The sequence below is a fragment of the Pseudopipra pipra genome, chromosome Z, assembly GCF_036250125.1.
Source record: "Pseudopipra pipra isolate bDixPip1 chromosome Z, bDixPip1.hap1, whole genome shotgun sequence".
Lineage (NCBI taxonomy): Eukaryota > Metazoa > Chordata > Aves > Passeriformes > Pipridae > Pseudopipra > Pseudopipra pipra.
This window is the reverse complement of record NC_087581.1, coordinates 30506139-30567086: the sequence shown is the minus strand read 5'-3', so window position 1 is coordinate 30567086 and position 60948 is coordinate 30506139. Positions and strand designations below refer to the sequence as shown.

The 60948-nt window shown below is 40.0% G+C and overlaps 2 protein-coding genes across 5 annotated transcripts; both read right to left on the bottom strand.

Moving 5' to 3' along the window:
• Nucleotides 1-1011: 1011 nt before the first annotated feature.
• C9 (complement C9) lies at nt 1012-24241 on the bottom strand. Of its 2 annotated transcripts, XM_064642465.1 has the most exons (11): nt 24108-24241; nt 17583-17700; nt 16835-16982; nt 15307-15454; nt 13515-13653; nt 11433-11648; nt 7830-8070; nt 6316-6444; nt 2385-2563; nt 1949-2177; nt 1012-1197 (listed from the first exon to the last, which is right to left on the bottom strand). In XM_064642465.1, the coding sequence occupies exons 1-11, from the start codon at nt 24191-24193 to the stop codon at nt 1031-1033; spliced, it is 1800 nt and encodes a 599-aa protein (XP_064498535.1). In that variant the 5' UTR covers nt 24194-24241; the 3' UTR covers nt 1012-1030. The 2 variants fall into 2 exon arrangements, with proteins under 2 accessions (XP_064498535.1, XP_064498536.1); XM_064642466.1 differs by lacking the exon at nt 17583-17700 and having other exon boundaries at nt 24108-24236.
• Nucleotides 24242-25432: 1191 nt separating this feature from the next.
• On the bottom strand, nt 25433-50819 carry DAB2 (DAB adaptor protein 2). 3 transcript variants are annotated; one of them, XM_064642462.1, is made up of 15 exons: nt 50575-50819; nt 38716-38844; nt 37425-37564; nt 36605-36703; nt 36159-36290; nt 34108-34191; nt 33840-33863; nt 33534-33572; nt 33299-33361; nt 31882-32508; nt 30916-31054; nt 29767-30335; nt 29200-29291; nt 28328-28392; nt 25433-27570 (listed from the first exon to the last, which is right to left on the bottom strand). In XM_064642462.1, exons 2-15 carry the CDS (start codon nt 38816-38818, stop codon nt 27542-27544), a joined length of 2205 nt encoding a protein of 734 aa, XP_064498532.1. In that variant the 5' UTR covers nt 38819-38844; nt 50575-50819; the 3' UTR covers nt 25433-27541. The 3 variants fall into 3 exon arrangements, with proteins under 3 accessions (XP_064498532.1, XP_064498533.1, XP_064498534.1); XM_064642463.1 differs by having other exon boundaries at nt 29805-30335; nt 50575-50808; XM_064642464.1 differs by lacking the exon at nt 31882-32508 and having other exon boundaries at nt 29805-30335; nt 50575-50797.
• Between the last annotated feature and the right edge of the window lie 10129 nt (nt 50820-60948).

The window sequence follows — 60948 nt, the reverse complement described above, 5'->3', positions numbered from 1 at the left end:
CATATTTACTTTTGGTATGCCCATTGTGCGAAGGAGTAGTCTTCTTTGTCACTTGCTATTTTATTTAATTTACTCCACTTTTTATACCTGTCTTCATTATATTGCTCTTGATTTTCCAACTCTTTTCTCAATCTTCTCTTTTCCACTTTATGGAATAAGTAGCTCTGATAGCCTGGAAATGTGATTAATTCCTTTTTTTTTAATTCCCTTATGTATGGCTAGATGGCCCATGAGTGTTGTTAAGCCTTGCTGGCCATGCTTCAGGCTGCAGTAAAATATTAGATGTAGCCGAACTGTACTGAAGCTGAGAAAGGGGAGGCATACAAGAAATCTTCTATTATATATTTTTTGTGCAAGTTGAGGCCATATGGTAAGAATTCTCATCAAGGACTTTCGGCGGGAAAACATTCAACATCTTTTCCCTATCTTGCCACCTGTTTTCTTCTTGTGACTTGGGCAACACGTTAAGCAAAAAACCCAAACTCTTCTTCCCAGGCATGTCACATCCAACAGCACACAAGCTTCTTGTTTTCAGCAGGTGAAGAAATTTATCTAAGCTAAAAGTTCTGAAACTGCTAGAACACTAGCTTTGTTAGATTTAAGTATTCTATTTATCAAGGAAGAGAATTCAGTTTCCCAAACTGTCTTAATATTTTTTTTCTGTAAAATACACCTTTTCCCCTCTCTCTGAAATATAAACTTTTTGACGGGAAGTCTGACTGGACATGAAATCTCTTTTTTTAGGAATTGCATTTTTAGTCTGTTCTTATCCAGAAATCCATTCTAATCTTGAGTTCTATAGTATAAAATTACTTATCAAGATATTTAAATACAAATCTAACTGTTCTTGAATTTGATACAAGGTGGCTGATCAGCTGTATCAAAGAACAGATTTAAATGAAAGATGTAAGTGGACTTACCCAGCACTTCATCAACTGTCTCTGAAATGCTCCAAGTATTTTCTGATCATTTACTATAAACTTCAATAACACATTTAAAGAAGCTGCTTACCTGTTTTTGAGGAGCATAGCTATTTTTTTCCTTCACAGGGCCGTTTTTCAATGCTTTCTCCCTGGCATGGTCTGCCACCAGGTCCTGGTGCAGGATTATTACACTGGCGAGTTCGAGTGCTTTCTCCATTGATGCAGGTGGACCAGGCACTCCAGCAGCTCCAGCCTCCATCAATGACAACTGGTACTAAGACACCGTAATACTAAGATCAGTCCACCTACCTCTCTCAAGGAGACCGCGATTCAAGTCTTACATTCTGAGTTATGGTGACTCTGCAGACCATTGCAGCCTCCAGCACACAACCCAAAGCACAGATTTAGCTTTTGAGAATGTTCTCGTCAGTGGCACTGTTTAAGAGCCCCAGGCTTTCAACAATTTTTCATCCTAGGAATCAAGTTCTAAGGCCCATTTTGGGCACCTGTGCTTTAAAAACCTGGCCACAGAGAATTAATTTACTGCACAATCAATTTTTTATATTGTCAGTTGTGGAACTGCATTCTTCTCCCTCTTCCATTTTGTAGATCAACCTAATATTAAGCTAGCACAGTAATTGTGAAACGTGATCATGTGTTTGCAAACACAGCACTTTTGCAGAAGGCTGAAGACAAAATAATTTAAGACATGGTGAGATTGCTTTTTCCTGAAATCAGTTTACCACTACTGCACCATGCTTCACTAATGCTCCTGTGTACTCAAATGAACTTCATGTCATTCCAGACACAATAATGTATGTGGGACAATGAACTCTAAATTAGAGTACCCTCTTTATGGAAAGAACACAGTAACTTACACTTATTTCCACACCAGTATACCCATGAGATTCGACAGCAGTAGGTATAATGGAGTGCTATGAAATTCTTCTGTCCTTATGAAAGCTCATTTTGTCAGGATATTGTCAAGAACAAATATACTCAGTTTATTTAGAGTACTTACTAACCTTCAATTAATGTTGATTTGGGAATCTGACAAGCAATTCCCTTAAAATAGCTTAAGCACAGGCATGTACAGGCTCCATCTACCAGCACAAGAGTGCCTCCATTTCTGCAGGGTTCACATTTGCACACACTGTATTCAGTAATGTAGTCTTCAATTGCTCTTTCCAAATTTTGTTTCTTTAAATGTGCATCTCTCATCTTAACTGGAACAAGTGTATGTATTGGGGAAGGCTGTAGAAAAAAAAAAAGCCCAGGCAAAACATACTTTCCCACAATTCCGAATCCTTTTTATACGGCCATCACTAGCATAAGCATCTGAAGAAACTCTCAAGATGAAGAAAATACCTGAAAGTTCATGATAAACTTGGCGTCTTACCTCCATCTTAGAACAAAACTTTCAAATTGTAAAAGCCACAGCTTTGAAGAAGCTGTACTTACCCGTTGCTGTATAACTACTGGAGCATCAACCAAAGACTTTGCCCACTGTATGTAATCCTCCACATCAACCATTTTAGATCCTCGTAGTAACATTTCTTTTATTTTAACTGAAAAGTCAATCTTTCCCCCCTCAACTAAGGAGAGGACATCATCAATGACAGCATCATCATTTAATTGTGCTACAGAAAGAAAAAAGAGAGGATGAAGAAGAAGAGTGTTTAATGCCCATGCATCTGGAAGCATAGTTGTCCTTCTAGTTCAGCCAGTTCCTCTTTTTAAAATGATTGTAAGAGAGACCCCTTCACTCACTGTTGTAATACAATTCAATCTTTCTTTGCTCCTACCTTTTATGTGGGAGGAAATCTATTTTGCAATTTAAGTAGAAAACCCTATATCTAAAATGAAAAGAAGGGATAGGACAAACTGAAAGGTATTACGGAGATCATAGTCATTTGATAACAAGCCAAAGATAATATGAGTAATGCTACTGTATCACCTGAGCAGAACCAGTAAAGGGCATTAGCATCTTTTACTTCGTAACTCAAACACAGCAGAGGACGGAAATTAATTGCCTCTTCTGCACCCAGTAGTAAATCTCCTTCCCTTCTGCAACTTTTATGTCATGTGAAACAAAGCCCATCTCCAGACACACAAGGGAGCAGAGATGAACAGTGACAGGCAAGGGAACACAACTAGGCTAATCAGGGAAAGGAAGCCCCTGCCTTGAGTCCTCTCAGGCCTTGTCCCAGCAGAGCCATTAGCCCTGCAGGATGAGGCTGAGGATGAGTCAAGACCAAGATGAGTCAATGGAAGGGTTCTTTGGATGCAAAGAATGGCATTTTGGGATTGCACAAATTTAAAAAATTGGCATATATTTAGAGAAGTGCCAATGAAGAGGCAAGGGGTGATCATAGTGGCTTTGGGAGGAATAAACATAGGGAGACAGAGGAACAAAAGCAAAAAAAGGGGGCTGATTGCATATAGAAAGGTGACTGATCAGTGAGCTTGTCTACCATGTACTGTCTTTCATGTCTGCAGTCTGTCCTGGCTTACCATTAAAGTCCATTTCTGACTATTTTCTAGGGCAAGGGGACCTTATTCTGTGTACTCACATGTGTATGGAGATCTGTATGCCAGCATCTAGAATTGGACAATGATTGACGGGGACCTGGTGTTTGTGGTGCCAGTAAGTGGAGCAAGTTAGGATATATACACCAGGTGTGATCACTAACGGGTATTAAGCAAGTAAGTAGCTTGGGAGCCAGGTATCAAAGCAGATGTTACTCTGGCCTAGGTCTGGTGGCTTTCTGTGGTGATGTGACTGCAATGGAAACAAGGGAAGACCAATCGATGTCATCTACCTAGACTTCTGTAAAGCCTTTGATACAGTCACACGCAACATCCTTATCTCCTAATTGGAGAGACATGGATTTGGAGGATGGACCATTTGGTGGATAAGGAATTGGCTGGATGGACACAGCCAGAAGGTTGTGGTCAATGGCTATATGTAAAAGCGGAGGCCAGTGACGGGTGGTGTCCCTCAGGGTTGTCTTGGGGACCAGTGGTCTATGAGATTTTATCAGTCTCATAGACAGTGGGATTAAGTGCACCCTCAGTAACTTTGCAAATGATACAAAGCTGAGTGCAGTTGACACAACAGAAGGATGGGATTTCATCCTGAGGGACCCAGACAAACTTGAGAAGTGGGCCCACCAAACCCTCATGAAATTCAACAAGCCCAAATGCAAGGTGCTGCACCTGGGTTGAGAAATGCTAGACATGAGTACAGACCACAAGAAAAACTCATTGAGAGCAGCCTGGTGAGAAGGACTTGGGGGTGCTGTTGGATGAGAGGCTGGACATGACCCAGCCATGTGCACTCACAGCCCAGAAAGCCAAGCGTGTCCTGGGCTGCATCAAGAGCAGTAAGAAGAGCAGGTTGTGGAAGGGGATTCTGCCCCTCTACTCTGCTTACATGAGACATCACCTGTGTTTGGCTCAGGAGTCCTCAGCACAAGGAAGATATGGACCTGTTGGAGCAAGCCCAGAACAGGGCCACAAAAATGGACAGAGTGCTGCAGCACCTCTCCTCTGAGGACAAGCTGAGAGAGTTAGGGTTGTTCAGCCTGGAGAAGAGAAGGCTCTGGGGAGACCTCATTGCCATCTTCCAGTACTTAAAAGAGGCTTATAAAAAGAGTGATTTTTTTACATGTTTAGATAGTGATAGAACAAGGGGAATGGTTTTAAACTAAAAGAGGAGAGATTTAGATTAGTTCTGTGGTAGTTTGGTCTAGGCCTTCCTTGGTGACCAGTTTGTAACCAAGGAAGTGCCCAGATTTATTCAGTATTCCCTACGATTTTTACGTAAGCCAGACTATAAGAAGAAAGGAGGAGAGGCCTTCGCTCTCTTTCCTTCCGGAGGCTTGGAGGTGCAGGTTCCCTGCTGTTGAGTCTGTCGTGTTGGGGAGCGAGGCCTGGTAAGGCCTTGCTGACCTTGGGAGACGGAGGCTGCCGGCGATCGTTCCAGAGCGACTCTCCGTTGTCCCAAGGAGAGCAGTAAGATAGTTTTTTGCCTATTCTTTTAGTTGCTAGATATTGGGCTACTAATCAGGATATATATATATATATATATTTATTTTATTTTGGTTTTGTTCCTTTTCCCTTCCCCCTTCCCTCTCCCTTGTGAAATTATATATATATTTCAATTGTATATAACTGTAACATAAGTGTAAATATATTTATATATATTGCTTTAGCTGTCTCTCTCTCATTTCGGTTTTCTTGGTTGTTTTTTCTCCCTCTTCTCCCTGAGGTTTTGGGGGGGGACGGGACTTCTTGTGGTAAGGTTTGGATACTTGGCAGGGAGCCAGCTTCAAACCATATCAAGTTCTTTACTCAAAGAGCAGTGAGGCACTGGAAAAGGTTGCCCAGAGAAACTGTGGATGCCTCATCTGTTGAAGTGTTCAAGGCCAGGTTGGATGGGACCCTGAGCAATATGATCTTGTGTGTGGAATCCCTTCCAATAGTGGGGTGTTAGAACTAGATGATCTCATTCAAAAATCATTCTGTTATTCTATGATTCTATATCTCCAGAGTGAGATAAGTGGAGGAGATGGCTGCTGGAGTGGAGTTTCTAGGCCAAATACTGGAGAGATGTCAAGGTCCCTGGTTTGACTGAGGCCTGTTGGCATGTGAGGGTATATCTGCCTAAGGCAAATGGAGGTAAGAGGATTCAAGGGCCAATTGCTGGGTAGACTGGGCACCTAAGGCCACTTACTGAAGGCATCCACAGTGTGTGCATGGGTGTGTGTTGGCGTGCATCAGGTGGTCTGTACCAGCAGTGAGAGTAGAGCTGTGAGCCTGGTGTTGTATATCTAAGAGTCACTAACAGGAGACTATAACAATCCAGTTGCTCATTCAATTGAATGTCTAACATCAGCTGCTAGAGGGATCTGTCTTGGCTATACATGTATGTTGTGGAGGGCGTGAAGTATCCTGAGGCCTGTGCTAACTGGGAAGAACATCTGCTCTGGTTGAACCTGTGTGAGCTGGAGAGTTGGATGGCCTCCAAAGGACCCTTCCAACCTCCACCATCCTGTGTTTCTGTGATATTACCCACTAAAAGACTTTTACCCTGGTCAGATGGAGGGGACAACAGGATGAAACCATTGGTGCTTGAGTGCTGTGCTTTTGTCTGTATTTATTTGTGGGGCCAGTGATGTGTGCATATATGTATGTCTCATGTAAGTGTGTTTGTGTGTGTGTGTGTACTGGAAACATATTCACAGGCTGTCTCGAGAGCATAGAATTATGTCAGCCTCACCTGTATTGGTCTACTAAAAGCAATAACTATATTGATTATAAAAGGTGGAGCAACTGTTATTATCTTTTCTTAAGCAAAAGACATAATATAAATGAAGGACATACTTACATTTGTCCTTCACATGAATCTTTTTACATTTGCCACCATCAATATTAAAATCGGCGTGCAAGTTTCTAAATGCAATACCGGCATCTAAGTGATAACCAAGGCATTTTTGCACTTCTTCTACAGTGATACCTGGGAGTAGAAAAAAGTGATTAGAGAAGTTGCATGACCATAAATAATGTGATATTATTCATAGAGAATAAATTTTTTGGGGCTACTGAAAACGCTTGTGGCTTTCTTCCTCCCATTTATCTTCTGCTTTGTCCTCTTCTATGAAATGAATGTGAGGATGATTGTAATTGAAGTGCCTGCACAGATGCAGGTAAGATCTATAGTGATTAGGAAAATATTAAAAATGGATTTCTCTTTTCTTTGATCTAGTTGAAAGCAAATGGCCCTCTAGGAACCATTCTTTCCAATTATTATATTGAGATTTTTTTCTTTCACATCTGCTCAACATTTACACTTTCTATGGGCCAAATTATTCAATTCTCCCAGTCTCTCTCTCTCTCTCCTAACCTCAAGCAAGTTTCTCCACTCCTTTTCCCCATAAAGTTAATCAAGGCTACTAATCTCTTACAAGTACACTACTCTCATTAATTCTAATCCTCATCTATCCACTACTGCCTCCAACACCTCCTTTCTGTTTATTAAACTCAAACATATCATCTCCAACTTCACTTTTGTATTCAGAAAGAATTGTGCTTAAAATTTGTACTTTAAAAAAAATCTAGCACCACAGTCTCCAGGTTCTGAACAGACTAACAGTAGGATATGTGACATCTTTCTCCTATGCCCCTTTGCATAGCCTGAATATCTGACAGTAATATTGTTGCTGACACTGCATGCAGCAGGTAATTATTTTCTGATTTCCAAAATCAGCATGAGAATTGCCTTTTTTAAATTTTTTCCAGAGTGATCACTTTAATCCAGTACAAACCCACATATTTCTGAACTGCACATGAGGGAGGATTAAATTTCTGCTTTGCTATCTTAACTAGGACATGGAAAATTCCAGTGTGAATGCTAAAGGTTATGAAATCAGTTTCAACACACTCAAGTGCACCATGTGATTTCTAGGAAGTACTTCAATTTTATCCTTGTTTTTTGTCACCACTGTACTCTTAGAGTGATTGCAACACAATTGATAGCAAACTGGATTTAAGGTTTAGGCAGATTTTCTAGGCTTCGCAGATCTCTTGTAAATCGTGTCCCAGCAATTACAATTCCTAATATTTTCAAGAGATCTTTTTAATTTTTTTAAATCCCTCTCAGTTATAGACTTAAAATAAAGACTTCAAATATTTCTGTCAGTTAGAAAGGCTGACTCTAATATCTGTTGAATTCATGTAATTCTGTAATGCCACTGGTGTACCACAAGCAGCACACACTGAACTGTGCTGTTCTCAGTATTGCTCCACATATCATATAGACAGATCGATCATCATACATCTCTTTGAATGTCTGGAGACTTGGCTAGAACATTTTTACCACAGGAAGACCAAGAAAGTGCATACCTATTCGAGACATAGCGTAATCATCCAGCACGTACACAAGTTCATATTTTCCTCCTACAGTTCCAGAGACTGCATAGTGAGTTCCATAATCTTCTAGGAATTTGAAATACTCCCCCTTATCATATTCAGCAGGCAAAACGTTTAAATCATCTAGGAAACTATCTGTGAGACGGACATCACGACTCCGAATTTGGAATCTTCCCAGCTGAATCTTTCCTTTTACATGCAGAAAGGTTTGGTTCTGAATGCAGGAAGAAGAAAAGAGGTGAGAGTGCCATTCTGGTACACAGCATAGCAGGAAAATCTGTTCTACGTTATTTGTAAAGAAGCTGCAGCACTTTTAAACATGGCATTCAGTCTAGTGTTTTGGAAGAGGGTCAAACTTGTTTGATTAAAATTAAACGTTCTCTGATTTAAACTGAGGAAACATCAAGAGACTGACATAATTTCAGTTCTTCCAGTTTTGCAGAGCTCTTCCCTTACTAATTTCAGCAAGCCCTTTGTGATCTATTTGACAACAGGGTCTTCTCTGTAAGTACGATGTCTACCGAAAGTGGATTTTTGACTTTCATAACATTGAAAAGTAATTCTATATAGACAACAGAAGCTGCCCACTCTGGGTAAGGTGGAGTTTTGTCTTCGCTTATAGTCAGAGCAGAACTAAGTTCTCCCTTTTTTTTTTGTTATTCTCAGACCGTCAGAAGGAAGGGCACAGCTCCAATTAAGAACAAAAGCCCCCCAAATAATATCATAAAATGAGAATTAATGACAGAAAAAATCCATGAGTCATTTGACCCATACATACATTGTAAGTCTAGCTACCACGACTGATATGTCTGTAAATTACACTCCAGGTGGTTTTGTATCATATTCTAAACTAGGACCTAGCTACTGCCCTTAACTTGTGAAATAAAATTTTGTGAAAGAGTTACTTAAGAATCTAAGCAAACACATGCCTCCCAAACCCCATTATTATCTGCACTACTTATATGACTCCCTCAACAGTAGTGCCCAGTAGGAGGTTTGTAAAAGGGATCTAGCACCTGACCATCATACTAGCTGGCACCATTTAAAGGATCTTAAACTGGTGACTCAGATGCTGCTTGAGACCAGCAGAAGTCTGCAGGCATCTAAATGACTGTGAGGAAATTTTTGCAGGTGCAATATTCCTGCAAACCAGGATGTACAAAATCCTTAGATCTCCAGATGCCTCCAGGCTCCTCCTGGCTTTAACTTTCAGGTGAGCCCTGGAGGGTTCCCAGCCAGAGGCTACCACTCCACTACCCTTCAGCCACATGATTTTATCACACCAGTGATAGAACTCAGCTGGTGACAGATTGTGACTCATTCTCTGAATTGCTCTCTGAGAAAGAATTTGAGGCCAAAATTCCTATCACAGGTCACTTGACTGTAAGCAGTCCATAAAACACATTAAGCTACAGAACTTGATCTTTTGCATCTGTGGAGATTTATGGTTTGAGTTCTTTTCCATCCCAAGAAAACTCATACCAACACAAAGTCAGTGTTGTGTGTCAAATTATCTATATAGTACAGACCTTTCTCTTCGGCATTATTTTAATTAACAGGTTGTGGAAGTTATATTAGTTTTCCCTTATATCCACTTGACCTCCAGAGCTCTGAACAGGTCCTAGGTAACGAGGCTGATAAACCTGAGAATTTGAATTAGTTGAGGCAGATCAATTCTTGCTTTCACATGGTGCACTTCAGCGCTATGGAATTGATGTGCCTTGTACATGATGGCATGTCGTGATCACAGACCTTAGCATACAGGGTGAGGAATGGCATATGACCCAGCACATAGCTGCTGGAGTAGGCCATAATGCCACGTTGTGCTGCTTTTTGGCAGGGATAGAGTTATTTTTCTTCACAGTGGCTAGTGTGGAACTGTGTTTTGGATTTGTGCTGAACACAGGGTCGACAATATAGAGATGTTTTTGCTATTGATGAGTATAGAGGATTGGTTAGAAATGCGAGGACATATGAACATGGCTAAGGCTATGGATGAGCTGCTAAAGGATAAGACGCAGTCTGACTAGGTCCATGAGAAAGTCTGAGATAGCAGGGCCGTGAGAAAGCAGCAGCGTCCTTGGGTATTCTAAATTGAGCTGAAAAACAGGAGCTAGGCATTACCAAAACAAAGACACTTAACGAGCCACCTGTGTAAACACTGAAAGACAGTTAAGATGATATCACCACCTAACTGAGCACCAATAATGAGCCTAATTTCTGTAATATTCATGAACCTATTATAGAGTGTGTATTAAGCTATTGTCAATCTACAATAAACGAAGTTCCTGGATTCTCACATTGAGGTGTCTAGAGCTTTCCGTCGCGACAACTGAGCACTGTTTATACAGAGCCAAGGCCTTTTTCCGCTTTTTGTGCTGCCACACTGGGGAGGGTGCTTGGGCTGCATGGGAGGCTGGGAGGAGATACAGCCAGGACAGATGATCCAAACTGATCAAAGCAATTTTCCATATTATATGACATTATATTCAGTATGTAAAGCAGGAAGCAAGAAGGAGGAAGCAGTAGATGTTTGATATGATGGTGTTTGTCTTCCCAAGTAAGCATTACATGTGATGGGGTCCTGCTCTCCTGGAGATGGCTGAACACCTGCCTGTACACTGGAAGCAGGGAATTAATTCCTTGTTCTGCTTTGCCTGTGTGCACAGCTTTTGCTTTCCCTATTAAGCTGTATTTATCTCAACCCATGAGATTTTTAGCTTTTACCCTTCTGATTCTCTCCCTGATCCTGATGGGGGGAGAATGAGTGAGTGGCTGCATGGGCTTGGTTTCTGACTGAAGTTAAACCACAACACATCTAGTGTCACTTTTTATGGTCTTTCTCATTTGGGCTTCACTAAATGCTAAGGCTAATTCTTTACTGGTAAATAAAATGGGTCTTTCCCCTGTCTCAAAGTGATGGTAGTGATACGGCTTTTTTGCAACTCCAAAATAGGCTTGCTTTCTCCAGACTGCCTATGAGAACATCCGCTTCAAACATGCTGTAGGGAACTGCAGGATGGGCATTTTTTATGAGACCATGAGAGCTAGCACTGCCAAAACCATGCTAGTAAAAACAATGGACTGCCATGTACCAGTGTTAATGCCCATGCCTCTTAGCCCTGGCCAGTTCTTTAGTACAGAAGCACCCAAATGACTGGGATCTGGCCTTTCAGTCATTATTCTAGTGCTTATTTTGTTTACATAGTGTAGGTCTGTTCAGTGGCAGGTTTTTGTCACAAAACTTGACCTAATTTGCCCACATTGCACTAGATCAGAGCTGCTCTTTAATCAAGATGAGACCAAAGGTCTTGACCCTTTCTAACTTCAACCCCTGAGGGAGATGAGGGTGTTTGCTAGCCAAGGGGAAACAGTGGGAAAAAGAAGCTACATTTGGTTACCCTTTGTCCACATCTGAAATCTTAACCCTATTATTACCATCGTTTTTTTAAATGACAGAAAAGCAGCAGCTGATTAGAATAATTAGAAAGAATATTATTTTGTTATTCCAACACTGTACAAATTGTGCTATTTGTAGAATATTTTCATTAAAACCTTTAGTTGAATTAAACTCACCCTTTCAGTGGAGCTTTGCAGAATGGAATTTAAGGTTGCAGTCTTTCTATAATTATACGTGAAATTTCCTTCTGCATTAATATTGCTTCCATCAGTAGGTGTATATTTCAGAGACAGGCCAGCACTAAAGTGTTTCTGGTTTTCCATGTAGACCTCTCGTAACATTTTTGAACGATCATGGTAGAATACTGATGTGAAGGTTTTGTCTGCTTTTGTCTGAGAAAAGATAATGAAAAGGTTATGTAAGAAAAAACCCAAGGTTTTGTCTGCCTTTGTCTGAGAAAAGATAATGAAAGATTGTATGAGAAAACAAAACAGGCAGTAATATAAAAATCTATGTAGCACTTTAAAGCTATATAATTTACATCGCTTAGCAATACATTTTCTTACACCTTTTTTTTTCTTTTAAAACAAATCAAATGGAAACAGAAATACCAATCAGTTCAGTGGTTCAATGGTGAAGAGAAAGCTGTAATGACAATATTTCAGTGAGTATTAAATCTCAGCATGTAAAACTGTCCAAGTACCTTATGTGAATTAAGAGTTCCTTTACATGGTTTACAGCTTCCTCATAGGGGAAGCAGAAGGGCAGGCACTGATCTCTTCTCTCTGGTGACCAGTGACAAGACCTGAGGGAACGGCCTGAAGTTTTGTCAGGGCAAGTTTAGGTCAGATAGTAGGAACAGGTGCTTCACCCAGCATCTTGGGTGGTTGGGTACTGGAATAGGCTCCCCAGGGAAGTGGGCAGAGCACCAAGCCTGACAGAGTTCAAGAAATGTTTGGACAATGCTCTCAGGTGCACGGTGTGACTCTTGGGGATGGTCCTCTGCAGGGCCATGAGTTGACTTTGCTGATCCTTGTGGGTCCCTTCCAAACTCAGGAGATTCTGTGATTCTGTGTAAGGAATAATAGTCTCCATCTCTTTCCTAGAATGGAGATAAGGTTTGCTAATAGGTCCTGACAACTGAAATGAGTCAGAATTATGATTTTGTCTTCTTTTCTTACGGCAGACAATAGCTAATTCAGAAATACCTATTTCAGTGTTGTTTAGTGTCGCTGGGTATCTGTCGAAAGGCCTTGGTCCTGTGGGGGAAGAAAGACGCGACACACACACTAGGATGAAGAGCCAGAGAGATGTGTGCCTGCTCAGCACAGCAGGCAGCTTTTTTTATTCAGTTCTCCCACTTCTATTTTCCCACACATACAACACAAACATATTTCTACAAAAACACTGAGGAATGCGCACCTGCACTTCAGCCACACAGCTCAAGGCTGTGTCCATGGGAACTATCTGCTACCATGGAAAACGGCCCAACACTTTGTAACATTCCAAACCCCTCAAACTTCAGTTGTGGGGCTGTGACTTCACCCCACAGTTTAGTATACTTTACCAGAACATAGAATTTTAATAACTGAAAATGGTTTTACCTCAAAATCAAATCATCTTGGGTCAGATTTACATTTTGGGCAGGAGGTGGTTTAAGTTGTATTTGTTTTATGAAGTTCCTTCTTGAAGAAATAGGCAAAATCTTTGGTAAGCAAAATACTGCTTTGATTTCTGAAATGCATCTGATGTTTATGTTTCAACAATCATCAACATTGTTGGTTTTCAAGCCTCACTGGAAGTCATAGTCTGAAACTCAAAAGCCTATTAGATTTTTTTTTTCGGCGGGACAGAGGGAAACCAAGTAGGACCAGAGTATCCTAATACCATTCCTGCCTTTTTTTTTTCAGTGTCTGAAAAAGTAGCTTAATTGCTTCTCTACTGAGTAAAAGTTAGATATCATAATCCTTTCTGTACAACTTCTGCTCATCTCATCCACTCATACTTTAACCATTCCAGACAGTTTCATTTGTTGTGCAAAGGTGTAGCAATGAACCTGTGGGAGTTCATCTGGCACAACTGAGCTTAACTCCCAAAGTAAATGATAACAAAATTTGTTTTTCTCTAGACTTCAGCGCAAACTTGATGCTAAAAAGCTTCAGCTGCCTGACTCGAGAGATATGCTGAGTCTCCCAAGAGGATGTCAGGATTCAGCATTCGGTTAAACACATCCTAGTTTGCACAGGACTTAAACTTACATCGTAAATGAGAACAGCCACGTTCCATGGCTTGCGGTAGTATATCCGTGTGTTTCCATCACGCACCCTTTCACAAAGACCATTGAAAAATTCATTGTCAAATGGGCTGGCCATTGGCTGCATCCCTAAAATATTGATTCTGTAAGAAAAATACAAGACAGGAGGTGTCAGCACCTGCAGACAATGGTATTAAGGCTGGAAATGTCATTTTCTGCAGGAGATGGGGACTGTAGCTGTGAAACTGAATCTTGCTTCATCTAGGCAGCTTGACTCATCTCTTGTGGTTTTCTCATCTGTGTAATGGAGATTAGGTAACATCTTTTGTAAAGTTCTTCACATGTGTGAGAAATAAACAAATAAAAGATATTAAACATCAAACACAGTGAGAACCTTAGGAATAAAAGGAGATTAAAATAATTTCTGCTTGACCAATATGTTTGTGAGAAAGCATTCCTTATAGATTTAAAAGTACATCTCAACACCTATATTTAACCTGGATTTGGTTTGGTTTTTTTCATAACTTATGTTAGTTTGTTTGCTGGTAGGAGCTCCATTATCAAGCGTGTATAACACCCATCAAATCTGTAGAAGGAATATATAGCTACTCCTAGTATTGTCTCACACCCCTCACCAGGGTGTGACCTGGTGAAATAGCAGTATTTCCTGCAGCATAAGAGAGGAAATCTGAATCATTACAAAACAAGGGAGGCAAGAACATAGGCTGTAAAGCTCTATGCATCTATATACCTATGCACAAGAAATATTTCCAAAAATAATTGCCCCTTGGAGGATTCTGCATGACTTTTTTGCTCTTCTGTGCCTGGTTCATACATTTGAATATTTTCAGTATTTACAACACATGCATCTGAGAAATGCCTGTACCTATCTGAGTGCAGAAAGTGGTAACTGAATCATCGAAGTCTCCAACATCACTACTGCATCTCTATACAAGGTTTTCTCATGGAAGATTCTAGTAATAGATTGCCGTAGAAATAAGAAAGAAGCTACTTCTAAAATTGCCTAAGTACTTGGTTTACTTCCCCATGCTTAAACAGAAGCATTTTTTCCCTTACACAGTAAGAAATGAAATGAGAAGGATCATCCTTTTCATTAAACACAGGGTGGTGCTGTTGTACACTTTTATTTTCATCTATTAAGTTTAGATAGCTGTCTTCTAACTGTTTGTAGATAAACAATATGTCATTCTTTTTTTTTGTTTGAAACTAAAGAAATGCAGCAGAGTCTGAGAATAGAAAGATTCATTTATATCTTAGATTAACAATGAAAACTCCTATAAACAACAAAGATCTGAGGAGTGGAGAATTCAATGGTGCAAAAAAGCTGCAGGCAGAGTGTTATTGCAATAAGGCACCTCATTGTATAAATAATCAAGAGATATTTTCTCCTTTTACACATGCTTTTTAGTAAAGTAATTGGAAATTACTGATTTGTTATGAAATATCACTTGAAACATATCTATATCTCTATAAACTTTACATTTGAATAATATGCATTTTAAGTTAATTCATGTAATACCTATGTATGATTCTGTTTACTAACTTTGTGATTGATTTACACTGTCTGCATAAATATTTTATCCTCCACAGGTATACAAAATAAAATGGTAGTTGAGTGTTCTTCCAAAAGCTACTTAGCATTTCTGAATACAAATGCAAACATGACTGAGATTCCACTTTTGGGAATGTCAGTGTGCCCCAGTATTTTCAGCTGGCTTTCGAGACAATCCTAAACTCTTCACCAGGCTCAATACTACCTTTTAGTTCATACATACCCGTGCCCTGCAGTCCTACCAACTTCAGACACATCAATGTCGTGGTTACGGCATGGTGATCGTGGGTCAGATTTACAGGCATCTTCGTCAGAAAGGTCTCCACAGTCGTTGTCTACATTGCACACAAGTCGTTGCTTTATACACCGACCTAATCAAAGGACAAAACATTGCATGAATGCATTTTTGTCAAGATGGATTATAAATGACACCCTCAGCTACTCTTTATTGAGATCTCCCTCTACATACATTTCTATTATTGTCAGGAGGGATTAAAATTCTACACTCTGCCTCTTTCAAATGAAAACCCCCCTGCATATTACTGTATTTACATAGGAGTTATTAGGGTGGCTGAGAAAAGTAAGTCACAGGAGAACTGCTGTCATATGAAGAAAGTTGTTACAGCCTGAGATTTTTTCTGTATTAAACTTTGATTGTTAGCTTGGTTGTTTTGTTTTGGGTTTGTTTTTTTTTTTCTATTAAGAGACTACAGGAAAATGCCAATTCAACATCAACAAAGAATTATTTCTAAATTATTTAAACTATGGTAATTTGGACAATATTATTTAAATACTATGGCCACTGTAGTGTCCAAAACTGTAGTGATTTGTGTTCTAAAGCAACAGGGTAATAGTAATTTTCCTGAGGCTGCATATCACAAGTTTTACAAAGACTCATTTTTTTTCCCCATAGGATCTAAAGATTTAGATGAATTAGCCCTAGCAAAATAAAACATCACTACTTGATATCATCTGCCTCTCCAGTAAAGCCACACAATGCCTGTGAACTAGTAGCTAAAGGCCTACTTTCCAATTTTTAATTTCTCTTTTTGCACTACTCTGATTTTAAAACAATACTAAAAATGTCCTCAAAATTCAGTTACCATATTTCCATTTCTTTTTTGAGTAGATTTATTACTATTAACTTTTCCTATTTTGTTTTGATTTTTGATGAGTCTTGAGCACTACATTAATTTGTATGCCCTGCTTGCATCTCTTTACAAATTTATATCTTACTTTCAATTTAGATGCATTCTGGTCTCCAGCTAGCATCCATCATAACCCTCAGATCAGTAAACTTCCATATCCATTCTGTTAAAATTCTTTTAGCCTTAGGTCCCCCCCCAGTGATTTTTCATAAAACATAGCGATTCATTACCAGGTGGAGCAGTTAAGGTAGAAGAAAGGATACTCACAGCATGGTCAGCCTCTAACCATGAAGAAGAAATTACAGAAGAATTTAAACTACATGCAAATTGTAATGGAAGATAAGAGGAATGTACTCTGTCTTAAGCATTGTTCATGCTGTGGTTTTGTCACCGTGGTTGTGAACCCAGCTGCCTACAGACCGTCTTTAAGTGCTGGCATAAGGCCTTTATTCAGGGAATCACCTCCAGCTGGAAGAGCAGTGAAGCATATATCTCTTTTTTGTGTATGTATTTTGTCTTCAGTGGAAAATGATTTAACTTACAGCACTAAGTAAAGTGTAGTTTCTGAGTAAAGGCATTATACGGCACAAAAACAAGACCTACCAGAAGTGCACTGAAAGTCAGCACCACAGTCTGCTTCTGGTTTTTCAGGACAGACTTCACTGGTTTCACAGGTCTGTGTGTCTCCCAAGGCCTCCAGGCACGGTTTTCCACCAAATTGTCCAAATCTTTCAATATGTCTAGAGCGAAACTTGAAAGACAAATAACACTATTAACATGGCCCAGAGAGAAAAGAGAACTCTACCAGAACTGAAGGGTTTCTACGTGAACATGAGAACTTTTCAAAATGAAGCATCTTTGGTGAAATATTTGGTTGAAATTCCACAGGCACATTGGTTAAAACAATATTGAATTAATAATTATCAATATTCAGCTAATATGTACAGATGCTATTTTTTCACTAATTACTTTATTTCACTAATTTTTTTTATTTCATTCCATGGAGGCAGTGCATCACTTATATTTTGTATGCTTTCAAGTCTTTTATTTTCTAAAGTCTTGTAAGAACCACTCCCCTAAGAAAATAAAAATCTTCTTTTTAATAGAAACATCCATACGGCCAAAATAGATAATTTCTATGAAGAAAACATCTTGAATGAGAGCACTTGACACTATTCTACATTATTGTCTTATTCTTATAGCTTCACATCTGAAATGACTGTGGGTGTCATTGAGTCATGAACATACAGTATTAAGAGTTGCAGTCTGATGTTTTCTCATAACCAACAACCAGACAGACAGAATCCCTTCAGTTGTGGCTTTGGAACAAAGACTTCCAACAACAGCTTACCCTTTGATAGGTGCATGGGTCGCAGGGCCCCCACGCGCTCCAGCTGCTCAGTTTACAATCTATTGGAGATGGAGCATTCAGTTCTCTTGTTCCCCTGTGGAAAGCTTTTTCTGAAGAGCTGTCAAACAAAACATTCCAGTACAGTCCTGGGCAGTACACTAAAATCACATGTGAGTTTGTATTTAAAGCATGGGCCAATATTTTGGAAGAATCTTCAAGCTGATTTCTGTTTCACTTTCATAGCAGTACTTATTTGTATAAACAGCTGCCTAATATTAAATTCTTTGGTGGCTTAAAATTACATTAAAAACAGTTCGAAGACTTAATAAGCCAGGTCTTTCCCCCTTTTTTAGATCTTCGTGCATACAAATGCTCATTCTGATGGGTCATGTTATTGAAGAGAATGAAACAATAATACACAGAGAACATCTGCAGTCCCCCACTCAGACGGTGGCTGTGCTTCCCAATATGTAAGTCTAAAGACAAAGGCACAGCAGCACATCTTGAATAGATGCAGTACTTCAATACATGTTTTTGTGATTTTTTTTAGCTTATTAACTTTAATGGCATTGTTCTTAAGTCTGGATAAAAGCGTAAATATTTTCCTGAGTTGAAAGAAAACTCATAAATACAGGTATTACTTAGTAACAGACTAACTTACATTGTTGGAAAAAAACCAGACAAGTGTTTATCTTACTGTTGTTCAGTTTGTCAAGTTGAATACTTCTGCAGTGAGGCCTATTTCTTTTAGAGTGACTCTTCATTTTGGTTCTCAGTTTTAAACACCATCAAACTTCCAGTTGTCATTAAGTGAAAGGCCATAATAGAAATAAAGTTTCTTTAAGGCGCTCACTGGTAGATATTAAAAACTAATGCACTGTAGAATGACTTTTTAATTTTAAAAACCAAGGCCAGTAGTTTACTGCTGAGCTTATCTTCACAGGTAACAATGTTAGATAGCAGAGGAATGAAGGATCATTAAAGTCTGACTTGCTTGGTTTTCTCTGAGTAATTTATTCCAATTTGGCCTTACATGCTTCCATATTCATTCACCCTCTCTGCGTCTCTCCAGGTTAATGTTGCTGCCTCTGCTCTACACTGGGACCTTCTCTGCTGAGCCCAGCAGGTCGCAGTGTGATGTACATATGGGTTTTCATTGCAGGCAGGGCCTTACCCTCTGCTCTTTGAGCCCCTCACATTGTACAAATACATCAGGATTCTAAACAAATATAACCTGATTCCACAAGATTAAGAAATCTGCAGTTTGGACAAGAAAGATATAGCAGTTGTTCTAACTTCCTTGTGCCATTTATTCTATGTTCAGTTTACGTAAGTAGTAAGTTGTCATTGAGATGATAAATCAAACTCTTTCTAGCTATTGAATTTTAAATGAGGAATCACAGGGTTGCTGTGCAACCTTTTATATAATCTGCTGACCTGACTGGCTCTGATGCCTCAGTCTTTCTGCTGTCACACACACAAGCAGTAAAAATGCAACGCAGCTGCTGTTGCAAGTATCTGTATCATAGACTCCCAACTGCCTTGCCTGCTGCTCCTAAACAGCTCCTTCCCAGAAGTCCCCTGACCTCAACCCAGGACCTGCAGTAAATATATCCTTGGCTGAGGATGTTGCTTCTAACAGGTGGGATTATGAAAAAAAAAAAAAAAAAAGGAAGAGCACAAGTGTGCCCAATCTCTATACACAGGATAAATGAGATAAAGAATGAAGAATTCTCTTCATACAACAGGGACCTTACAAACTCTTACCTGGTAGGGAAGCATGAAACTTTGCTTGTCCCTGACACCAGGAATTGGGGTGCTTGATAGAGGATGTAGAAACAACCTTGTGAGAAGTCCATTTTACACAGAACTCCCTTTCACTAATACTCTGGTGGACTCTGTGCACCTAAATCTATAACCCACTATTTGGCAGCTGAAAGTGCTGGGAATGAGGGAGATGGCTTTCAACATCTGTCTTGTTCTTGCGTTTCTACCTGTGCATCCATTAATGATCACTATCAGGTATGGGGTAATCTGCTGGAAGGCAGGAGAGCTCTTCTGGGGGACCTGGACAGACTGGAGAGTTGGGCTGATTTGAATGGGATGAGGTTCAACAAGGCCAAGTGTTGGGTCCTGCACTTTGGCCACAACAACCCCCTGCAGTGCTACAGGCTGGGGACAGAGTGGCTGGAGAGCAGCCAGGCAGAGAGGGGACCTGGGAGTTTCGATTGACAGGAAGCTGAACATGAGCCAGCAGTGTGCCCAGGTGGCCAAGAAGGCCAATGGCATCCTGGCCTGGATCAGGAACAGCATGGCCCACAGAACCAGGGAAGTGATTCTTCCCCTGTACTCAGTGCTGGTGAGGCCACACCTGGAGTACTGTGTCCAGTTCTGGGCCCCTCAGTTCAGGAAGGACATTGAGGTGCTGGAGCAGGCCCAGAGAAGAGCAACAAGGCTGGGGAAGGGACTCGAGCAAAAGTCCTATGAGGAGAGACTGAGGGAGCTGGGGTTGTTCAGCCTGGAGAAGAGGAGGTTCAGGGGAGACCTCATCACTCTCTACAACTCCCTGAAAGGAGGTTGTAGCCAGGTGGGGGTTGATCTCTTCTCCCAGGCAACCAACAGTAGGACAAGAGGGCATGGTCTTAAGCTGTGCCAGGGAAGGTTTAGGTTGGATATTAGAAAGAAATTCTTTACAGAGAGGGTAATCAGGCATTGGAGTGGGCTGCCCAGGGAGGTGGTAGATTCACCATCCCTGGAGGATTTTAAGATATGACTGAATGTGGTACTTAATGCCACGGTCTAGTAACCACAGTGGTGTTGCTTGGAGGTCTTTTCTAATCCAGTTGATTCCATGATTCTGTGATTCTGTCTCTTTACCCTGACACAGAAAGACCGTGATTAGATTCAACATGGTACTTTTAACATGAGTCCTTCACATGCCCAGTTAGGGGCCAGCTTTTTTTCTCCAGTGCTGTTGAGGTTTACTACAAGGTGTGTGTATGTCAAACATTGACTAAGCATGTGTGCTTGCATAGATCAGAATGATAATTCAGCCTGGGGAAGGATAAAGATTTTTGACATTATAATTCCACTTCAGTCGCACTTACCCTATGTTATATTAAGGTTTATAACTCAAAAGTAATAAAGAAAAAGAGAAGTGTGTACAGCAACTCTTAGAAACTTCTATAGGAAAGGCTAAGTTCTAGAAGATAGTTATATAGATGATAAAGGTCCCATACAGAATTTGCTTCAGGAGAAATGTCATCTGAATATTAAAATAAACCCAACAGTTATGATTATAACCATTAAACATTGAAATAGGTTACCCAGGGAAATGCAGGGAAACAGGTTACCGTGAAAGTATTCAAGACTCTTTGACGGGACCCCTGGATAACCTAATCTAAAGCCTTGTTTTGAACAGAACATTGTAGAAGACCTCCAGAAGTCCCTTTCAACGTATTTTGCAGCTCTGTGAAATTTTGGAAAGTTGTAGTGTATTCAAAATTTGACATAGCTCTCCAGCGTCTTCAAAAACAACTTTCATCTGTAATTAGCTCATCTTACAGATACTTAATAATAAACAAATAATGCTTGAAAAGATGCTGTGCAGCATTCTACAAAATATTTTCCCCCCACTTAGCAGACAGCACCATCAACAGTGGGAAGAAACTAAAATCTACTGCTCTAGCAAATGATTGAGAATTAGCCCTTCCTATATCTGCGAGATGCCTTCATATATGACCTTTTCATCTCCTTACTGATGTAGGACTGTAAACCTCTGAGTAACAACATGTATTCCGTCACCTCAGGTTGAAGACTGACAGGTTCTTTAAAGATATGTTGAGATGTCTAAGAGGATTTCTAAAGGTAGATGTACGTCTTGTTCCTAGTGATCGTCACGTATTCAGGCGCTAGAGAAGTTTATAGTGAAACATATTTCTGAACTTCACTGAAGGTGACAGCTGAAAGCAAGAACTTTGCAGACAAGCAAGGAAATCAAAATACATTCCCTGCAATCCTTTATTGAGAGGTTTGAGGGACAGGAGGGTACCCTCTGGAAAGCAAAAGCCATTTCACAATCAGAACACAGAATTGCTTGCACCTTGTCTTGGATTGCACAATACACTGTACAGCATCAGGCCACAGAGCTCTGGTGATTTATTATTGAGCCATACTTCAAAATAGAGGACTGTTGAGTTCATTAGTGACAAAAGTGAAGACTGAAGAAAAAGCCTTGGTTGCTTAATTATCACTGACCAAGAGAGAAAGTATGGCTCTCTTGAATTTGGAGACATGATAGCATCACATGAGGGCATAACCTTTGCCAACTGTAGTTGCTAGCACCATCATCAAGCTGCACAGTCTTTGGTACACTGGGAAGCCAAGCTGCTGGCCAAAGTTGCCTGCTATGGATTCCCTGTAATAATATGTATATTCTGGCAGGACTGTTTCTAAATGAACATGTCTACCCTGTGCTTTAATTGGATCTGAATGCCAAAATAATAATAAACATCAAAACATAAGAAGCAAATGCCTGACCAACCTAGTGGCCTTCTATGATGGTGTGATCACATCAGTGGACAAGGCTACATATATCATATATCTGGATTTCTGTAAAGCCTTTGACACAGTCCCCCACAACTTCCTTCTCTCTAAATTGGAGAGAGATGGTTTCAGTGGGTGGGCTGTTAGATGGGTAAGGAAGTAGTTGGGATGGTTGCATCCAGAGGGATGTGGTCAATGGCTCAGGGTCCCAATGGACATCGGTGACAAGTGGTGTACCTCAGGGGTCTGTACAGTGCTGTTTAACATGGTCATTAGATATATTTATTATATATATTTTTATATATTTAATATTTTAATGAATAGACAGTGAAGTAAAGTGCACCCTCAGCAAGTTTGCAGATGACACCAAGTGGAGTGATGCTGTTGACACACCTGAAGGATGGGACACCATCCAGAGGGACCTGCACAAGCTCGAAAAGTGGCTCCATGGAAATGTCATAAAGTTCAACATGACCAAGTACAAGGTACTGCACCTGGATTAAGGTAATCCCCAGCATCAACACAGGCTGGGGGATGAACAAACTGAGAGCAGCCCTGGAGAGCAAGACTTGGGAGTACTGTGGATGAGAGGTTGGACATGAACTGGCCACATGCACTCACAATCCAGAAAGTCAAACATCCTGGGCTGCATCCAAAGCAGTGTGGGCAGCAGGTGAAGGAGGGGATTCTTCCCCTCAGCTCTGCTCTGGTGAGACCCCACCTGGAGCACTGCATCCAGCTCTGGGGTCCCCAGCACAGGAAGGGTATGGACCTGTTGGAGCAAGTGCAGAGGTCACCAAGATGATTAGAGAGATGGAGCACTTCTCCTATGAGGAAAGGTTGAGAAAATTGGGATAGTTCAGCCTAGAAAGAGACAGCTTAGGGATGACCTAATTGTTGGCCTTCCGGTACCTGAAAGGAGCCTACAAGAAAGATGGAGAGGAACTTTTTACCAGAGCATGTAGGGACAGGACAAGGGAAAGCGGATTAAGAGAGTAGGTTCATATTAGATATTCAGAAAAAATTCTTACTGTAGGGATGGTGAGACACTGCAACAGGTTGCCCAGGGAGGTTTAGGATGCCCCATCCCTTGAGGTGTTCAAGGCCAGGGTGTATGGAACTCTGAACAACCTGGTCTAGAGGGAGGTGTCTCTGCACATGACAGGGGTGGTTAGGACTAGATGATCTTTAAGGTCCCCAGCCTAAATTTCCCCTCTTTCAGTGTGTACCCATTACTCCTTGTCTTACCACTACAGTTTCTGCTGAAAAGTCCCTCTCCAGCTTCCCTGCAGGCTCCCTTCAGACACTGGAATGTTGCTATGAGGTCTCTCCACAACCTTCTCTTCTCCAGGCTGACCAACCCCAACTTTCTTAGCCTGTCTTTGTAGGGAAGGTGCTCCACTCCTCTTATCAACTTTGTGGCCCTCTGGACTTGTTCCAACATAAGACTTACATTTTTTTCATCATTCATATTGGCCATTCTAGTAAATGACATATAGACATTTCTGACAGAGTAGTGCTTTAGTTGTTTTCATGTGATCATTTTGTAGGGACTAAGCCTTCGTTCACTTCCTAGTGATACTTGCAGTGAAAACACAAAGGCTATATTTCCAAAGATTAGAAATAGGTAGACTTTAAATAGTAAGAGAAGTACTGTCAGCATAAAATTGTGCATCTTCAGAAAGAAATATATTAAGTATTTTAACACTCAGTGTGCAACAGAAAACAAGCGCCTGAGCTTCACCACTCTGGAAGAATACGGCTTCAATTGCTATCAGTTACCTTTATTGTGTCACACACATCCAGAATAAATGGATACAGCATTGCTATTTAACTCCTTGAAATACAGCAAGAAGTAGTTTGCTTTTTCATAGGGTATCTAAGCAAGCTGCCACAAGAAATGTCTGCATTGGATGTTTATACTCTGTGTTAAGAGAAATAAAACAGTAGAGACAGCTGCAGAAGATAAAGAACACTTACCTTCTGCTTTCCCCCAAAAGTGAGACAACCATCTCTAAGTTGCATAGTATGGTTATAAACTGCAGGATAACAAGCATGATTCTCATTTTGTAGCTGAATAGACTAGAATAGCCATTGTAATTTATTTATCTGTTCCTTTTGTTATTTATTACCAAGAGAACAAACAAAAAGCAGTGTTTACTGAAGAATGCCAGTAATGGGCCAAAACTGCCTTACGGTAAATGCTCTAAAGTCCACTTTTCAGAAAAATCCACTTTTTCCTCTAAATGAGGACTGGGAAATAGTGTGGAGTAGTTTAAAGATTAAAAACAAACAAGTTTTGTTTAATAGTATCTTTCTAATATAGGGAAGACATTATGTATTGAATTAGAGAACCATTAACTGCTTAGTAAAAATGCTGTCATAGCTGTGACTCACGTAAGGAACAAAGAGTTCCTAAAGCAGAGCTGTTTACAAGAGCAAGTTTACTGTCTAACATCTTTGGAATCTTCATTTGGAGTAATGGAGGACTAAAGTCCCAAGATTTTTTTTTATTCCTCCCCCAGCCAATATAAAAAAACAACACACCATTTTTTGTGGTTTTGAAGGAGACTAAAACTCTTCTAGCTTTTACTCGGTCACTAACATCCAAACCACAAGCTAGCTCTTTAGAAGGGCACTCCTTTTGAGTACTTTGTTGTAATCCAGATTTAAGGCATCATGTGTTGGACACAGTCACAAGACACAAGTCAGTCATAAATAACTTGCTGTTTAGCTGTTAAGAATTGAGTATCTGGATGCAAGCTTAAAACAATCATCCAGTATAAGGATATTCCAAATTATCATGGGTAATTAAAAAAAAAAGTGTACTTTTAATATTTTCTGTTCTCTGCTTTTTGTGGCAGGGAGGAGGGAGTGTGTGAGATAGGGCAGGGCAATTTTTTCCCTATTCAAGCCTTGATTTGGGACAATTTCATTTAAAGGAACTTTAATCTGCTGCAGCTCCAGTCCAGCCCGATGAGTCCAGTTGCACTTAACTCATTTGTTAGGCAAGAATGCAAGACACAGAAACTTGTAATACTGTATTGTTTCATCATACCTGCTATCACAGTTAGCGGTTCTTTAAGACAGAGATTCAGAGTAAAAAGCTATTCAAAGTAAGCTAGCAGACCAGCAAGCATCTTTGGTCAGCTTGTAAGAGGTCCTGCTAACAAGCTCTAACTGATCATCCTGGCAGCCATTTCAAAATTCCAGCATAGTAGGACTGTAAACTTTTCCTTGACCAGCAAACATTGATTTAGAATTTTAACTCCACTGCTTGTAAACATACTCCTTCACACTGACACTAAGACAGCCAATTGTCTTTTTATTTCTAATATAACTAAATTACATGTTGCCATGCGGTCAAGGAAAAAAATGATAATGATTAAAAATCTGATTCTGTGTAAAACCCCTTAAGACCTGTATTTCAAGCTGGACACCAACTCCCTCGCAATGAGTTATTTTCAACCCTTAACCATCAAATAGTATTAAAAATAAGAAAGCTAGTCTAAAACAATGGCTTCCTAGTGGATTTATCTTTTTATCACCATCTCTATTAAAGGAGTTATACAATTTGAACAAAAGTTACATGTTCTAATTAAATTTTCCCAGCATCAGTTTAGATCTTCTGCAAAGTTGGATAACACAGGCTGAATTAATAAAACTTCTGAACGCAATTTAATTACCCAGATTCCATGGTCCTAAGAAAGGAGCAAGAAAGCATCTTTAGTAGCAGGCTGCTCAGGCTGAGCAGCTAATGGGACAAGGTTCTAGTGACAGTTTACTAAATCAGTTGGAGATTTCATTTTTTAATGTGGCATGACATTTGTTGAACAGGTCCAATGCAGGAAGTTGGAGAAAGACACTGCCATCAGACAGCTATTGAACCTGTGAGGAACGGTTCTTAGCAGGCTCTGAACTCCCAGCATCAAATACACCACAAGCTATAGAGCTATAGAGGACAGAATAAATAGCTACACGTTCATTTGGTATGAAGAGTTGCTTCTGTTTAATGTCATTAGGTAACATCACTTGCGATACTACAGTTTTATATAATGATGTAACATCCATAAGTTTCTACATTTCCAGTTTGAGACAAACACTTAAATTTGTGCCTTTTTTTTTTTTCTTTTTTTTCCATTTGCTGAAAGTGCAAGAGAGGTTTATATAAAAGACCAGTTGAGTGAATGGCTGAATTGGGTACTAAGGCTGTATTCAAGTTGACTTAGCTCTGCAGTTCAGCAACTGCTTAGGCATTTGATTTAACAATAACATTTCAAGTTTATACTTTGTATTAACAGAAATACCTCTGACACATCACCACTGGCCAAGAATATAACTGTTACAGTCAGTTGTAACTAACCAATTTAAAAATCTGTAAGTAAAGAGGTTCTTGAGGAAAGACATGTTTTTCAAGAGTATTATCTCACATTAATGGCAAGAGGTGGTGCACCTGTTCTCAAGGAGTCTAGGCCTGGAGTGAAGCCATTATTGTCTTTTTGCTTTCTAACATAATGGAAACATGCTACACTACACCATGCGACAACTCAAACTGAGCAACATCAACAACATTCACTGAGACATAAGCAAGAAGCCTACCTGCTTGTTCCATTTGTCTGCCAAGCCACCTTAATAGTAAAGTAATCTTAGTAGATTTCCCTCCCTGAAAAATGCCATATTAGCACCAAGACAACTGTTAGTGTCCACAACTACCTCAAAGTTCTGCAAGAAGTTTTTCTGCTTATCTGACTCTACAGTGTAGGCCTCTAGTACTCAGGGCTTCAGCAGTGCTGTCACAGACCCCGCAGTCCCTTTATTAAACATTTATGGCAGAATGATAATTTTACTTTTAGTGAAATAGACTAGTATTAGACTCTTTTCCTCTACATAGAGTTAAATTTTTGTGGCTCAGAGACCAAGCAATGTGCCCAGTCACCAATTAGAACTGAGTAGCATCCACTCAACTTTACAGCTGGATGCTGTTGTGATAACAGGCAACAGACCTAGCTGTTTAAGGTGTGGAGTTTTAGCTACTAATTCAACTCACTTAGCTGAAGGTAACACCTCTTCCCCAGGTACATTAAGTTCCTATATTTTGGGACAGTAAGTGCTACATAAAAGAAAAATGATGATCATATTTACAAGACACGACTTAGTGCTGTTAAACTCTTCTATAGAAGATTGTAAAGAATTAAAGTAAAGTTAACATCCACCAATATGAATTTGGGTTTCCAGCGTGAGTCAATATCCCCATTTGCTTTGCCCTGAATTATCATCTTCACAGCATGCTCTTTGAGTGTTCATGCTTTAATCCCCCTGGATACGCTTTAGATTGCAGACATCATGGAACAGCAGCAAGAGTGACAAACAGCAAAGTGAAACATGTAGAAAAATCATGTTGAGAAGAGGTCCAGTTATTCCATTTGTCCTTTTCTGGTTACACCTAGCATGATGGAAAGGAATTAGTGTTAGGATGGCTGTAAGCTATAGCCTTATTCTTTAAACTGGCTTAGAGCCACTGAGAACAAAACTAAAGCAATAAATACCAACATTTGTCTTTTGTCAAAAGCTAGACAGTATTTCAGGGGAAGACAGCATATGGAAGAGTAATAGATTTGCTGGATCAACAGTTCATGTTCTCTAGCCAATGGTGTAAAAGCTAGAATTATGTTAGTTTCTAGTAACAAAAGCTCTTCTAACAGCTTTTGATTAAAATCAGAGTAAGCCTATAACAGCCTTATTCTAATTTTACTCTGATTCACCCAGAGTCCAAACCTGCAATTATTTAGGTGACTGAACTTCAGAAAGATGTATAGGGCAACGCTAACATGTATGCTAACATGCTCCTACAGATATCTGAAAATAGTAAGTCAGCCCCTTTGAGATCTACAGCACATATTTACTCATTAACTTTCCTCAAGGAAAGGAAATCTAGATCTACTGTGGCATTGAGATTTAAGTCTGTGGAAGAAAAAAGTCCTTATTTCTAAGAAAGCAAAGCTGTCTAGCCTTAGACAAAATGCAGCTATGTACAAGTCTGAGTAGAGGCACTCTAGCAGACTTATTCTTTTAGGGACCGTTTGTCATACTTTGGAGACCATTAGTGTTAAAGTACTGTAGTTTTAGCCAGCTCTTTACCAAAAATTTCCTCAATCAATTTCAGAGAATGATGTAAGTTGTTTTATTAGTGGAAGACTTACCTAATCTATGCAAACGGGTTGCCAAAATTATCACCAAAAGGATCAGAATGTAGTTTCTGAGATTCCTTTTAAGGAAAGAGAAATAAGCTGTTAGTGGATTTCCAGGTTTCACCACATTACTATGCATGGTTTATCAGATAGTTCATGTTACAAACACCTGGAAAGAATACCTTAGAGTCTCTGTTAAATGCACATTAACTGTACTGCTTTAACAAGAGAAGAGGGCTCTAAGCTGTCTTAGCAGTTAACCAGTAAAAGGCAAAATATCTTTCAGAAAAGCCACGTGTGGTTACTGAACAGTCCTTTAGAGCTGAGACAGGGGAGTCACACTGAGATCTCTTTCTAATGCTAGAAGTCTAGAGTCAGTATTCTGGAGTTGGTTCAGAATTTCCACCAGGGGCTTCAAGTGCTGTGTCCCAAATGGAATAATGTGGTGAAGTCACTTCCTCACCCAAGGAGTACTGAACATGGAATCTCCCATACATTCAGCTAGAGAGTTGCACAATCCACACTGCTCAGTCTACTCTAAAGAGAGGTAAGTACAATTGAAGTGGAATATGTCTGCGGCTACGTTATTTTATATATTTTTGTAGAAGCTCCCAATACTGAAGAACTTTCTGCTAGTGCTTGCAGCTTGGGGAACTGGTTATTGAGCCAAGCCAAATGGAATAATACTTTGTTAGCCCTCTTGCAACTAATGCTTCCTATTAGATTACATATTAGCCTCAAACATGCAAAATGTTTTTGTTGTAAGGCTGCTAAAGCCAGAACTAAGCCAGTGTTCAAATATAGGTACCCCTGTAATTAAGGAGGAAGAAAGGTTCTGGATGAGTTTTTGTGGTGGTGGTGCTGGGTTTTTTTTTACTACTTACAGATGATGGACTGAAAAGATCTCTTTTAGCTTGACTTTCAAACAGACCATCAGCCGGCAGCGCACTTCGCCGAGGAACAGGCTTTGGTGGTTCTAAGAAAGAGAGAGATACTCCTAAAATCACTTAACAGCTTTAGCCAGTACTCAGCTCTGTTTGTATAGCAACAACAAAATTCATATAATTAGAAACACAAAAAAACTTATATTGAATTTGCTTTGAGTGACCTCACAGTTTTAACTCCTGCTTCTCACTCACTAAACTTAGGCTAGATGGAAATTCTAACACTGTACACACTTAAGTGCACCTCATTCTAGTCAAGTAGTTTAGGCACTAGGAGACAGTGTTTAGCCAGTGCAGTTGATCAATTCTTCAGTTTGTTAGTAGAGACAGTCCTTCAACCCTCTGCTTCACTAACCATTAACTCGAATGTTTGGTTCTATGAGCAGCCACCCAATGAGAAGAGAGGAGAAAAGGAAAAAAAATAGTAAAAATGTTACCAGGCATTTTAGCAGACAACTCACTAGCTTCCATATCATTATGATCTGTACTATCTTGAGGAATACCTACTTTACAACTAAAGTAATTGCTGAAAGCTCCAGAAGCACCTGAAAGGCTTTGCTGCTCTCCTCTCCTTGCTGGTACTGCAGGTGGCTTTGTCAGCTGGAAGTCTTTGAACATTTCCTTGATATCCTTCACCTCTTTATCTCCAAGTGGATCCAGAGCAATGAAAGCATCACTCTCTTTCTTGGATGGCTCCTTCACTGGTGGAGTTCTGGGTGGTGGCTGAGGTGGGCTGGTTGTTGTTGACAGGGGGGGCAGTACAGATGGTGATGGAGTAGGTAGCGTTGAAGATGCGAACATACCGCTCTGGAAGGGATTTGCAGCACTGGATGGCTGTGACCAAGAACTAGATGGGACCTGTGCTGGCTGTGGCCAGAGACCAGAAGATTGAGTGGCTGCTGGACCAAAAGATGCAGATTGGTTCCAGCCTGAGACTGCTTGAGTACCGAAGGCAAGTGGTTGAGTAAATCCTGTAGACTGAGCACTTATCATAGACCCAGGAAAAACTGATGATGTAGTCTGAGTGAAGGAAGGTGTCTGTGTAGTCCATGCTGATGAATTTACTGGCAAGCCACCTGGGGGGAGATTGTTGTTACACAAAAATTCAATCATCTGAAGACCACAAGCAGAGTGTGAATTCCACAGAGGGTACCAGCAAAACATTTTCATGTACTGTTTGCAAAAATCTCTTGGTTTACACTTACAAATCAAACCGTTTGGGGATAAGTAGGGGTGGGAGAAGAGGGTTAATTTTTACTTTGCTGCATTTCAATGCTGGAAGAACAAAATTGAGGTTGACATAACAGAAGGAGAAACATACTTAGTACTAGCACAGAAGTGACAGGTGCATTTGCTTCTGTGTAAATGATTATTAAGGCTCTACAGCAATATTACCCTGGCCTTACAAGTTTTGCTTGGCTCAGTTGAGCCTTGGGTACCTGAAGCAGCAAATTACCATCAGAACTAAAGCAAAAACCCCCAATCCAGTTAAGAATTCAGAGTTTAGGCCTCTACTCACAGAATTAAATAGTTTAGGCCAGATTAAAGGATTAGAGGATACAGCTCTATACAAGAAATAAAGTAAAAACTAGAACCCCTCTTTTGATGTTAACAGATAGCTCAGACTGAAGCAAGACCTTCACTTTGTAAACTAACCTAGACAAGTCAATGAATGTGCTGTGAAGAAGTCCAGTGGACTAGTTAGTGCAGGTCCTGTTTGCAGCATTGAGCTCAAGCCAAGCGTCTCTGTAGTTGGCAGAAAGAAGTCTGGGTTGAATAAGTCATTCGGTGCAGTCTAGGAAGAAAAAAAGTTTTTGTGAGATGCCACGGCAGAACATATGTAGCACGATCAAGGCTTCCTAGCCCAGAGCTACAAGCTTTTATTTCATCTAAAGCAGAGCAGGGAGCTTTGATGTATCATTTAGACACCAAGTATAGGAGTTTCAAACATCACTATTTTGTTCATGCCTATGGAGATACATGGCATTAATTAGGTATAATATATAGTAGTCACAAGTCACAGCAGAAGATTAGGACTTGAAATGACTGAATTATTTGCTATCATAATAAGCTCCCCTCTGCACCCCACCCCTTTAAACACTATTGCTCAGTCTGCAGTGACCCCTACAATTGTGGCAAGGCCAGCAACTGAGTTTTGCATCATTTTAGTACAAGACAAACAAAGCTGACCCAGAGCTACCCTGTGTCTAATTGGACAGGTCATTGAGATTGCCCTCAAGACGCAAATACTCAGAAAGTATATTGATCTGTAAGTTGATACTAGTAGCTCACTGTTATGAAACCATAGGTTAATGGGCATGCTGCTGTCATAAAGGGTTCAGGTATTATATTAAGTGTCAATATGCTTAACAGCATACTTACCAGACCTTTATGGAAGTATGGCAGCATTAAGGAAGAAAGTATAGAATTTAGTGACCATAGGTACTATGAAGCATTCATGAATATTAAAAGGTACTATGGCTGCAGAGAGGTTTGAGTAAGAGTGGCAGGCAGAAGAGAAACAGATGTGCTGTGAAGCTATTTAGCCAGTTACACAGTATGAAGAAAGAATTCTTCTCCATATTTATGCATATCACCATAAATTACTTGAACATTGTTCACCTTGACAGATCTCCTTCCTCTTCCTGGTTTGGTACTCTGTGGTGGTGGGCTAATTGTTATAGACTCATGTGTCATGAAATGGATATTGTTTTCAGAATCCAGCTTTACTCCATTCTGCAGAGATAATCTTTCAGAAGGACAGTTCACAAACTGGTTTGATGGGACTTTCTTAAAATCTGGTTCTCTGTCTGGTACCTCATCTGGAGTTCTTGCTGCAGACTTATTCTCAAGTGGCCACTGGCTTGTTAGTGCTTCTTGTTTGCCAGTTCTATTAGAAATCTGGTCAAACTGTTTACCAAAGTAGTCAGCATTACCATTCGAAGCACCAATACCCACTGATGTCAAGGGACTCAGACTTTCCTTCTTCTGATCAGGTATTAGAGAATCAAACGAAGGCGGTGCAGATTGGTCTGGCTGTGTGAAAGGATCATCACTGAAAGGGTCTGGATTAGGTGTGGGAAAGAAGCTGAGATTGGCAGAGAAAGAATTCTCAGGCAAGAAGGGTGGCTGTGCCTTTGGTTGTGGAAGAGAGGCTGTGATGCCATTCGAGAAGAGATCCTCTTTTGCAAAAGTTTGTTTGGTCTCAATTTCAGAATTAAGATCCACTAACAGAATCTCTTTAGCTTCCTATTTGTTCAGAGAGAAAAATAAGGTTAGTTTTATGTAGGATTTGCTGCACGGTGCAAAAGCTCAAGGAAAATAGCTGCAAAAGAAGACATTCTAGCATCTAATACATTATACTAGTAAATATTCAAAGTCACACAGGCAGGCGCTGCTGTCTGTACTCAAATCACAGCTACTTGCTTTCTGAAACTCAGTACTGAAAGCACCTTTTTACAGATCCCATAGTTAAATATCAGATACTTGTTCTTCAGTCTAGTGAATGTAGTGTCATTAAGCACTAATTATGCCTAGGCTTTCACTTGAGTCAAGAACCCCTGTTTGAATTCTAGTTCTTAGTGTTGATGAGTTGTCAAATCACACAGTCTTAGTGTGACTTCAGGTTGCAGTCCCAATTTCAGAATAAGATTGTAGAGCTACTTGCCAGTGAAATATGTTAATTCTCCACCAAGCACGTAATAGAAGGGTAAGACTTGGTCTCTATAGCTGGTTTGACAGCACCAATTGTGTCATGGCTGATGGTGGCTTACAGTGCAGGATTGAAAGTGATAGGATTTTTGGGCCATACTGTGGTATGACAAGGTTTATGCACACTTTTGTGCAATTAGGCCAAATTCTGAGCTAGACCTACAAGAATAATGCTAGTTACTCTAGTTAGTAAGTGAGTACTTCTATAGCCCTACCCCCTAATACACTAATGATCATTAGAGAGATGTCGCAGTAAACATTACCTATTACTAGGACTAAGTTTGCTTTCAAAGCAAAAGCCAAGACAGTAAATCTAGACTCTACTTACTGTGGGACTGCTCATATCAGGAGGTGTTGACATATCCCCGAACAAGTCCATCTGGTCAACTACCTGAGGCCAGAAATATTGAAAGAATTGGTATCTGTTAGAGCTCTTACAAGCGCAAGAATCAAACATTATGCATATTTACTGTAACTGCATCCAAAAATACTGCATTTCCCATGCAATATGGAGACAGCCAGTAAAGAACTCCTTAATGGCATCAGCATATAATTTGACCTACCAGTTTCATTTTTTCAGCTTGATCAGCTTCGCCACCGTTCTGTAATAGAGGGATATACGTGTCAGCAATAACTAGAATATCAAAACTAGCCCCAAGCAAAGGACTTGCAGGTTTTAAAGAGCAAGTGATGGAAAGAGGAAGCATGAAGGAGATGACTACTCAGTTCCATACAACCCTTTTAGTCCCATTTCAATGTAATTAGGCATCTGATATTGCCTCTGTAATGCTGATAGTGTAAAGAAAGTCAAAGCTAGTTGTGGTGCAGCAGCATACCTAATCAAGAGAGGCTGAGTTGGAGTGACTTACCTCAGTCTTACTTGCTTCTTCACTCTAAAGAAAAAAAGAAGGCTTTTAGTACCAAGATATCATGTAGAATATCAAAAGTCTCTCACTTTGGAGGAGGTTACCAAACCCAGGTAATCAGACTGCTGGCACAACTAGCAACGAATAAATTCAAGTATTCCTGGGTTTAGACAGACCTCAGTGTCAAATCTTAGAAGAGCCCAAAACTCAGAAAAATTGAAGAAAGTTTTATTTCTATTCAGAGTAATGCCAGTGCTATATTTTTGCTCACCTTTTTATTCTCTTCTTCTTCTTTCTTCTTCATATTATATATTAGTTGGAAGAGATCCTTAAGATCAACAACTAGAGGCTCAGCCTGAAAAAAATGTAGATTTTAGGTCATGTACTACTTTTCCCTGTACTTCTACTGAAGAAATCTGTGCTGCAAGCCAAACTGTCCTAAATGATGCAAGAGTTATGTTGAGACAACAGGAAAAACAAGAGTTTAAAGGCCTCTTTAGTCTTTATACAAGAGAGCTTATGCAGAATCTAACGGAAATGGAGTACAATCAGTTTAGAACAGTTGTTAACTCCACAAGAAAAGTGGCTGTATTTGTGCTAAGCCTGCTTTGTTTTTGCTAAAAAGCTTGGAGTGCAATACTTCAAAAGTTCATGGCAAGTCCTAGAAATGCAAAAATTTATCCAAGTCTTCTGGCAGTCTCCTGAGAGGAAAAACATTTTGCATTTGTCTCTTTTTTACAAACTCTAGCACTGAATCTAGAGAAAGCTTCTACAGATAACACTACATTTATTTTAAAAAGCACACAAATAGCAAATGAGCAAGGCCAGCATAAGGCAAGATTATTGTCACCTCAAATGTGTGAAGCCGAGACCAGCTTTAAATGGGATCTGTGTCATGATGACAGTTTAATGTGAGTTAGAAAGCATGGATTTTCCTGCACATCCATTAATAAGAATGTTGTTGCTGAGAGAGTGGCAGGTTCAACTGTACTGCTTTGGAACTTTTGCTTTAGGCATGCAGCAGCTGTGTCAACACCTACAGTAGGACAGGTCCCCCTCTTCAGCCACTACCACTGGCTCAAGCAGAGAATCCACTGAACAGATCTCACTGTTTACATCTGCACATCATCCTCTCCTAAATCAAGGGTTTTAGACATGCAACTGCAGGAAGAGCCATCTAAAAAGTTATCAGCTTTAACAAAGAGTACAGCTGCAGCAGACTAGGGCTCCAGAAGTCCTTACTTCTCAGCTAGAAAAGTTTGTGTCGAAAACAACTAGAAGCAAGTTGAGAGCTGTCTACAGGTTGGCTGAGCTTAGAGGCTGGCAAGCAGCATGCCATGGTGAAATGAGGGAACAGACTACAGAGTACATACAAAAGGCTTTTGTACTTAATCTACAATTCCAGTGAAACCAGTACAACACGGAACATTTATAAACTAACGAAACAGGCTTAGGAGAGGGTCTTCTATATTTGCTAATGAAATAGTAACATGCTACAACAAGGAGCCACTCAGTCCCACCTGTAGTGGGTCTGAGGCTGCCAACAGGTTCTCCAGGAGGGCAGGCAGGGATGCGTAAAAGAAATTTCTAGCTTTGAAGTCTTGATTCATCATTATAGTGACTGTTATAAAAACAATATAATGACAAGCTAATAAACAATAGATGCCTAACTTCAGGTTGTTTATGATATTACATGATTCTCAGGAGTATTTAAGTAGCTTGTCTGCACTACTCTTTATGTACAGAATCTCCTACTCTTCTTTCAAGAGAAACCTTGCACACAGGAATTTTGCATGGGAGGAACCTATCACAGAAGGATCTGAATCCCTCACAGATGCAACTCTAGGAGGACCAGGCCTGCCATTCACTGGCCGCAGAATCACTCTTGCAATTGAGTAAGTGATTTCTCTGCACAAGACAAAGCACTACAAGAGCTAGACTAGTGCAGTTCTATATTCCTGTTAATTCTGATTGAAGCTCTGGCTCTTTTACTCAAGAATTAGCATTCTCACTGAGAGATGCCCATGATAATGGCTCTGTTCATCTCACTAATGACTTGCATGGTACATGGACATATTAAGCATTGTTAGTCAGGGTAATCAAGACTACTTGAACGTTTTTATTTTGGACTAAAAAGAAGCTGTACAAGACAGAAGCCGGTGATGATACAATCAATTCCTATGGTCCTCCTCCCCATCTGTGCTGGTATTCCCCATAGGAATTTTGTAGGATTACCAGCAAAACACTATGCCCTTATCACATATTAAATGTTTACACAATACCATTTTTCATAGCAAATGGAAGAGGGTGTCTGATCCATACCTGTTGTGCTGTTTTTATGGCAAAAAATTGGTGCTGGCCTTCTCCCCCACATATATAACCAAAGGCACGATTGTCTGTTACATCCCGAGCAATAAAGGAGATTTTGTTTACTGGATGCTCGTGCTCTATAACCTAGAATTGGGAAAAAAATAACTATTGGTTTAAATTGCAGGAGATAAAACAGCTGCTATTCTCTGTAGTTAAAATGATAGAGACTGTCAAAAGGCTACAGTTCAAGTCTCAGATTTCCCACCCTTTAACTAACCACAATAGGATGTAGCTTTCTTTCTGGCAGGAGGTTTTAGCATCACAACCCACTTCACAAGCCAATTTTTATATGTGGAAGTGGGGCACAGTGTCACTAAGGAATTTAGTTCAGACTGGTCTAACTTCCAAGTATCTCACTTGTTTTAAGAATCACATTAAGAAAATGTGTTATATCTTACCCCAGTTTTCTCATCTATTATCTTGATACCAGAGAGGGAGATGTTTACCCAGATCTTCTGTTTGTGTTGACCCTGGGAACGGGCTGCCACTGCCATTCCCTAAAGAGGATGAGTATCAAAATATCGATGAGACTTCTGTAGATGGAGCTTTAATTTGTTCCCTTGTATTCCTCATGGGCCTATGGCTGTGACCTTATTAGTGCTAATCCAGTTATTCCCATGCAACTGTAGAGTTAGAGCAGCATTCCTCATGCAACATATGCCTGCATAGGTTTGAAGTGATACTCAGAACTAGTCTCCTTTATAAGCATTTTAGAGCTTTAAAACTTATTTTAGTTCACAAAACTGCTGCAGTGGCAGCATCTTTACCTGCTTTTCTGGCCTGCTTTGAAGGTATGTGAGTGTTCCATACTCTAGAAGTAATAGTCTTTGTTGCTGTAGGGTTTCATTTATTTTTTGGTTTATCTGTATCTCTTGGTGTCACCATTGACACAGAATGTCAATTTGTGCTTTGAGGTCAGTGTTAAATTGCACAGCATTCCCCTTCTCCCCATCCAAAACCCAAGCTCACCATTTGTGATCAAATCCATGCTACTAGCATTCACATTGGATGCCTACAGACCCAAAGGAGTGTTCCCAAGCTATTGGAGAAACATTGTCCTTTGAGACAGGGATTACAGCTTTAGAAATAACATCCATCTAGGATGGTGCTGTTATTACTATGTTACCATTAAACTGTGTTTGAAACTGTGCCAAAGTGACCTTAGCCTTTTGAAAGCTAACTGGAGCAGGTTCCTTACATGACAGCTCAAGCCCTTACCTTCAGTTTCATCATTGAATCCTGACTCATTTTGTCTCCTCTTGCCTCTGGGACATCATCAATGCCAATCAGTTTAGCTTTGTATCTTACACCATCACCTTTGAATCTAGCCAAGAGAGATTCATCTGTCTTTTCTGGCCCTGGAGACAGAGAAGAGGTCTAGTGGGTCTGTTTGTTTGTTTTAAAGTTGTTTTTTATCTTTGTTAAGAGATATGTCTATGTTGTGGATTTGAGATCTTTAAAAAATATATACCATATGAGTACATGGTAAAACATTCTCTTGAGCAGAGCTGACTAACAATCCTTACCTCTTTCAGTCCTGTGTGCACTGCAAGATGGTTATTCCTTTAAGGTCACAGCGCTCTTGCAGAATATGGCTCAGTTCAAAGACCCCAGTGCTTAATATCTGGGAGGTTCAGAACAACTGTTCATCGTTTAAAAGACTAAAATATTTGTAGGCAACAGCCAAGTAGATACAGGTGTTAAGGAAGAACAACAAGCAGAAGTGGTTCTTCCCATGACCATACAGGATGTTCAAGAAGGCCTTCAGGTGTTATCTCCTTGTTCTGGTGTAGGCAGACTTCTCCTTGGTGTGCAAGAACAATCTCCTAGTTCCCACACTAGAACTTTCTATCAGCACCATCATTTGTCTCCAACAAGTCCTGATACTCCTGTCAATCTAATCACTTGGGATTTTAGCTAATTTGTTATTTCTGCTGTTCCTGCTAGTAGGAACTGCTTGCTTTTCTTCTCTGTATGCCCAATATACTTTAAGTGTGAACCTAGGTATGTATTTTTATGGGAGGTAATTATCTTTACACGATCTAATCTATCAAAAATATATTATCTGATCTACAACAATTTTCATGGAATGAGTTTTCTAGCTTCTCTGGACTAGAATCTGTGTCCAGCACAAACTCCTCTCTCTGGAGGGAGTGGAAGAGTCAAGTTCAGGTTCAGACTGATGACTACCTTGATGGTCTAGGGTCTGGCCACCTCCCCAGGAGGCTTTCGTGACTCTGGGCTTTTGCTAATTTCCCAGGCTCAGCAAATGACTCATTTAACAAATGGAACTGAGAGCTTTAGAACTTAAGGTTAGAAAAAAACTTTTAAAACTAAAAGCCTACCTTCTGGTTAGGTTCATTATACTAGCTTATTTACTCACTCTTCTAGTCAGCTTGAAACCTCAGAGTGAATTTAGCTATAGTGATAGAGTGATCTTGGTTTAGGCAAGTGTAAAAGATTAAGGACACTAAATAGAGGAGATTTTCAAGAGGTAAGCATTACTTACCTTTCTTTTTTTCCTTCTTTGAAGATTGTGCTTTTGGTGGAGCCTGTTGTTCAGGCTGGCTGGTGGTGGTGGCGGTGGTAGTTGTTTCAGCTTCGGTAGACATGATGAAATGGTGGCCAGTTATGTCTTCTGTAGTTTTAAAAAATGCAAATAACTATTAATAGGCAAACATTATATTTTACCTTGAAGAATAAATATTCTTATTAGACCTATTAGTCTAGCTTAATTTGTTTGCTAAGGCCTGAAAGCATTATGGTGATCATATAGGAAGCCTTGACATGGCAGGCTACAGAGATCACGAAGTTATGGCCATTAGGTGATGAACCCTCAACTCAGTAATACCTAGACAGTGGATCACACAGACCTACATCAACAGGCTGTATTCAGGCTGTATTTGCATCTACCTGCTTAATCTGTCAACGTTTAGCTTTTTTACCCTTTAAAGCTATTTATAGAGTCTCAGATATTTTGCTCTATTCTTCTTCAGCACTGCTCTATTCTTCTTCAGCTACATCTCTGAAGCAGGATATTTGAGAAAGCAAGAAACATTTGCTAGGATCTGTTCCAAACACCCATGAAGATGACACCAAAACACCCAAAAGAAGCAAGCAGATATTATTCATTTTTCTATAACTAGCAGAAGTCTGAGGTTATACCACCCAACAGGTAAAATCAAATAATTTCCTTAGGTTGTAGACAGACTGTTCCAGGAAAAACACAACAAAACCGCAAACCACCATCCCCCCACACTTGTCTTAACAGTAATCAAGTAACCTTCAGGTTTTCAAAAAATCATGCAAGTCGACAAGAAACTATGGATGTTTAGAACTCTACTCCATGCCATGCGACCCTTTTGCCTCTGAGACACAAATTTAGAAAATAATCTGCCGTCACCATGTTTTGTTCCTACACAGCTGAAGCATTGATTCACACTTACCAAGCAGATTGGCTTTGACTTACTATCCAGAGTGGCTTTGTAGAGTTATGAAGATCATCTATACCATCGAGAAAGAACTAGACATTCAGATCTGCTACAGAAACCATGCTATCAATCTTCTGTCTGGGATATTGCAATAGCTTCAGTTAGTCTCTTGACTTTCAGGGTAATGAATGAAGTCAAGAAATTTTTTATTTGATTAAGTAGTTGGGCTACCCTCTAATTCCCCTTATATCCGGGCAAGGAGCCACAGATCAAGCCACCGCTTTTCTCCAGCATTTGAGACACACTGTGTTTGCAGATACAAGTGCTGGAGCATTGTATATCATCTTGCATTAGAAGTTTGTTATTCTCAACAGCCTATTTCTCATTTGCCTTAGTTACAGCTGGTGCTTTATGCATTACTTGAAATTCACTTTCAGAGTTTTGTTCTCACTCCTGCCTTCCACTCTTCCTCAATTCACTACTAAGTCAATAGCTACAGACTGACTCACCCAGCTTGCCACTAACTGAGTAATGGATATCAATGCTTAACTGATTCCTAAACTAGGAAGTACACAGATTCCAATATGTTAAAGAGAGAATTTCACTCTGAAAGCCTCCATTTTCATTTAACCAGGAGAGAGGCCTTTAGGCTGTTAATATAAGCAAAATTAGACCTAGCTGCTTAACAGATAGTTTGTGAATTGCATTTAGCATTGCTCAAGTAAATCAACAGAGATAAAAGCACTCATATGGCCAAGATCTGTCAGCTATACCTGTTCTTCTCTGTAAGCAACTTATCTGGCCACAGCTAGGGTACATTTGATGCAAGGGAACAAAGGTGTTGTTGTGAAAGTTTCAAGCGGTTCTGAGTAATAAGTGTCAGAGGAAGAGTTTATATAGCAAGCCATGGTTATTTAAGAAATGTTATCACTGAAAGAGTGGCTTGTGTGCCCATTCTGACAAAGGATCAAGGGGCTTAATAAAGCCAACAGGGATTTTGCAGGATACTTGCAACAGTGCTAAAATGGATTGTACCTACTGAAAAACTGCATTTTAATCAGGTAAAATGAAGCCTACTCTAAAACTAGACTAGCTTGCCTGATAGTATAGTTTTGGGTGGAGATGGCCTTTAGACATAAGCATAGGGAGCCTCTCCCTAGATTTATCAAGTCCTTCAGAAATAGAGATAAAGGAGAGAGTGTTAAGGTTGGATCAATAGTTAACTAACCACCACCATTTGGAAAGTTACTGTTTGGAGAATAGAAGGAAAGGGCCCAGAAGAGACAGAACCAGGACTTGCTGTCAAGAAGCTGAGTTATAGCTTTAGGATATTTTGCCCACCTCTATGCTGGAAAAGAAGAAACAACAATCTTGAGGCAATGAGTCCTGACTGCCAGTGATCCTGCTTCCTCAATTTAATTAAGTAGAGCTACACCCAGCTCTGGTGTTACACAACTACAGTATCTCATGTTGAAGCAAAGTTAAGAGGTATTAACAAGTAAATAACCTAGGAAGGAGCAAATATGCACAAGCAAGACCTTACTTTGGCACCTGTAAGGTGGGCAGCTGCCATCTTTAAGCTCTAGGCATCTCTAGTCATCATTGTCATCTACCTCCTTCCTAGGGAAGCCAGACCACTTAGAACCACACAGCAAAATACCCTAAGATGGAAGAAGACAGGTAGGATTACACACGAGTCTGGCTGAACCCTTGCAAATACCTCGTCTTACTACGAAGGTCATTTTCAGTGTTAAAAATTCAATTTTAGATTAGTGAGAGCCTTCTGACCAGTTTACAGGACAAACTTTCATATTTGAGATCTGGCACAGCTCATCTCCCCTGGTGAGAGTTCACAGTACATGACAGTTATTTGTTGTACCTCTGGAGAGCTCAATGTCTCTGAGAATCATCTCAGGAGCAAAAGAATTAGTGAAAATAAAGAATGCAAGGATAGACAAAACTGATCTTAATATCTGGTCATATTTTAAATACCTACTTCGTGACATGGGAGTTAAGCCACAAGACTAGCACAAAACTGCCTCAGGCTTTACCTTAAAATTTCACTGGAATAGGGAGGGCAACATTACATAGCTTAAGCTAGCAGTATTCTAGTCTGCTGACCATAAAGGAGTCTCAATCACAACTAAATATGGTTTCTGTGCTTCAGACCTAAACCAAAGCTTACCAAGATCTGAAGAACACTTCAGTTTGTCTTAACAGAAAGTTCTGGTGTGCTCTACATGCAAGTAACTAAAATGAAGTTAAAATCTTCTGTTTGTAGATCTTGCTATTGCTTAGAGACTTCCTTTCAAAGTACTCAGTTTCTTAGTATTTCCTTATTCCGGCTGCACGTGGAAAGCATTATTCTATTACACTTCAATTTTGAGTTCATCTCAAAAGAGTCAGCTGGCAAATATAACAGAATTAGAGATGCATGTGCTTTTATGCAAGGATCCAAGGGCAGTCATGCCTTCGGACATATTGCCACAGTAAAGAACAAGATCATTTCCACAGCAACTATATCAGCCCTGTTGAATTAAAGAAGTTTGAATCTGCTCCACGTAGATGAGTCCATTGCTATCACACCTTAATTACTCACTATGCAACTGTATGACCAATTTTAACTACTATGCTAAATGCACTGTTTCAAAAGCCTAAAGACTACAGATTTACACCTTGGGAGAAGTGCCCCAAACTCACAGCTGTATCAGTAGGTACGCACCATACGCATTTTTCTCACCCACTTTTCAGTTTACTCCAGAAAAGTCTTATTAAGAGACCACTAGTAGAATCTTCCTCCTTTCCTACAGGGATGCTCCTTTGAAGTATGAGAGGATCCCTCCTTAGGGAAAGACCATGTCAGGCCCTTAACACACAGTGCTTGAAGCATGACTGTTACATACTGCCTCAAGTCAGGCTACTCTCAATTCAAGCACTGTACTTCATTTCCACACGTCTACCTTAGGAAAGCCCGGTCTTATGACTTTTGGCATACTGTGCTTTTGGTGTTTTCTCTGAACTCTCTACAGGGAGAGCTGTAAGAAATGACAAGTCATCCTTGAAATACCTGTTTCTTAGCAAGATTTGGAAGAACATGCCAAACAATTTTGTTGAGCAACATTTAGTTTCCCTTAGTGATGCTTTTACCGATATCCTCTATTTGAGCAAGGGGTGGCAACACAGTGGATACCCTTAATGATTATGTTTTTGTCCTGTGCACAAGGGAATTGAGAATCTTAATTATGGCTGTAGTCTCTCATGGGAGTAAGGACTGAACAGTAACCTCAACAGACAGGATTTTTTCCCCTCAGCAGACAAAGACAAATGTCTCAATGTTGATGAGAGATTATCTGAGAAGAGGTTAGGGACACCTAAAAAGTCAGAGCCAGATAAGCTAAACATCTGCTCAGAAGTGTAATACTTTGTCCTTTTCACAGCTTGTGCTCCTTCTTTGTCCCTGCAAGTACTTGATTCAGCTTAAAGAGTTATTGCATGTAAATATTAACCTCAAATCAGAATCTGCAAGGCCAGGAGAGGACAAGAAAAGCTTTTACTGCCAAGTGCGATACAGCCTGTTAGAACAACGTATTAGGAGGAAGCACAGTAATAGTTCAAGTGCTGAACATGATTCTGAGGCAGGTTGTTCCCTCCCCCACGCACTCTTGGAGGGTTAGTTAAGTTCTTCTTGTTAGAAGGTTGTATCAGGACCTGCACAAGGTATTCTTAGAAATATCTCTATCTGTTTTCAATAAACAGTAAACTCATTTCAGTAAACCCATTTTCAGAAGGCTTATAGACAAGCTTTCCACTTGAGCAAATTCAAAACTTTAGTTTTCAGGCTAAGAAAACAGACTAAATGCTACACAGAAGTACATAAAATGACTAGCAAGAGTCAAAGATGTAAAGCCAGATAATTTACTAATAATGGACCATTTTGACTGGCAGAGTTCTACCCATGTTAGAAGTATAATAGTGTATTTATGTAGAGCTCCAGTATGAGTGACTGACATTTGCGTCTAACAACTTCCCAACTGCTATATTTTCTGCCTAGTTCCTGCTGCAATGATAGTACCCCAACTAGCCTTGAGAAGCACTAGGCGTGCATTATTAAATCAAAAACATTAATGTGCTAATCTGGCTTTTGCTTTCTAAACAGGGTCATTCATCCTGAGGAGTCAAAATATAATCTTAAATGTTTTGTTTCATTACTAGAACACCCATTGCTCTAGTATCTGACAGTGTCTAAAGAGTTCAAGTTAAATAAGTGTTCTGTAATGTGACAAGAGATTATAGTGATTTCGATGGAAAATTCCAGATGTTTGTTCTGATGCAAGCACTACCATTACTCTGTTTTCTCTACTACAACAATCAAATTTTTCTCTTAGGAACCAGCACATCCAACAACTAATATACAGGAGAAGTAACAGGCTTATCTACAGGTAGGTTATATCTGACATGTTCACACTTACACATAACAAGTACCTTCTTGAAGGCTAGTGGTAGAAGTAAGTTCACAGACAGCTTGGGAACTGTTTCCCTCCAGTTTTTTTCATGTCTGGAATGCAAGAGCAGCATCACTTGCCAGAAAGGTGACTGAATACAGGTTCTTACACTGCAGAGGCTAACCCAAGCTCCTGTGGTTAGTCTTGTAAGAGAGATAATGAAAAGGATATTGAACTACACTGCCTGGCAAGCAAAGCTATCTGTCGTTCCCACAATTCAGTAAGGTCTAGATTAGCAATGCACCCATCACTCAGTTCAAAGAGCCTGTTTAACTATCCTATTTAGGCTGTAGGTAGGTAGAAACATGATTTATGGCTGAGATCATTTGCTTGATATCAGTTAAGTCAGGCACTCACCTGCTGGACAAGTATAGTAGAATAACAGGATTTTATTATTTTAGGGAACATCTTTTGTGCAACTTGCTTTATGCCCTGTCTTCTTACCTAAAAGAGTGCACTGACACTTTGCTGAGGTGTAAAGGCAGACTTTTGCTAAGGACTTCCTCTGTCAACAGGAATACCTGTTTGAAATAAGCTACAACAGTTGTTACATATTGCAGGATACAGAACATAGTCCATCCATCTTCATCACATACAACCAGTAATGAGAAACAGGGAAGGGTGGCATCATCTGCTTGGTAAGACAGAAGTATGATCTTGGACACATTAGGGAATACCTCTTTCATTCTGCTCCCTTTCCTATTACCAAGTGCAAAGCTGATAAAGACTTTAGTACACTAATTAGTCATGTCAGCTACAGATGTACCATCGCTGGTGCAGGATCATGTCTGTGAAGCTACACAGACATTTTACCATTCAGCCAACTTGCCAACTGCTGTTTCATCAGTTGAACAGAACAGTCTGTTCTCATCACATCACTGCATAAGTCTATTCTGAGCTCTTTGGTTTTTAGCAAGAATGCAGAGATTTAAACTTAGTTCCCGGAAGTGTTTTCTGCACACTTGAATCACAGCCAAGAGAATATCACTAAGTTAGCAGCTGGAACTGAACAGGTTGCTCAGTTCAAGTGGTGCAACTGGACTGGTACTTTCTGTCATTCTACTGTGCTTTTAAGCACATGATTTTTGATAAGATAATCAATTCTCAACCCAGCTAACACAGTAGCTCTATTTTGGATTTTATTTCCACTTGTCATGGGAGTAAATACAACTGTTGCAGGAATATTAAAACAGGAGGCTCAGGGGAAGTATTGACCAGTTTAAATAAGCTGTAGCTGATGAAAAATTTAGAACAATATAAATTAGCAAGTGAAAAGCATTTAATGAGCTAGTGCTACCTGGTTCCCTGAAGACTTGATGTCAAGATGAAGGGAACTAGCACTGTCATAATCTGAGTTATTTTTCAGCCAGAAAGTTCAGCGTCCAAAGGTAGCGTCTAGTCATCTAGCTAGACCATCTCAAATTATGAGTTGTTCCAGGAATAAGACAGCATCTTGCAATGAGTCTTGATACCAACCTTTCCAGTCTCTGTTCACTATCTAGCATTTCAACCTATTAATTTTTTGGATTAAGGACCCCCTTCACTTTTAGTATGAGCAATAACAGCATCTCAGCTCCAGATCCTTCCTTTAGAAAGAAATTGACAGGTATCCCAGTATGCCTTTTCTTGATAGAGAGTGATTAATTTGGTAACACAGATTTATTGATAAATTATATACGGGTATTATCCACAGAAGTTTTCTTCCTATAAGTCTTACAGAAAGGCAGAATGTTTTGCAATATGCTAAGGGGCCACTCTTCTATACTACTCTCTCCAATTCCCTGTTTTGAAGCCTCATAAATCAGTGCACCTGAGCCAGAGCTCATCAGTCTGTTCTAGCCATGGCTAAAGAAAGCATCACCTGACTACTCACAGAATGAGGAATCTCAAGCCATGTAGTTGCAGTGCCTACAGCTCAATCTTCTATCAATACTCCTTGTTGAGACTCACTGAAGATACCAAACAACCTGGAAGCAAAGAAGTTGTTATTCAAGGCAGCTAGTGTTTACTCAGATGCAACTGAGTTTGAACTGGACAACAAATCAAACACTTCATTTCCAACTGCACGTCTAAGGCCCTCCTGCCTGGAAGGCCTGTTTCTGATCTTCTTGTTAGTTAGTATAGTAAAGGACTCTTGCCAACAACCATGCTTTTCACCCCTCCTTCTCAGAGCAGGAACTTGACACATATTGAAGCTGTTATCATAGGTTATTTCAGCTGCATGCTGTTAACTGTCCACTGCTGGCACAGTTATCCCCCTTCACAGTTTGGGTGTGTGCAAGCTGTACTGAGACAGATTACATATGTTCTGCACAGTTTATGCTGAACTGTATTTTCTTACCTGTTCAAAAATGTATCTGTATGAGAAATAGGATTTTCCTGTGTTATTCTTGTATTCACGCAACCTAAAACTAGGTAGTCATGGCCACACCACTGAGTGCTGCAGTTTGCTACTCAGCCTGATTATCCTATAAGAAGCCCATCATTAAATATTCATTTCAGCAATATTTGAAAAACACTCCACCTAGCCCCCAGAGAGTGTACCTCTCATTCCATAAATTGTAGTAACAGCAACTGTCACAAGAGTCACTTCATGCTGCCTCTTGTGAGAGATGCAAATTATGTTCATTATGTGTTATGAGAAGACTGATGAAAATTCCACTTGCACCTAATGACAATAGGCTCTTCTACAGCAGTTTCAGTCCTGTTAGGTATTATGAAGCATACTGCTTAGTATAAGGGTTACTCTTGCCTTCAAGGTTAGTCATTACAAAGGCCATCAGCTCTCCTTTGTATATGCAGAAAGAAAGGCAATGAATAACTAATCAGGACTCCAATCTAAAAGGGTGGTACAGAAAGATCTATATCAGACATTAGAAAGGATTACTGAGGATTTTCAGAGCTCCACTGCAGATTCTTCAGTAGATGTCCTACCAAACAGCTACTAAAGTTTCACAGATGACTGTTCTGCAGTAAGTTTCCCTATTGGTAATTGTAGTTACACATACTTACAATAGATGTTAGAAGAAGTACTTTATTAGAAGTGACATTACTGCTCCTAAAACCAGACTATAAAGTAATCCTGACCAGGATTTCTCTAATTTCACATCTCTATGATGATCTTGAAAGCATGTTATAGGAATGCCCCATTCATGAGAAACATGGAAGAACAAGTGTCAGATCAAGAGTTTGCCTTCCATCAACCAGGCTAGATGTTGTTTGCAGACAGATCTATGATTCAAGCTACTAGAAAATTAGTCCTTACTCATAGAGTGACCTTCATGCCTTCCCCCAAAGCACAAACAACCATGTTCTGAGAAAACACAGAAGAGATCTATAAGGTAGAAACACAAGTTACAACACTAGCACTGCATCCTTAGAGCTCCCAAGTACTCTTGTCCCTTCCCAGGAAGAAAGTTTCACCCATAGGCTTACTTGCTCTGTTGAAGAGATAATCCTCATCAAGTATTTCACCTCTCATTTTATTGCTTCAGGATGCAACATGAACTGACAGAGCAGCAGGAAATTCAGCGTTAAGGCCAGTAATCTGTCCTTAACTGGCCCTGTAATGTCTGAACTTTGAGATTTAAGTGTACATACACCAGCTATGAAGCTGTATTAAAAACTTTCAAAACTAATTAAAAATTCCTGCAGGTATTTGGGATTAAAGATCTGCAAGGCATTTCAGCTGAGACACTTCATCCTCAAGGACTCCAGAGCATATGCAAGACAAAGTCTTTCAGGTGAGGGGGGCTAGAATGGTCTATGTCTCCATCAATCAGGGCTGAGAAGCGCTAGTTGGGAGAAGATGCTTTGTTCAGCACTCAGCTGCCCAGCTTGTGTAAACAAGGTAATCCTGTTGAAACTGGTACCTCTTGTTTATTGACTAGACCTTCCACTGTGCTTCATCCAGCTTCTTTATAGCCCTGAGACCCTTGAACCCAAATGCTCAAAATAAGGTTTCTAAAGTCAGTTTGTCTTGTCACTTACGATACTTAGATACCTTATCCTATTTGATCTTCCTAACACAACCTCAAATTCTGGTTCTGTGGAGTCCATGCTGAGGCTGTGGAGTAGTAGCTTACGTCTGGTTGTGTTTCAGAGCAGAAGCTCACTAAGACCTCTTAGCATCTCCCCCATCCACCTCCTGTGGCAGCATCATGATTCTACTAACCATTCATTAGTCTACATGCAAGATCTAAGATTTTTCTCCAAAATCCTTGCAGATTACAATTTACATCCATGCTACCTCTTAATTTATTTTGTCAGAGTCTATCCAGTAAGCAGGATCTGCACCATCAGCACTGTTTCTAGAAGAAGCTTTCTCTGGATGTGGAATTTATTGCCTCATTGTACAAGCAAATTCGTGCTTCTGTAGTACTCAGAATATTGCTAGCCTTGCTGTATAAAGTCCACAGGCATTCTCAAGGACTGGGTTAATCTAGCAGGTCACACAAATATCCTAGCAGTATAAAGTTTACCAGGAAAGGAAAGCATCAACGGGAGAGAAAAATCTATGTGTTTGGCAACAACACTCAATGACCACAATATATTGTGCACTTTCATTACTTCATATCTCAAGCTATAGTTTTTATTCTAAACATCCTTTAATTCTTTAAGCATTAGCCCTTGAGTCATCCTTCCTTGACACTAATTGCATTTATTTGCTTTCCTGCAGAGACAAAAAGCTACCCTTTGCATATATTATGCTTAGACTGTTTCTTTTCATATCTGCTTGTGAAATAAAGGCCTTAAGAATTATAAAAGTATATCCATAGCAGCTACTGGTCTGCAGTGTTATGCAGGTTATGCAGGTACTTTGATGAGCAATACTCTACTCAGAACAAGTGGATTGTGTACTGCAGTTTGATGGAAATTCTTAGCAATGTAGCAGAAAGCCTATGTTAGATTGGACAGTCATCTCTACCTTCACAAAAAGAAACTGATGCCAGATTTTTGGCATTTGGCCCATCCTTCCAACCAATAGTTCTGAGCACAACCCCTAGCGCTCATCCAACAGCTTTGTTTAATGTAAGAGCACAAGAGATGAGAAATACCATAAGTCACAGGACTATCACTAGCATTATAACTGCAGAGCAGGTCACTACCAGACACAATGACATATTTTCAATTTAACATCGCCTTGCAAGACTTCACAGCCAACTGGAATACACAGCTTCATAATTAATTTTCTGTAATTGAATCTGCATCTCTATTTTGTCAACTTACACAGGCGTTGCCATCCCCAAGCATACTTATGCCCATTCTTTAGCATACAGTGGGTAAATCTAAACCTGCATGCTCTCAGATTTGGTTCATTTTGGGCAGCCTTTTAGAAGACTTCTGAAGCAAAAATATAGCCTTTTAAGGCAAACTAGCTTCATTAAGAGAAGATTTAAACAATTTCCCATTCCCAAAAGAAGAAAAAAAAAATCAAGTTAATCCTACTTTACCAGTGAATTTGCATGCTTTCCTACTAAGTGTTCAGGTAATCAGACTCAACTTTTCTGAGGGGTAAAAGCTCTGCTACAGGGACACCCAGCTGAAGATGAGCTATATTGGCAACACCTGCATTAATCCCATCAGCCAGTGCACAGACACTACACCAACTTAAGTGCCACCATACGATTAACTTCATGACACACCACCTGAGAAGTCAGTTTCTCAGTCCAGGTAGAAGATTCATTCTAGATAATCCATGACATCTATAGCTATACCCATTTACCATAGGCAGAAGTAGCATCCTGAAATTCATCAGCAGACAGAGGGTGCGCAGCAAAGATACTCCATCCAAAACCAAAACAAAACCTAACTCTATCTTCACAGCATCCTGTGCTAATCTCTGCTGCTAGAGAGATTCTTTCATAAAAGGTATTTATGTGAAATTTAGTGTTTATACATTTAATTTTTACTATATTTAATGATTTGAATCCTCCTCCTTCTCTACACACAAAACCGAAACTGCACGTTTATTTTGCTTTGCGCTCCTGCCTCCCCCCAGCCGCCAGTCCTGCCGGAGCCGGGAGCACGATACGTGCGGTTTCCACCCCGCCTCGGCCGGGACACGTTCCCGCGCAGCCCGGGACCCTCCGTGGGGCCGGGAGGGGTAGCCCCATCGCCGCCGCCTCTCCGGCAGCGGAGTCCTTCGGCGCCTCTTCCTGCGGGAGATGCGGGATGCGGACAGCGAGCGGGGATGAGCCGAGCCCCGGCCCGGCCGCACGCAGCCCCTCCAGCGCCTCATCCATGTTAGCGCCCATCCCTCAGGGTATCATCCCCGCCCTACCACAGCCACCAGCTGTCACGTCCTCCTGGGAAAAGCTGTGCCCCCTCTTTCCCTGATGACAGCTCCTTCTCCCTCTCATCACCCCCCCTCTTCCCCTCCCTCTGCCTCCCCGGGCTGTGCTAGAGCCGAGCCCAGCTCACAAAGCTCCTTACGGGTTAGATCCGTGCCGCTCCGAGCATGATCCAGTCACCGTAGCCAGTAGCCTGACTGGGACCGCGGGCCTGGTTAAATATTCTGTTGCACTATCGCCTTCAGATGAGTTAGCCACTCACAGCGAGCGATATGGTTTTAATCAGATGCTGGCAGCTGAGGACTACCCAGGAATGCGCTATGATGTTTTTGCTGCTTGGTCTTGGCTACTCCCCCTCAACGTGTCGGTTCTCACAACATTAACTCCTTGCGAGCCGCCGCCTCCGGCCCCTGCTGCGGGAGTGGGAGGCAGCTGGGCCCGCACAGCCCCGGCACGGAGGGGCGGGAGCCCCAGGAAGGACACGCAGAGAGGGAAGCAGGGTGCAGTGGGAAAACGGTGGACTCCGCGGTGTCAGGGAATCCTGTGACACCCACAGTTTGCAGGGCACAGGTACTTGTCCTTCTCAGGCAGCAATGGGCCCAGCACGCTTTTCTAGAAAACGGGTCCCCTTCACGAACGCGGATGCGGTGATGGTGCTAAAAATTCCAAGCCCAAACCAACAGCGCTTTTCTTTTTTTTTTTTTTTTCCCCTTTTTTCCCCCCATTTTTTTTCTCTGACACCCACAAAAACAAAATACCACCCTCTCCCTCCTCCATCATCTCCAAATCTGTGGCTAACCAAACTGAAATATTGGGTCAGTGCAATTCAGTTTGTGGGTCACATCCAGATCTGACCTTTGTACTTCTCACTCATCTTTATTTCAACATCTATCATATTTTGTTTCCCAGAGCAGTACAGTTGCTTTCCAACTTGTATGAAAGAGGCTTTGGTAAAAAAAATCACATTTTTGTCCTTGTAGCAGAACTTTCTTTTTTTTTTTTCATTCTCAAGACTGTAAATTTAACTTAACATTTATTTTCTCAGAACAGTGTAAAATATTTCTGTTTAAAATTATGACATTTCCCTATATTGCAATATTCATTTTTCTGCAGGTTGAATACATTTGATAGGTATTTTGAAGTTTTTCAAAAGAGGAAATATTTAACACAGAATTATTTTACCACTGAGTAGTTTGGGGTTCAAAACTGGTGAATGCATTTGGCAATCATCCTCGTCCAACCACTTTCCTAGATAAGGCATGGTATTTATCATTTTTTTATGAATAACAGAAGTGTGCTATTCCTCCCTGTACCTGAGGCGATGAAAAGATAGTAGTTGTGTCTCACTTGCCTGTATCTGTCTTTCATTTGAGAAGTGCTTATTTTAACCAAAAAGGACACGAGGGATGTGTTTTTATGTACTGGCCTGGTGTTCACGGTAGGAAGTGCATGCTGCGTAAGTAAGGAGGCATTTGCTAAAATTAACAGGTTGCTGGCTACACACACATCGGTATTTGCAGGATTAGATCTGAATTCCTTGGGACACAGTCATGTTCATGTTTAACAATGTTGGTTTTGTACAGCTTGCACTCCACTGTACATTGTTTTGAACAACTTGTGCTAAACACCCACAGCAGGACTGGAGTTTTGTGGTCCTGGGGCAGTGTGTATTTTAAAGAATAATACTTTGCTCAGCGTGCTTTACGGGAGTCACACAGACTGCCTCACATGAAAGATGACGTTGTGCGTAGTTTAAACATGGTGCAGTAACAAAGCAACTTCTGTAAAACAGTCCAGCCTGATACTGGCATAAGCAGGATTATCGTTTGTGCTTTGCCCAACGCAATCCCCAGGCACATTTCACTGAAATAACCTTCACTAGTTTAACTAATGATTACAAATATGATTCATACTATTTGTTGTTGAATTTGGAAGAAATGAAAATGCTTTTCAAGAACCCTTTTGAGGAGCAATGAAATTACGTCTACTACAGAAACAGCAAGAGGTCCTTCACTGTGTACCCACAGTTAGGACATCATTAAGAACCTCACAGGAAAACTTTTTTTACTGAAAAGTATTTCATAACTAACTTGAAAATTAAAGTTTTCTTCGAAAATAAAAAATCTCAAGGCTTGAATGAATGCACTATCTATTTAGTAAATCAACTTAGAACAGCTCCCTGATGTCATTCATTGTTAAGCTACATGCTAAAATTCAGAACTGTTACATTAAACATATGTAATAGGATTGCCTACCAAATGCAGGAGGAATCCAGGCAGAAAGCCCCACAGAAATTCAATTATTTCATCTATACTGCAGAGCAGTAATTAGAGGACCTGCTTTGCAGTTTATGAAAAGTAAAACCATTTCTATTTCTCTACAGTAAACCCAGAATCAAGTGGACAATGGCTGTTATGATTCTAAAACTGACCATTAAAACATTATAATAGAGAGGCAGTGCTATGGTTCCCAGAGTGATGAGTTTTTTCTTATATTTTTTGTGTCTGATTTTACTATTGCTGGCACAGGCTCAGTCTCTACCCAAGGATTTTTTTGTTGAAGTTAACTGCTTTTTGTACAGAACAGTATCAGTATCAGCACTCCCAAACACAAGCCTTTTTTCAGCAGGTCTAAAATTATCTTGAAGTTGCAGCTGGAAACCTTCACCTCAGTGAGTTTTTCTGTAGCTTTTCTGGACATTAACACTGCCCAAACCACAGACTGTCATTAAGATCACTGGGATTCCAGTCTGGGTAGAAACAGGGGTAGCAGCATGAAAAAAAAAACACCAAAGTGCAGAGACCTTTGGAAGACATCAACTTTCATGAATGCCTCAAAAGCGGTATCAATAACAGTTTGTGCAAAATCTGCTTGCAGCAAAGCAATCTGGTAGCTAATCTTGCGATGGCTTGCTCAGGAATGCATGGTTTATTATTAAAGTAGTCTTTTAAGATTTTATTGGAATGTGCTTCCACAGTGGTGTTTCTGCCTTTGTGGGCTTTACTTACATGTATGTCATCTTGTCCATAATTAAACTTTTCACTGACAGACCTGGGACTTTTTTTTTCCTTAAACCTCCCACTTTGAAAGCTGGAATTTCATTTGAACTTTAAATACTGCCTTGGAATTTGCCATAAGGTAAACTGTCTGCTCCTATAGACTTTCCTGCACTGCTGCAGATGTTGCAGACACAATAAGTGAATGGGTGTAAGAGGACCTGCAAACTTGTGTCTTACAGTTAAAAAAAGGCTGACAGAAATGAAGTAGTTGTTCAGACTGTCATGTTGTCCCTAGAGTATTCTCACTTTGGAATACACGGGAAAAAAAATTAATGGAAAACTGCCCTAGAAAGTACATTTTCAGTGAAGCTTCACTGCTGACAGTTGGAAAAGGCGAAGTATGACAAAGGAAACACAAAGGAAGAATTTGTACTTCAGCCTTTGGACTTCTCAGCCAAGTTTCTCATGTGACTTGGACTTGCTGACCACTTCTTTTTATAAATTCAGTTGAAGTCCACAGAATATCTGAAGCAAAAAGCATCCTTGCTGTTTTAAAATCTTAAATTACAATCTATAGTTTATTTCAGTATGACTCTAGGAAATGCACAATGATAGCCTCAGTACCCAAATGCTGGTTCATCAACAGACCTCAAACTTGTCTTGAAAATATTTTATCCTGGAATAAGGAATAGACTTGAATAATTATTTAATCAAAGCTTTGTTTGTTGAGGCCCAAGTTTGGGTATCTCAGACTTAGACTTCCATAGGGATTTAAATTGGTAATACATTCAACCACTCAGAAGTGATTGAGTAGGAGAACTGTGAGAGCTGTTGAGCCTCAGATGAAGTACAACAGCACTCTCAGTCTGTGCCTTAACCAGTGAGGTAAGCCCAATTATTTTAAACTGCCTTCAGTGGTATTTGCTAACAGGTAAAGCGAACCTCTCTCTCAGCTAATGGCTACTCATATATGGCTGAGAATGGATGATTTCCAATAGTGCTTTACTGTCTGCAATGCTCCACGCAGGGATACTTCAGGAGGAGATGGTGAAGTTTGGGCCTAGAAGCACATGCCTTACCATTACAGCGTTGCAGCTCTCCAGCTTTTCCAAAACAAGATAAATATTGAGTTATTCAGCAGTTTTTCATATATCCTCTCATCTGCAGCCATGGTTTTCATCAGACCTGTCTGTGGATGTGTGCCAACATGGAGGGTAGGTATCCTTTTACATGCACGACACGGACATGGTGTACAACCACGCAGTGCCTCTGTTTCTAGCATGGCTGTGCCTGGCTCAATGGCCAGCTTATTTTAGTTGAGGCAGAAATGACATTTCCATTACTAAAACCCAGTGCTTGATCACTGGTATGGTCAACCAGGACCATGAATCAGTCCGGACAAAAAATATGCTGGTAGGCAATGTCATCTCATTTGAAAGAGTGCACTACCTCCACCCATGTTAGATAAATACAGTATTTTGTTTGGCACCCATCAAGATCAAGAAAGGCCATACCTAAGCCGTGTTCTCTGCTGTGACGCTCTGTGAATAGTGGGAGGTGACTGCTTTCTGTCTTGGAAAAAAAATTGGCCAGACTTCGTGATCTGGACAACAGTACGTGTGCACATACATTCCTGGATTCAGGAAGGGATTTTGGCCATAGCGTGCTTCTTCCCTGGAGAGGTGTTAGGTCCAGAAAAGAGGGAGAATTTCAGACTCGTCCCTCTTGGCAGTGATTCATGTTGGCTGGCTGTAGCTCCTTCTGTTTGTGTGTGTTATATGTTCTGGCTCTGTTTTTTGAGTCCACAGCTGGTGCTGACTTTTGGGCTTCATAATATTTAGCGTCCAAACATGTAAGCCTCTTCTGGGGTCTGGCTCATCATTCTGAACCTGTTAAATGGAGTTTGACAGTTGACTTGCTTAGCTGTGTTTGCGAATTCTGGTTAAAATGCCTTGATTTTTAATAATCTAAATAATTTTACAAACTTAGTCTTACTCCTGGCAGTCTGAAACCTGTCTGGTCCCCTTCACAATTCCCTGTCTGTATGTGTCATTGCGAAAGCTTGTCCTTAACCCTTGTGATATGCAAAGCAAAGTTGCATAAATTAGACATTGTACACAATTTAGATCTAAGGAAATCTAGAAAAATGTATTAAAGCCCACAGAATCTTGTTTGGTGTAACGTAATCAGGTGTAGACACCTTTGCGAATATGGTTTCTATTGCATTTCTCAAAGATTGTCTCTGTAGTTATAAAGTAGATAGATTGAGCAAAAGGGAACCTGAGATAAAATAAATTTATCTGAAATTCCAGGAACTAAAGCTCATCTTTCACTTTGTCCAAGTAAATGAGTATGTAACTAAGGAGCCCAAACAAGTACAAACTGGTGCCTGAAAGGTGTCAGCTACATCTGTGTGAGACTGTGATTATTTTTGTGTTTATCTCATAAATAGTCAAAGCCAGGAAACAACACTGTTGGGATCAGTCATCCGAAAGAAGAAACACATATGATTCTTTCTTCTGTTGTCTGTAAAGAAGCTACTTTGGTCACAGCCTTTCTGAGATCATGTGCTGTCCAAAATCTTCCTCAAATGGCGTTTACTATACAGGTTAAGTCATCCTGATTCAGTCAGTGCATCCTAGAGTAACATACTGCTCTGGAAGGCCAGCCCTGGAATATTTCTCAATACTCAAAAGGTGGCATAAATAGTTTAAAAAAAACTTTTATGGGTGAAAATATGCAATGCAGACATGTGGAAAGTTTTCATTTAAACAGTTTTGTTTGTCTGTACATCTTTCTCTTAGTCCAGCTAACTTTTTCCTCTAATTTAGAAGCATATAATGTTGTGAGATATATTTTGGGTGGTTTTTGTGAACCTCCAATTCCGTCTGAACATTGAACATAACTTTTGTATTTTGTATTCACAGAGCCCTCTGTAAGTAGTTGTTTTTATTGCCTGGGATTAGATAGAGTGGTGTAGTTTATGCTGCAGAGTAACTTCACAAAAAAATGGACTTAGAGCTCAGGTCTCCTGTGCAAGTACTAAAAATAATCTGCTTGAGTAAAGGCTTTCCCTTGTTTGCTAACAGTGCCTGGCACAAACTTTGTTCTTCCATACTTTTAGTCCCATTTAACATCCTTGAGGTAACAGAGGTGATAACTTCTAAAAAATTAACCATACATTTATGGTATTTAGATGTTGGTTATGTGATATGTTCTCTATGCAGAAGAATCAATCCTCTTTCTGTCCTTTACTTTTCATTAAGCTTTTCTTCTCACTTTGTTTGTCTCTTGGCATTTCTTAGAACTACTTCTACACTTTTCACATAAGACAGTGTATACTACCTTAGCTTGTTCCCTGGTCCTTGTTTCCCTAGTTCTCTGGAACTACATCTTCATCTAGGATTGTCCAATTGTCTTACATCCAGATTTTCTAGAATAGCTTATTCTTGGTAGCCTTGCTGTCTTATTGTCAACCCCTGTTTTTGCATCTTCCTTTTCTACCTTGTAAATAATGCATCATGAGGAAAGTAAAACTGCTGCCCCTTCCTTTTTGTTCTTTTTTAGTTTGTCAGTCTCTGGCCTCAGCTCATCAAATGTGAGCTTTATATCAGCCTTTGTGAGTTGACAAATCTCCAGTTCAATGACATTTGGAGACCATCTACACTGGCCTATCCCTTCCCATCTCTGTGTCTTCTCATTTATTCTAAAGTTTATGAAGTTTGGCTAATAATATTTTGTTCAGTTTGACCCATTCTTACTTCCATCTAAAAATTTTTGTATTTCACCAAGAATTAATATTTGTGGGTTTAGTTTACAGAAAAGGACACAGAGGATGATTATGCAAACTGCTATTACATATTTCTAACCTATACCAGAATATAGAGGCTCAGCTTTGTTATGTTTTGCCTATGAAGAAACAATGGTGATCTGAGCTGTTCATAGTCGGAACAGATCTTTTACTACCTTTCTTTGGGCTACTGAGCTTTAACAGACTAAGATGATTCCTGTTTAATCTGAAATGTTTTCATCTTAGGCAACCAAGGTCTTGGAGCTTTGACACTTACTTTGTGGCTCTGACCACATCAGTTTTAGCTTGCTTTACTCATATTAGTAGGAAAGTTAGGACAAAGTCATTTTTGAGTTTAAACTAAATAAAGTTTGTAGGGTACTTGTAAGATCAGCATTAGGATATGACTCTTACTTCTCAGAATTTGCTCATTCCTCTAAACTTCCTGTTTGCAAAAGTTTTTTCTTGAAAAGCTTTCTCTTGCTGCTTTTCAGAGTTTGATATTTTTACAGGTCAAATTAAACTTTGTGCTTCCCTTTTTCACAACTGATGTAAAACACTGTTGAAAAACGTTTGCAATGTCATAAAATGCTTATGATTTGACAAATTTGAGAACATTCAAGTCTGACTGCCTCTCCCCAGCTATAGCATTCCAAGCAGTCTGGAAGATAAGAACACATTGTCACTATTAGAAGACAAATGCTTTGCAAAATGGTTCAAGGCTTTCGTAATAAATGCAAATTACTAGGTTATTGCTTTATGAAAGAAATTTGAATTTTTGATTGTGTGAAATATTAGAGAAACATGGCACAGATTCATCTACATAAATCCGACTATACAAATGTATGGAGCTGAACACAATTTGCTTCTGCTTGGGAAAATTATTACTGCATGTACTGTAGCTCACTCTCAGGAAGTGACGTTATAGGCTATAAACTACTATATCAATGATCCCTCTACAGTGCATGACACTAATTACTCAGAAAACAGCTTGATTTTCTGTAAGTTAGCCTAGAGGTAAATAGAAAAATCATGGTAGGATTCTTACTTTTCTTTTTGTATTAATAAGCACAGAATTCCTCACAAAAAAAATTGCTGGCAAGAAGTGTAAATTTTCTTAACCCCTTTTCCATACTTGCTTCAGTCAGAGCTGGCAGAGGTTATATTTTTTAAGAGAGGGCATCTATCCAAGTTCTGTCTCATCCCATCATTTGGCAGTATATAAAAATAATTTGTTAATATGCAAGGCCCTCTTTTTCTTTAGGTCACATTTGTTTAAAATACAAGTTACTGAAATATCCCAGGAACAATCCCTGTGTTCTGAGCATTTAGTAAAAATGTAACTTCCTTTTCTTTTAATTTTCTGTAAGGAATGCTCCTTTAAGGATTGCTATAACAATACAAGCTGCTGTTGAGACTGTAAACATTAATGATGACTTGGAAGTTGACACCCTGCAAAAACATTACAGTCATTCTAAGTAAGACTTCCAACAGCACTGCCATAATATGCAACTCCTACTGAGAACAGCAGGATTCTGAGTTTTTGAAGAAAATAGTCTATATACTAGACAGCAAAACTGCAATGAAGGGAAAATAATACACTCTAATTTTGCAACAAACCAAAATTCCCACTTCAGCATATTCTGATGCCATATTCGTTATGTTTTGGGAGGTCTGTCAAGCCACGTTTAAAGCAACATTTGCCTGCCAAATCCAAATTGGCTCTACATCTCTCTGAAATCAAACTTTTGCTGCTATTGTTGTTGCCTTTCTTTTGCAGATGCAATAAAAATATGTGTTAGGTTACATGCGACCTTGAATATAACTTACCATGTAGGAAGCATAGAAACAAACCAACCAACAACCCAGCCAGATGCTCATAGGATATTTTGAGTGTGTAAAATCCAAATATGGGCTTCACTCCAAATCTGAGAGCTTTAAAATAGAATAAGGAAAATCACAGGTTTGTGTCTTGAATACATTTTCTGATTGGTTTTCACAAATACAGTTGGTAAAGAAGGCTGAGGAATGCTGGGAAGGACAGGGAAGGACAAGGAAGGACGCTTCAGTATAACCTGTCCTGTATTTAGTATTTGCTAATGCACAGTTCCTGTGGAAACCAACAGAGCAGCAGTTAACAAAACTGAGTTGAAAGAAAAATAGTTTTAGGGACTCATGGCTATTTAGTTTTGTCTTCCTAACTGAATATTATTTGGGCTTGTTTTACAGCACAATTGGAAATGTATTTGACTAACAATTTTCAGATTGAAAAAACATTACTAAAGTTCACAAAATATTCCTCTCCAAGGAACATTATTTGTTTTTGTCCAGGCCAAAGGTGGTGATGGTGAGCTGGAGCTTTCCTTCCCTCTTCCTGTGCCACACTGGAGTCTTTGTGGCTTTTGGTCTTTTGCACCGTAGGTCGTAGGCTTGTTATAGGGTGTTGGGAAGTATTTTGTGGTTTGTGGGGACCCTTCTGGACTAAAGAGCTTTTTGACATAGTTATCAAAAAGTTGTCATAGTTGTGACTGTAGGAGCCTGGCCTCATGGTCCTCTCCAGCACTGTGATTTTCATTTTTAACAGAGTTGATCTCAAGGGTGAATTGTGTTGCCCTGCAGAGGTTGCTATGTGGGGACTCTTGTAAATACAGGTGGCCATTAGTTTTTCTGGTGTTGCACTGGCATTTCACAAGACTCCATGTAGGGGTTGTGCCACTTTAGCCTTCGAGACTCCCCAAATGTGGGAGGTAAAACCTGGCCACGTGGTGTGACTGTTATGGAGGATCCTGTGCAGGGTCAACGATCCTTTCGGGTGCCTTCCAATTCAGTATATTCTGTGATTGTGTTCAGCCTTGGTTCTGGGCTAAAATATGCATTTTCTGATTTTAAATAACTCTATTTTTAAATTCCTTTTTAAAGGGACAGACCCATAATATTTAAAAATTCAAATTCCATAAAATTCAAATACACATAAAAATTCTGTAAACAAGGACTTGTCTTCCACTGATTTACATTGAGCCATCATCTTACATTATACCATCTGAGCCAGGTACAAATACCCGAAGTCCCTGTTCTCAAGATCTTGCAGAATCAATGTCTTGTGAATCAGAGCACAGGAAGTGATGAAGGGCACAAAGAGTTTGCTGCAGCAGTGTCCTGCACAAAACACACCTTTTTTTAGTGACAGGACAAACACTTTTAAGCATGTCCACTTTCTACAAGCATGGAATTTCTTGCAGGAGTGATAATGGCTGATGCAAACAATGTCTTCAGTTGAACTTATTAGCCCCCCTTTTGAACCTGCATATTCTGTGCTGGAGGGAGGTATTTGGCCAGGGCCCATACACACTTCATTGTGCACTGCTCCAAAAGAGGCAGCAGTTATGTACCATAATGTCCTGTCTTCACCTATCCCATGTTTTTCCCTCCTCTTTCTAACCTTCTCTAAGTATGTCCTTAAGTTTCACAGTACGTTCAGGAATCTGGATTCAGGATAGCCCTAGCTCTTAGAAGTTATTTAGCTACTTGTCACATAAATCTTTAGAGACTGTACTGTCTGTTTGGAGTTCAAAAAACACCTTCCAATTCAGTTTCCATGCAGCTCATGTAAGTGTCACAGGATTTCTGTATTATTTTTAACAAAAAACGCCAACAGAAAAAGATGTTTTGAAACACAATTTTTTTTTACACTGACATGGGTTTTTTTTTGTGTTTGGTTTTGTTTTTT

What these genes read in the sequence shown, in the direction of transcription:
- C9 (XM_064642465.1), bottom strand. Translation starts at nt 24,193, where the DNA reads ATGAGAATCATGCTTGTTATCCTGCAGTTTATAACCATACTATGCAAC. An exon ending in TGACTTTCAGTGCACTTCTG is followed by an intron (nt 15,455 to 16,834) that starts GTAGGTCTTGTT and finishes TCCTTTGATTAG; the next exon opens with GTCGGTGTATAAAGCAACGA. An exon ending in TGGCTGTTCTCATTTACGAT is followed by an intron (nt 11,649 to 13,514) that starts GTAAGTTTAAGT and finishes ATCTTTTCTCAG; the next exon opens with ACAAAAGCAGACAAAACCTT.
- DAB2 (XM_064642462.1), bottom strand. Translation starts at nt 38,818, where the DNA reads ATGTCTACCGAAGCTGAAACAACTACCACCGCCACCACCACCAGCCAG. An exon ending in ATTCAATGATGAAACTGAAG is followed by an intron (nt 36,704 to 37,424) that starts GTAAGGGCTTGA and finishes CATCCTCTTTAG; the next exon opens with GGAATGGCAGTGGCAGCCCG. An exon ending in AAGAAGCAAGTAAGACTGAG is followed by an intron (nt 33,573 to 33,839) that starts GTAAGTCACTCC and finishes CCTCTATTACAG; the next exon opens with AACGGTGGCGAAGCTGATCA.